Source organism: Ostrinia nubilalis, chromosome 24, assembly GCF_963855985.1.
Source record: "Ostrinia nubilalis chromosome 24, ilOstNubi1.1, whole genome shotgun sequence".
NCBI lineage: Eukaryota > Metazoa > Arthropoda > Insecta > Lepidoptera > Crambidae > Ostrinia > Ostrinia nubilalis.
This window is the reverse complement of record NC_087111.1, coordinates 7,378,772-7,450,860: the sequence shown is the minus strand read 5'-3', so window position 1 is coordinate 7,450,860 and position 72,089 is coordinate 7,378,772. Positions and strand designations below refer to the sequence as shown.

The window sequence follows — 72,089 nt, the reverse complement described above, 5'->3', positions numbered from 1 at the left end:
CTCCTTAAAGCTAAGTTTATAAAAGACAAACTCAATAACAAACGAAAGTGCTGAAAAAACTGCCACCGTTTAGAAAGACAAGCGTCAAAAACATACAATATTTACGACGAACACCAACCTCACGAACCGTCAAGTAATATTGTAGGCGCGAGCTCCCATCCTACACTCTATTATAGTAACCGGCTACACGCTAGAAAAAGACAGTGATATAACACGCCGAAACACATTCCCCGCAATAAATGTGCGGGAAAGAAAGAGACGTAGTAATAGCCGGAAATTAGCACTCGTCTATCTTTCATTTTACACCCCAAATTTTCTTATTCCAATTTCCTCTTGCTACGAGCGCTTCCATTCCACAGACCGTAACTGTCGCGAGTGTTCGCGCGCGAATTTGAGCTTAGTTCTCAAACGTGTAAGGGGGAAGTTTGAATATTTGAATGTGGAATGTTTGCGTCGTTCTATATTCGAAAGCGTTTTAGAACACTCTGTCATTTGAAATGAGTCATTTTCTGATAAGAATGCCCTATTGGTTGAGACGTGTGCGCTACGGGCCGCACGGCCGATAATAACATTTCCGAACGTAGATAGCGTATAAGTTCGTCGGTTTTTGCAGTGGGTTTTAATAAAAGAGGGGGAGAGGCCGAGATATGGAAACGAGTATGTGGAGAGAGGAAATTTGAATTTATACACCAGCTAGTTTTATTCATGAGGGTGCGTCGGAGATTATAGACGTGATTTTGGGGTGGCTCGTAATGCAATTTATTTTTGAGCGAAAGCTCTCTCTTTGTGGTGGCGTTTCATTTGAAATATGTTATGCGGGATTCTAATTACGCATCTCATTCAATTAACTTTGATTAATTATGAACTTTTTTTATGTAAGTACAAACGTACTTTCCGACCTGTGAAGATGACTTTGAACTCACAGTCATAATGTGAATGGTGATACTTATAAAGATTGTATGTCAAAAATTAAAAATACCAATTTTTATCCACATTATTGATGCTCAAGTCCAATGAAAGCTCACTTGGACATTTTGATGATGTTTTTTACAAATCCGAAAACTCGAGACTTACAAATCGCTCGACATTTCAGTCGAATAGGATTAATAGCCCGTGAATTCGGCCTCTTTGGTCAATAATGTAGAGTGGCAAACTTTTTTTGCGCGTGAGAATATGTGGATGATGTGATTCTTAAAAAAAGTGTGAATTTTGAGCGTATCTTTTTCGCGCCATTAGAGTCAAGTGTAGGTGTGCAGTTGGGATAATTTTTGTGGTCACTTGATTTGTTACGCACTTTTGGGTGAATCTAATTGTAGTTTTCGCATAAGTGGTTAAGGTGGGAACGTAACGTGGCTTTTACATTTATTTATACAGGTGGTAAAAAATCTCACATTGGTAGGTGGGTAATGTTTCGGTGCTTTTATCTTATTTAGATATAGTAAATGTATGCTATAGCTAGAACTCTGAGGATGCAGATTGCCGAATGCCGATTCAATAAAATATTTGCAGTGACTAATAAAAACTTTGTTGTTAACGTTTTAATTTCTTTTGTATAAATAAAAAAAATATTAAGATTTTTATTATTATCGTTTATTTAAAAAACACGTTTATCGGGTAACTGCGAACTTGGAATGTTTGGAATGCATATCAAATAAAAAACGTCAACAAAAATAGACATCTTAATCATTAAACTCCATTCACAAAGACACCAATATTTTAATCCATTCATAAAATTTTTCATATCTAATAGCCATAGCATTCATCCCTTTTTTTCCCCGAACTCGAAGGTTTTAATAAAAAAACACTGGCCATAAATAATGAACACGCGTAACAATACAAATTTTTATAGCTTGTCTGTGGCACAGGTGGAGTTCCAAACTCAAAAATAGTTCATTCACGAGGACAGTTCATTCATTGATCTGTGAATGCAAAAAATGCCACCGGCCATTGATTCGTTGTATGGAGTTAATCTATTACGTCTTCATTTTAGTTATCCCGTGGGACTCAGAATGCCACGATGAATATCAATTTATTATTTACATGACACAGCGAAACCTTTATATTGCTTTTTGAGTGCGTTTTTGCTATGAGGTTTGGTAGTTGAAAAAAGTTTAACTTCCAAAGGTTCATAATAAAGATTATTTCATAATCCTTTGCAACGTAAAACTTTGTAGCTACCTATGTTTTTTTTTATTAAATAAGTAATATTGCATACTAATGCATAAGTAATTATTATAAGTTAATAATAATCCCTTTAATACATCGTGATAAGCTTTAATATTTATTTCTGCCAGAAAAGAGGTGAAACATTAATTTTTTTTTAATGAGTAGGTAACTACAATTATTGTTTCCCTATTTTCTCTTCCCGCATATTTTTGCTTTGAAAAACTCAGTTTTTAGTCAACCGAATTCTCTTAAGCTTTAAAGCTTTTAATTCTCACCAATAAAACATATCAAATTCAAAACAAGAAAATCCGGCTCCATACACTAGTTTTATTTACTATGTTGCTCTTCTCGCCTCGTTAGCAAAATATTCATTAATCGTTCTATCAAGCAAGATGTCAACAGATAATCGGCGATTAGCGCAAAATGGCCGGCAATTAGACATAATTCCTTACAGATATTCCGGACTGCCTTTGTCAGTATTGATTATGCGGTAATTATAAATAATAAAACGGTACAGCTGTAAATAGCTGCTTAATTATGACATATCATTGTTGTTAAATGATTGCCGTTAAGTTGGTTAAGGCAACTAAGGCTGGGTCGCTTAAGTAAGTAACTTACCAATGTCGTTTACTGAGAAAGTGTGTGTGTTAGGGTAAAAATAAAATGGGTCTTCTTACATAGTTCTTGCAATTCACGAAGGCGAGTGAGCTTTACTTGTGTGTGTACGTGTACATGCACATATCGATAGTGTAATGTCTATCAAAACTTGAAAAACGAACAGTAGCGAGCCACCACACATGTAAAGCTCACTCGCTTTCGTGAGTTGTATCAACATTCTTTAACCGCAACTGTAACGATGATTTTTTGTATGGAATTTTACAGATTTTTTACTTTTGTCAAAGTCAAAGTAGGATGATGCAAGCCAGCCAAATGGATAAAACAAATACCTACCTTTTACAAGTGCACCTACGATTCAAACTTTGGAGTATTTACGTAGTTTACATTCAAACTCTTTCCAAACTAGGTAATAAAGCTAAAAATACCTTCTACAAACAAAAAAGTTATTAAGAATAGAAGAAAGCGAACTCGGATGTCTCTCAATGGGAGAAATAACGCGTCATTAAAGCCATATTTGTATAGAAAATCGCTAAATTAACCGTTTCACTGCCATTCCCAGAAAAGCGATTAAACCGTAATTATCACTTAAAAGACAAAGATACACGATAAAGTGGAAATTAACAGCAATAATTATGTACACAATAACTTATAATCTGCAAGAAATTAATTGCCATACGCCACAGTATAACTAGGGAAAGTAGAGTCACAACTCTAATACGATTATCACACTGCACCGCGCTCCGCCGCAGAAAGTTTAAAAGTATTTTTTAATTTTTGTTCAGACAAGAAGAGGAATCATGACATCTAGAATTACATAGCAGTGAATGCTTCTTACAGGCACATCTTTTAGTAGAACACTGTATATTCGATTTTTACAGGTCACCAAAACACGTAAATTTTTGGCATATTTGTCTCAGTGACAAGTTTTCATTTGGTATAGGCGCCGCACACTCCGAAAGCTATTTCACTAAACTTAATCTAGAGTAATATAACTATATCACTATACTTGGGCCGTTTTATAACTATATTCCTAGTGAGATAGTAATGAATCGCTTTCGTATAACTATGTTACGGTATATAATTATATCCCTAGGGATATAACTATATTACGGCTTTATCTATCTTACTGCGACAGCGACATAATAACGAATCCCGTGCGCAAACGCGTTGTCAGTGTGTTGTGCCGCGCATGTTTTCTATACAAACTGAGGTACCTACTTGCATATAATGATTAAATCTGTCGTCTCGCGTACCGCGGCGGAGCGCGGTGCAGTGTGATAATCGCCTAATACTAAACTAATAATCACGTCTTACACACAGGATGTTAAAGATGAACTATCATGATGAAGATCTTGCTTAAACAAGTGTTAGTAATGGTAAAAGAGAACGGTGAGTGAGAATTACTCCCACATTTCGTTTGTTTTTTAAAGTTGGTAGAAGTTCCTGCTTTCCTGACCCCGACGTGTACCTACTCAAGATAAAGGTTTACCATTCATTATTTCACTGTGACAACAAAGTAATTTGAAATCGCAGTATCAATGAACGATACGAAGCGTAGTGGATGATAAATAGTTTCCCACGTGGTTATAAGTATTTCATAATTAGATTGAGATCATAGTTTAGTCAGGTGAATGAAACTGCACTCGTCTTACGATGAGAAATTAAATTGTGTGGAATTTGTATGGAGATTATAAATAATGGCGAAGGAATTACGAATAGGTACTTTTTTACAGTTAACGGAAAAAAGTTAGGTAATTTTCGTATAGGTACATTTAAATCATTATTTTAATGGCTTTTTTGCGGCGTTAGTAGTATGTAACTTATACAAAATAAGATTTTTTTATCAGGGGGCGTAGTGTGAGCTTACGTCAAACGCATTCGATGTCGACTGCGTAAAAAAGTGACATTAAATGTATGACGGATTGTACAGCGCCCCTAGCGGAAACTTTCAAGAACTAAAATCTTCATATATTTTTTAACTAGCTCGATAGTGACGACGTTTGATGTAAACTCACACTAAGCCCTCAGATTAGATTTCATAGTTTCCTCGGTAATAAGTAGGTACAGTTTCATTGGTAGAGCTTAAAGCTTTTGCGAAGGAGATGCTTTATAATAACTTAAATCTGAATACAAGTTTTAAAGCTGTGACAAAAAACATTTAATACAGAATTAATTGCACCATTAGCCAGTAGAATTGATTTGAATGACATTCACAAGGAGTGTTGTTGTATACGCGTTAGAGGGAATAGCAATCAAACGACCGTTTAGCGAGTTAGCTCGTTTATTACTGGCGATCGCCGCCGCACGTCGGAGTGAGTGAGTGAACGAACGATAACAATACAGCTCAATCCCTTCTTCTCTATTTTGAAACTCTGTTAACAATAAACAACTTATATTAAAATAATTTCTTATAGTCTATTTTCTTCGTCCTAGGCCTTAATACAGGGCCTGTTGATCGCCCTACTGTTCCATCTCCATCTCCCTTGCCATCCTCTAAGTCTTGGCTCTCGACAGGAGGATCAGTAGGTCGATCAATCGCATCCTCCCCTCGATTAACAATTTCTAAAAGACCATCATTAGCTTCTGCCCAAATGTCATCGCCATCGCCCGGCTCACTCGTGACTTCTACGTCATTAATTTCGCGTAGTGATTTGTCAATTGAACTTTCAATGTCTGTTAACAATGGTGGTAGCGGTCGCTCCTGCTGCGGCAATGGTGATGACAACCCTGCAGTCGCTATTTCTGTATTACATTCACTATTATTTTGTACATTGTTGGAATTACCTTTGTTTACTTTAATAATTTGATCTAAATGTCTTTTACATGTAGTATTGTAATTTTTAAAATATACTTCAAACAATCTTTGTCCAATAATTTTTTTTATAATAGCCGGTGACCATACTGATTTTCGGGCAACAAACCATTTAGCCATAACAGTCTCATTTAATTCAAAACATCTGCTTTTATTTAATTGTTCATCAGCAGTGCATGTACTGATCATATCATGAATTTCTTTGTTAGGTAGTATTAAGTCTAGGCGACCGCGCAGATCACGGCCCATCATCAACTTGGCCGGTGTAGCCCCCGTGGAGCAGTGAATAGTGTTTCGATAGTCAAACAGAAAACCCGCCAATTTTTCTTGAACTTTAGATATTGGTAAATTGTTTTCAGACAAAATGCATTTTATCATTTTTTTACAAGTCTTGACCGAGTTTTCTGCTTGGCCGTTACTAGCAGGATGGTACACCGGGGAAGTTAAATATTTAATACCGTTACTTTTGCAAAACATTTCAAATTCTAAGGAACAAATTTTTATATCATTATCTGACACAATGACTTTAGGTATACCGAATCTTGAAAAAATATATTTTAGCTTAGAAATAAGCATACCAGTCGAGGTACCGCAATTCATTTGAATGCATTCTAACCATTTGCTAAAAGAATCTATGATTATTAAGTAAACGCATTGTTTTATACTCATGTAATCAATATGAATGCGGTGCCAAGGCCCGGGCGCGCGCGGCCAGGGCGCGGGCGGCGCGCGCGGCGGCGCGGCGCGCAGTCCCGCGCACACGCCGCACGCCCCCACCCACGACTCGATATCGCCGTCGATTCCCGGCCACCACATTCTGCTTCGCGCATTACTTTTACTTTTAACTATGCCAAAATGTGACGAGTGTAACTCTTCTAGCATCCGACTGCGAAACTTACTCGGTATTACGATCCTATGACCTCTAAATAAACATCCATCATTTAATTCTAGATCAGCTTTGCAATTAAAATATGGTGATACGTCATTGCATTTAATTCGTCTCGGCCAGCCACTATTCATATACTTAACGACGGTTTGTAAGGTGCTATCGCTCGCGGTGGCCCGCTGTATCTCGTCAAATGAAACCGGTTTTGCGCCCGCGACTACGTCTAGAAAGAGAAAACATTGGGCGTCCTCTTCCTTGTTTACGTTGTTATCAATAGATAACGGCAGCGGGGCTCGTGAAAAGAAATCTGCAACTAAATTATTTTTACTGCTCACGTATTGTACATTATAGTTGTATGCGGATAGTATAATGGCATAACGTTGTAAACGGGAGGCAGCCGTAACTGAAATACCATTTTTCTTACCGAATATAGAAAGGAGGGGGCGGTGATCCGTTTTCAATATAAACGGTTCTCTGCGGCCATATAAATATTGGTGGAAATGCTTAACTCCAAATATAATAGCCGTCGCCTCCTTCTGTATTTGGCTATAATTTCTTTCGCTGGCCAACAAGGATCGCGAGCCGAACGCGATCGGGCGCTCGCGGCCCCCGGCGTCGACGTGCGCCAGCACCGCGCCGAGCCCGGCCGGGCCCGCGTCCACGCTCAGCACGAGCGGCGCGGCCGGGTCGAAGCCCGCCAGCACCCGCTCCGACGCCAGCTCGCGCTTCACCGCGTCCAGCGCGGCCTGCTCGGCCTCTGTCCAGCGCCACGGCGCGCCCTCCCGTAGTAACTTATGTAACGGGTGCATTAATGCCGATGCATTCGGAATAAAGTTACGGTAATAATTAACTACGCCTAGAAAACGTTTAACTTCAGTCACGTTGGTGGGGATGGGTGCGTCTAATATCGCTGCAACTTTATTCGGGCATGTTTTTAAACCGTTTTTGTCGATAACATACCCTAGGTACGTAACACTCGGTTGGAAAAAAGAACATTTATCCCTCTGTAACTTAAGCCCGGCGTCCTGCAATCTTCTCAGTACTTCCGTTAGCCTGGCCAAGTGAATTTCAGGAGTAGGACCCGTACAACATATGTCATCAAGCCAACAACTTACGCCTTCTATTCCTGACAGCAATGTCTCCATCGTTCGCTGAAAAATTGCCGGAGCATTTGCGAGTCCGTACACTAGGCGCGTATATTTGAATAGGCCCTTGGGCGTATTAATTGTAGTTAAGTGTTGTGATGACTCTTTTATCCTAAATTGATTGTACGCGTTACTTAAATCTAACTTAGAGTAAAATTCACCGCCACTAATTTTTGCAAAAACCTCTTCGATGCGGGGTAAGGGGTATTTATCTATTTTTAAAACCTTATTTAGTGTGCAAGAAAAATCTCCGGCAATTTTTATTTTACCATTTTCTTTAAGCACAGGCACTATAGGTGTAGCGTATTCAGAAAAAGTTACAGGCACTAATATTCCCAATTTTACTAATCTATCCAACTCTGTATAAACTTTTTCCTTAAGGGCGAATGGAATTGAGCGTGGCTTAAAAAACTTCGGCTGTGCATCATCCTTTAAATGTAATTCAATTTCAAATTTATTAAAGCAACCTAACTCATCCTTCCAAACGTCAGGAAATGCATTCAGTAATTGCTGTACCTCACGTTGTTGTTGACAAATAATACTATTGTTATAAGTTGTAAAACAAATATTAAATTTAGACATAAAGTCACGACCCAATAGTCCAGGGCCCCCGTTTTTAATAACATAAAACTTAATATGATTACATTGATTTAAATATGAGACTTTGCCAATAAAATAGCCTAATGGTGTGATTTTATGTCCATTGTAAAAACACATTTTTAAATCTGATGGTTTTAAATTAAATCTTGTAAACATTTTTAAATATAAGTCTTCTGATACAACACTAGAACCTGAACCTGAGTCCAATTCCATAGTGAGATTGATGTTTTCAACTAATATGTCTAGTTTGATAGGATCATAGGCTACGTACCTCGCATTAAACAATTTACATTCTTTACAATTATGTTCATCCGCATCCGGTTCAACGCTCATGTTGTTTAACCGATTCACTCCATCCCGCTGCACTTTACACACTTTCTTTAAATGCCCTTTTTCACCACACACTTGACACCTGTAGTTTTTATAACGACACTTTGACGCATCGTGGTTCTTCAGCCCACACACCGTGCACCTCGTATCGCTGTCGCTCGCAGCCGCTCCACGTCGTCCTTGGCAGCCCCGACGCTCGCTCACGCGGTACACAGGCTCCTCCTTGATGCTCGGCTCCACTCCGACGCTGCTGCGCGCGCGCCTCGCACACTCGGCTTGCTGGGCTATCTCCAGCGCCCTGGCTAGCGTTAGCGAAGCTGAGTCTTGCTCGAACAGGCGATCTCGAACCATACCCGCACCCAGGCCCAATACGAAGCGATCCCGCAATAAGGTATCCAGCGCCGATCCAAACTCGCAGTATACGGCTAGCCCTCTGAGACGTGCCGCCCAGTCCTCGATACTCTCATTTTCGAATCTCGATGCTTCGTAAAAATTTGCCCTATCGGCAAAAGTTGACCTCTTTGGTGTGAAATGATCTTCCAACGCTTTCGTTAGATCTTGATAAGATAATTTTTCAAGCTCTTTCGGATGTACTAGATCCCGCGCTAAACGGTATGACTCGTCAGAAAGATGTGTCAGCAATACCGCACTCTTATTGTCCTCCACTATTTTATTTAGCTTGATAAACTGAGACAGCCGACTATAAAATATTGACCACTCGTGAATTTTGTGGTCAAAAACGCTAATATTTCCAATTAAGCTCGACATGTTCACTTTATTTTGCACTTGAGGGTACCCGTCGCCAGATGTTGTATACGCGTTAGAGGGAATAGCAATCAAACGACCGTTTAGCGAGTTAGCTCGTTTATTACTGGCGATCGCCGCCGCACGTCGGAGTGAGTGAGTGAACGAACGATAACAATACAGCTCAAGTGTCCTAAATCATCTAAATCATTTCAAATCACATGCCATAGACTACGATGACGTACCAATACCTCTACGTGAAGGCGTGAATACAATATTCACAGTATTTTAGAGTATTGTATTTTTTTCTACTGAAGCTTTAAAAGTAGTGATTCATCGTAAAATTATTGCAGTCAATAAGTCAAAACCGTGTGTAATAAATCGTAGCGTATGAATGAAAATAGTGAAGTGCAACCAACACTTGCGAATATCATTGAGTCCATCGAAATATCGATTTAATAAATAGACTCGCAATTGTATCGATTAGGATCCGTTATAATAGCTCCGTGGGCAGTCCTCGGTCACAACATCGGTTAATAGAGAGCTCTACCTTTACTGTTGGTTCCGAAAAGGCACTAGCTTTCGATTCGCAATAGTTCGCGAATAAATTATACGGCGATTTTTGGATTTGATACTTTGGACATTTGAATTTAATTTAACTGTATGTCGAAACGCCAATTGGTCGACAGAAACTATCAATTTTGAGTTTTAAATTCAAATCTAAAGTTTTATGGACTTGCAAAGGTGTATTTTCCTTTGTCCTAATCACTTTTTGCATTATAAAATGTACCTACCTACCAGGTTTTAACGTGAGACCATGTTCTTTATTAGTAGGTTGCGTTAACTATATTGATCTTCACAATATTTGCTAGAAATAGTCTCTATATATTTCATAACATAGCTATGTAGGTAATTACTTTTTACACTACTAAAATAGCAACTCAAGTAAAGTTTGTAATAAACATGGTTGGTCAAGATTTGTTATTCCACCTACAATGTGTTGGTGAATGACTTTCATCATGAGAATATGAATGGTGAACCAAGAAGAATAAAGCAGAGGGGTGCACCATTAATATTAAAGAGTGATAAAAAAAGTTATGTTGAGCAAAAATTAGGCCAACAAATATTACCAGTAACGTGCTTTTTGATGAAGAGCAGTATGACTACAATAGTAAATAGTAGGGCATAGGAGGTAGGTGCATGATCCCTTCTTGTAGAGAAAGTAAGTATTATTCGACATCGCTTCGCTATGTCTCCAAGTGTCGAACGAAACAATCGATGGAAAATTTACGCTCTTTTGTAGCATAATACAACGAAACGCACGTAAAGCTAAATAAATACTGTGGGGTGATGGGATCTCATGTAGTTGTAATAAGCGCGAATTTGCAACAGTCTGATTATGCTTTTGTCTTTACAATGTTTACACGAATGTTACATTGTAATAAACACGATTAAACTAAGCTTATTGAGCGACCACACGATGCGTGGCACAGCTAGTCATGTTTCGGGAATAAATCCCAAACGAGAAGAAGGGATACGGTAATCATTCCAGGAATTTTCCATTTTGTCAAATATTCTTATATTATACTTAGGTATTGTTATAAACTTCCCTAAATAATAACTATTTACTATACTTTACACTAGCGGCCGCCCGCGACTTCGTACGCGTGGACCCCGTTTTACCCTTAGGGGTGAAGTTTCGAGTTTTTTAGGGTTTACCCGGAAATTATTCAAACTTTTCTCGCTGTAAAAACCATCCTTGGACTTCAACAAACATTTAAAAAAAAGAATTGGTAAAATTGGTCCAGGCGTTGTTGAGTTATGCGCTTACCAACACATTTTGCGATTCATTTTTATATTATAGATTAGTCTACTACACACCAGAGCGAAGTAATTACGAATGGTTATTTGAAGCTCCTTGAAGCGATCATGAAAAATCCGTCACTAATGTAACTGTCACATTAATTTATTGGAAAAGTCATAGAAATATAATGAAGAGGGGATAACACTTTTCCATCTTCACCACACGAGCCCACCTGCGTTAACCAGCTAATAAATCTGCCCACTTATTGACAGCCAGACAAACTCAACGAATTCCTAACTCGAGGTATTCCTAGCTAAATCATTAAACTTAATGACCGTAATTACATTTATGCACAATAATTATTGGATTATGCGGCTGGTGCAAAAAGAGTACAATTATCTACTTGAAGAATGAGCTGATTTTTTGCCTCGTTGCGCATTATGAAAATTTTACATATTTCTTTGTAAAGTCCTGATATAAGCAGCAAAATTAAGCAGTAATGGCCGACGTGGTTCACTAGACATGAAAGCATGAAATCGTCTGTCCCGAGGGGACACCCTACCTTTTAATTTTATTTTAAACTAGCTTTCCACCCCGTGAAAAGGGGCTGTTTTTAGGGTTTTCCCAAAAACTATGACAATTATTCTGGCCGTAAATTCATCCTTGGACTTCAACGAACATTAAAAAAAAAGAATTGGTAAAATTGGTTCAGACGTTGTTGAGTTATACGTTTACCAACATATTTTGCGATTCATTTTCATTTTTTATATTATAGAGATCACATCTCATTGTTTTACCTACGACTGTATCTTTTTTAGTCAAGTACGTGGAATATCTGGTTTATCAAATAACTATTTGCTGAAGTAAGCAACATAACCACCCAAAGAGGTTCGCATTGTAATCGCCTCCTTTTTGGAGCGCGCTAAAAAGGCGCCAAATGGAACTGGCCACGCGGTCTCCAATCGCAAAGCGACGATTAAAAAAGAACGCATGATTCGGCATTCGAATATCTTGACATTTCTTCTCATTGTCCCGCAGCCAGTGACACGGCATCTCATCGATTTTATTGGGTACAAAATTGACGGGCCTTTGTGTGCAAATGCACTGTATATCAACAGCTCAGACAATTATCTGTAAATAAATAAAGGTTTTAGCCACTTTCGTAAATATGTATCATTATATTTTTTATTATTATGTCTAGAGCAAATGTTCCCATGGCCATTTAATGATGTTTTCATTTGAGACTGTTCTGAATCTCGTTCGGCGTTTTTTCTCCGAGCGTGTATGCAAAGATCCGCATTTGCATCCCTCGAAACCACAATCGTCCTAATTTGGATGCACCCGCTATCTCGGCCCGAATCGTTAAAATGCACGCACGGTAGCGAGAACGGTACAAAACACAAAACAATAAATAAATAACGAGAACAATAAATATAATTAAAAACGACAAAAAGCGTCCGTCCGCATGACGCGGGTACAAACGGTTGCGCGCTCGGGACGACTCTATATTAACGATACAGATTTAACCAAATTCTCCAAATCGAATCATACTTTATTGCATTGTATCAAGATTCATTATAAACTTTCCGACGAATTTATCCGTTCAACATTTTGTCACAAGCACGTCACGTTTTCGAACGTTCCTCATTAGAGAGATTTTATTTTTCAATACTCGCCATAAGGTCGAGTGTCCCATGCTGCCAGTGTGTCATTTTCAAAAATCGAAAATGGAATTTAAACGAGATGACATTTCTTTGCCGCGTTCGTCGCTTGTCGGAGCGATTTTGACCGCGTTAGTTCATTAATTGGTGTCGATAAAGATGAGAGTTGTTTGTTGCCGGGAATTTTGACAGATGCCCGTCGTTTCGTGACCGGCCTATGACGGAGATCGGGATATCGGCCCTAATAGGGTTCGGGCAAGTAATGGGTATTCATAGTTGTCGCGTTGTCTCAAATTTATTGCACCAATTAGTAGCGTCCACGTGAAGGGGTTTATCTTGGATTTCGATCGCGCTCTATTTGGGAGGTAATGGTCGAATTTCGTGGAACGCCTTGGATAAGGTTTTTTTTCACAACTACCGTAGATTTTTTCGGAAGCGAGAATGTAACAAGTTAATTGGACGAAAATATTTCGATGCCGACACATAGCGGCCCTTACAAAGATCATTACGAGCCCAGATTAATTAGAAGCGGTAGGTCTGTAGATTTTATAACTGGATTATTAGATAAGATTATTGTAATTATAATTAATTTATCGCCAACGAGGAAACGGATTTGAAATTAGTTTCATAATTTATTTTGTTGTCAGATTGTCGCTACCGTTTGGCGTTTGGTGTAATGTGTTTGAAGTAGGTACGTAATTATACAGCCACATTAAGTTGAACTTGTTTGTGATTATCATTTTACCAGTTCAGTTTCCGTGGTATAACAGAATAATGGTTTGTTCCCATTATTACCTACGGTCCAGCATTGTTCCTGTAACAAATATAAGATCCTTTTAGCAGAAAAACAAACTCGACAACTCGACTACAATCTGCTCGTCTTGCTCGCTCAAAATCGACTATGAGTTTGTGATAGCAATCACTCCTCAGTGAGTCACTTCTACTTAGGCTAAGTTGCACCTTTACTTGAAACTTTGATAAACGTCAAAAACCTGTCAAACTCCAAAACTGACAAAAAACACCGGTTATCGTTAAAGTTAAGGTCAAAGTTAGGTGGTGCAACTCAGCCTAACGCCCATATTCGCAAACATTACTATGAGTTGTCACAGTGGGCGTGGATGCACAGGATGACACAGGAACCAATCACAGAGCTCTATTCAACGCTGTGCGTTCGATTTTTATTTCCCTTAATAAGCAAGAAGTTGTGAATACGGTCTTTGTAAAAAGTGTGTCAGTCAATTGACTGTGTCTTCAGCAAACGTGTATTTGAAGCATTTTTCAACCTTTTACAGCCGATTTAAGTTGGAAAACCGTCCGAAAGTTGTACAAGCAACAAAACGACTGAACAGCTGCACTGCAGCCATCGGATTTCCGAAAACCAACCGCGAGAAACAAAACACTGGCGAGATGCGAGATTAGCTGAAATGGGACCGCAGGGTGTGGCGCGAGTGATGGCGATTTGTGAAAATATACAACCCGATCGAACTAACTGCGCACTTCGCTGGAAAACGACTCCCTCGCACTCACCCGCAGAGCTACCCGCATTCGCCCTATCCGTACGAGAGCGTAGCCAATACGGCTAGCACGAAAAACTTTCGAGTTCGAAGCGTTTGCGTATTCGAATCGCCATCAAAATATTTAGTACGAAAACTACAACAGTGCCCTTGTGAACGTGTCGTAAAGTGAACTAGAGATATGGTTGCACGAAACTTATTTTGACAATCAAAATTGTCACGTTATCGTTTAATTTGAAAGTTGAGTATCGAATTTTGTCGAATACACAAACGATTCGAAGACGAAAGTTGTTCATGTTAGAGGTAGGAGAGCGTTGACGTGACGTCACAGCTGCCGGTGCGCAGTTAATTCGACCGGATTGTACTTACTTACTACCACTACACGTCCGTTCAGCCAAATGCGAAGACATTTCCTCAGAATTGTGTGTTAAAAAATAACTATTTAGAATAAATACCCTAATATAGAGGCGGCTATCCTATAGACTTCGTTGTAGATCCACAGGAAAAGCTTCGTTCGTTTCAGCCATATGACGTCCACTGCTGGACAAAGGCCTCCCTCAAGGATTTTCACAACAACCGGTCCTGCGCTGCTCGCATCAGAATGCTTCCCGCGAGATTGATTAGATGGCGGAAGATGTGTAGTGATGCAAGCCTTTTACTAAGTGAACCGACGGCTTCCGCCAGTAGATATCTACCTATCTACCAACCCTATGTATATTGTTTGAGATCTCTATGTCTATGTAATAAATAAAGTTATATCATAATTTGTGTTGTTCAGGTTACCCCAGTATGGCTTTTACTACCAACAACAGCTTACTGTAAATCGCTTTCAGTGAGACTCTACCAAAAAGTGAAAGAAAAACATGCAGATATTTTGACTAGACTATTTGGAAAAAGAATGAATCCGTTTAATGATCGCTGCCTTCTCTTTCTACCAACGTCAGTCGTTTTCGAGTTTGACAAAAAGTATTCCACAATTAGCAACAACATAACTTTTTTATTAATTTTGATAATTTTTTTAATTGTTTTTTCCTGTAAGTAAATCTCAATGACAATTTGTAAGAAACATTACACGAGTCTACTTGGAACCCCAAATATAGAGGGCCTCGAATTTCCCTAAAAGCCTTAAATAAACATGCCAAATCAGGCAGTAATGCTTAAAATATATAATCGGTCGAGCGAGTCTTTAATTGACTCCAATTCTTAGAAAGTAATTTCACAAATTACTTTTGGCTACCGGAGTTAAAATCGGGCAGTGATCAGTAGATGCAACCTTGTCATATTAAAATGCTTACATTTACTTAGTTTCTTTGTGCAAGGTGTGGCTTTCGAGTGAGTGTGACAAGGTTGCTCGGAGACCGGTTGCGATGAAACGCTATAGTGTTGGTCCGATGTAGTGGGCGGATGGGATTTCGAGTATTTTAAATAGTTTACAACAATATTTTTGATAATGGTATTTAAATGTAATGGATATAAGGTGCAATTTAATAATGACATAGATATTTGAATTAGAGAGACGTTTTACGTATCATAATCAAACACTATAATCTGATGATTATTCATTTTAATGATTTCTTGAATACAATAATGTATCTTTAGAAAGTGCGATCTAGAAAAAACAATAATAATATTAATATGCAGGATAGGACCAAACAGAAAAACGAAACAATAGTAGATAATTGTAGAAAAATCGAGGAATGGTCGCAGAAAGCACTTCACGGGAGACATCGGGCTGACCTCTGCCACGCTTATGTCGACAAGGATGCGTCGAACGAGTGGCTGAAACGAGGTGAGCTTTTCCCCGAAACGGAGGCTTTCATGCTGGCCATCCAAGATCAGGTAATAGCCACAAGAAACTACAGGAAACACATCACTAAAGAACTACAAACAGACCTTTGCCGACACTGCAATAGCGCGCCAGAGACAATACAGCATATCACAGGAGCCTGCAAAGCATTAGTACAGTCCGACTACAAACACCGGCATGATCAGGTAGCCTCCATAATACACCAGTACCTCGCATATAAACTTAAATTCATTACTGAAAAAGTACCATATTATAAATACTCACCCACAAACGTATTTGAAAACAGAAAATTTAAGCTGTATTGGGACAGGACACTATTTACTGATAAAACGATACATTTCAATAGACCAGATATTACATTCCACGACAAAACGAATAGCACAGTTTACTTAATAGACATAGCAATCCCCAACTCGCATAATATCCAAGCAACCATTTCCGGAAAAATTACTAAATTTCACGATCTAGCAATACAATTAAAAACCCAATGGCGCGCACAAACCATCCACGTAATTCCCATAGTTTTATCGTCTACAGGAATAATACCAAAATTACTAAAACAAAGCTTTGAAATGTTAGATATCCCGAGCAATCTGATCTACAGGCTTCAAAAAGCCTCAATACTGAACACCTGCCGCATTACGCGTAAATTTTTATCCACAGGTTCCACAGCTCTTCACCCTATGACGCTTGGCTGAGGCCCGCGCCATAGGTCAAAATACCCGTCTTTAAGATGGAGAAAGATAGAATCTTTGAAACAAAATAATAATAATAATTTATTTATTTCTCTCACAACATAAATTATGAAAAACATTTCTTATAATAAAATATATCTGTTAAACTATAGATTGCATTGTGAGAGCTGGTGCCTATTGTAGATTTTAAGAAAATCTGTATTACAGGTCACCAGGCCCACTCTGCGGAATCTATTTTATTAAATAGTTATACATTTAAATAATTAGAAGATTCCTAGAGGTACAGAGTGTTGAGTTCTAATTAAATAGACAGGCTAAACAAAAAATAAAATAAAAAATACCATAAAAATACAATGATATGAGAGTGTGAGTGTGTGTGTGTGTGAGCGTGTGTGTGGGTGTGTGTGTGAGCGTGTGTGTGGGTGTGTATGTAGATGAGTAATTGGTGTAAGGGCGTACTATTCCACGATATTGTCATAAAAAACACAAGAATGGGGCTTTTCAGATAATAGGCAAGATGGGTCTATTTCGGGGAGCTTAGTAATCTCTCAGTATCTTCATAGTTGAGTGTGTTGAGATACTTAAGTAAGGCTTTTTTAGCACTGGATTTGTGAAGTGGGTACAAATCAAGTTTACTGTTTAATTTGTTGTACAAGTAGTTCCCTAGGAAGCAGTAATGCTTGAGGGGCTGACTCGTTCGGAAGCATTTAGATTTACAGACGGAACCCTTCCGTCGTTTATCTTTCATTAAATCAGGGGTGTATTCTAATTGCTGGTGCTTTTTGAGGACAGTGTTCAGCACAAATAACTGCCTGACAGTAGGTAATTCCCACTTCCTGTACAGATCAGTGGTAGGAAATCTAAAAGGGAGACCAGACGCAACCTTAAGTATCGCACGTTGCGCTCTTTCCGCCTCAATTAAGTGCGTCTTGGCCACGCCCCCCCAAGATGTAATGCAGTATTCGATTAGAGACTGGCATAATGCGTAGTACACCATTTTAATTGTCCGACGATCGGCGACATGTTTTAGCGTCTTGAAGACATATATAAGTTTTCTTAGTCTTGATACTAGCGTATCGATGTGTGGTTTGAAGGTTAAACATTGGTCCATGGTTAGACCCAGGTACTTGATATTGTCAGTTCTTTGGAGATATGGGCATGAGCATGCGAGATCACTATTAGTACAACCGTGCGCCGTTATGTTCAGTGACACAGGAGGCAGTAAATTAGTCTTACTTGCGAAGGTCATGTATTTCGTTTTAGAGACATTGAGTGTTAATAAGTTTTTCTGCAACCAAGCACCAACACCACAGAAGCCTTTCTGCGCCGCACTAAAAACCTCACTCCAATCTCCACCGTCAAAGAATAGGGCAGTATCGTCCGCAAAGGTATAGATTTTACCATTGTCCAAACACAGCTGACAAAGGTCATTGATGTAGACCAAGAACAGGGTTGGTCCGAGTATGCTACCCTGCGGCACACCAAACATCACGGGAAGCTCTTCGCTAATGTGACTACCAATTTTAACACGCTGTCTTCTATTTGTTAGATATTCTTCGAACAGCCTGAGTGGAAGGCCTCTAACTCCAATTCTCTCCAGCTTTACAAGTAGGTTGGGGATAGAGACCGTGTCAAACGCCTTCGCTAAGTCTAGAAAGATCGTTAGGCATTTCCTTTTACCATCCAGAGCCCCAACAATCGAATCGACCAATTCATGAACCGCATCATTGGTGGACTTACCCTGTCGGAACCCAAATTGGGAAGGGGAAAGCAGGTTGTTGGATTCGAGGTACTTTATGAGTTGATTGTTCATAAGCCGTTCAAGGACTTTGGACAGCGTGGAAAGCAGGGAAATAGGTCTATAGTTATTGACACAGTCTCTATCCCCTGCCTTGTGTATGGGTTTAATTAGTGCCGTTTTAAAAGCTGATGGAAATTCACCTTTTGAGATAGCAAGATTGCAAATGTGTGTAATAATTGGTGTAAAAAGATCCGCATATCTTTTTAAAATTCCACTCGAGATCTGATCAAAACCCACCGCACATTTGTCCTTTAGCCCTAGTATCAATCGGTAGATATCCCATTCATCCGCGGGAAGCATAACAAAAGAGTTAATTGGAGAAGAAGGATAGGTATTATTACTAGGGTTTGGAGTTTGATGGACTGGACCTGGGGTGATCTTCTCCGCGAGTTTCCTTCCAACGTTAGCAAAAAAGGTATTAACTTCATTTAGGCTTGAATCAGGGTTATTGTTCTTGATTAGTTGCTCGGAGTGGTCTGCCCTCATAGAAGGACAACTTATTTGTTTTATGACATCCCATAGTTTCTTTTTGTTGTTTTTTGCGTGTTCAATTTCTTGTTTTTCATGGTTCTTTTTTGCTTTCTTAAGAAGCGAGCAGCAGAAATTTCTGTAGCGCTTATAGGTGGTTCTGATAGTGTCATCGTTAGGATTCATTTTCAGTTTTTTATAGAGATTGTCTCTGTTCCGCATGCAACGTAAGAGCCCTTTTGTGATCCAGGGTTTGTCAGCTCGCTTCCTACAGGACGTTTTAATTGGTTTGGTATTATCATTTATGGCCTTCGTTATGCAGTTCACAAACATGTCCGTTGCATTGTTGGTATCTTTACAGTCTAGGATTGGTTGAAAGTTAGTCTTATTGAGGGCTTTATCCAGGCTCGCGTAGTCGATGCGGTGAAGGATTTTGTTACAATGTGGAATTTGTATGTTGTTGGGAAAGCTAATTGCCACGCACTCATGATCTGTGATTGATGTCTCAAAAACTAAACACGCGGGACGCAATCTAGTTCTGAGCATCATATGGTCCAAGCATGTTTTGCCATGGGTTGGAAATGAATGGGCAGGCAGGATGCCGTGGCTAGCGAGAACGTTTAAATACTCACATGAGCGTTTGTCAGGGCTATTTTCAGTTATGTCCAAGTTTATATCACCGCATATAATTATGTTTTTGAAGCAGGATAGATTAGTCAAAAGTGCATCCAATGAGTTAACAAAGTTAGATGAGTTATGATAGCTAGGAGGTCTGTATATGCCAATAATGCAGGTATTTGAATTCAGTTTAAGTAAGAGACAATTTGCATCATCTATCGGCGGTTCTTCGATCGAAACAATTAGGTCACTTTTGTTATAGAAGACGACACCATCGTTTTGGGTTTTATTCCGTGTAGTAGTAAAGTTATTGTAATTATTAAGAGTAGGTATGTACCCAGTTGATGGTAGCCAGCATTCAGAAAGAACAATCACATCCCAAGCAATGTTAGATCTCTGTAGCAGTGTTAGGAAATTAGGCATATTGCATGAGATGCTTCGAATATTTTGAGAGACAATATTTAGAGAACATTCATTTGTTTTTATGATATTAGATGCGTCGTCAATGTCACAGTGGAGAGCTTGAGCTACTGATAAAGAGTCCAGATCTAAATGTATAGATTCTAAGTTAGGGATCATAATAAACTAGGGATAAATTGTGAAAACAGGTCGCGACTCACGCAAGACCTGGGGTGGTGGATAGTTAATTTAAGTTTCTTTAGATCTGACTCGTTGGTAGGCAAGGCTCTATAGCGAAAAAGAAATATGATGGTAAGATTGATTTGAAATGTGACTTTGACTAGTTGAAGGTTAATAAAGATTGGGGTAATTAACGGAATTCTTGTGGATAGTACGCGTAAGTATTTTTTGTGGGGTGTGTGTTCATGAGGATTTGTCTGTTTTTTGTGAAGTATATGTTTAGAGAGGTGTGTGTGTTTTGAGTGTAGTGAGTATAACGTAGTAAAACAATTAGTTCCATTAATAATAGTGAGTAATAGAATCGGAAAGAACGAGTTGAACATAGAATAATTAATAAACAACATTAAATCCAGTAACTGCGGCAACATGAAACGGCATAACAAATAAAGAGTTAAAGGTTGCAGTAATTGGATCTCTTTGCTAGGTTTATCTATGTTTGTATGATGAAGGTCTGATTTCCTGTTAGGGCACGCCGATTCGCGAACCTGTTGTTTCGCACATTGTACATATATGACTTCGTTTTTTGTAGTTGTTGAGCTTCCGATTGAGTCGTTACTTGTAATAATTTTTGGATCAGCGGTTGGTGTCTGAGGTAGTTGTGTGGCAAAAAATATCGTAGGTTTTGTTAATTTTCTTAGGTGCTGCCGTCCCAGTCTTATTTCCCTTTGGTCCACTTGTAGGGGGAGATTTTGTAGGGGATCTCTTTCTCTTGTTTTCGACGTAGGCTTTTTCTCGTTCAAGAGGTTTTGCTTTTCCACTGAATGTAACTTCGTTTTGTTTACGATTTTCTAAGACTACGAGTTTGTCATAGCGAATGAGGGCTAGGTTCCCCTTCTTCATCTCTTCCTGCTGTTTTATCTTGAGTTCTTTTCTGATATTTAATATTTCTTTAGGAAGATCTTCAGTAGCATACATGTTTTTAGGGAATTTTTTGTTGTTTTTTAAGATTACAGTTCTTCTCCAGGCCAATGTCAGTTTTAGCAGGATAGGTCGTCTTTTATCGTTTTCCTTTTTTCCCAGCCTCCGCACTTCACTGATTTCCCATTTATCAAATCCTTCAGCTTCCACATCCTTTACAACTTCGTTGAGGATGTCTAGAACCACTATAAGGAGTTCAGTATTGTTTTTCTCTGTTTCTTCTACACCGTGTATTATAACATTATTCTTCCTCACTTCCCTTTCCAGATGGTGAACTTGTTTCTGCAGTGATTCCACTTCATTTTTCAGTTTGTTGTTTTCCCCTATCAAAGGATTCAGCTTTTCATCTATGCTTGATAACAAGTTTGTGGTCAGATTGTTTGTTTGTGTTGCAAATTCTTCCTTTATTTCGTTAATTTTCATGTTAAGGTTTTCATTTATTTGTTTAAGTAAAAGTTCCAATTGGGTATCCATTTTCTACCAATCAGTTAAAATTTCAGAAGCTGGTCACACTTAATGTCCAAGGCCGTGAACTTTTTGTCGTTGTCTATGGTATTTGGTCTGTCACTGGCTGTCACTGTCAGCTGACGGAAGTTGTTTGGTGGTTAGGTTATGTTTATAGCTATGGAGATGTTTAACGTTACTTTCATTTTTCACACTTTTTCACGTTTTATCCTGAATATTTTCGTAAAATTCACGTCACCTCAGATCGTCCAAGTGTTTAACTATGAAGTTCACTGATATTAGGGATGAATCGAAAAGTTTTGGTGTCGATTTACTTTAAAACTTTGGGACGCAGGTTATAACGCACTTCACTTGTCAAACGCCGTAACCGGAAGTCTAATAACAATGTGTGACGAAGATGAAGATGTCAGAAGTAATTTTGAAAATATTATTATCTATCAATCCAGAATAAAATAAATATTGTAGAGTACAGACACGCAGCCGTGTTCAAATAGAAATCCCAGTTTTATAGAATAGGCTCGTCTAGTGTGAATAAATCTAATGTCTCCACCTTAAATTGTCATTCAATAATAATAATGCTTCAACAAAAAGACGCAAAAAGTATCAAATAAAGTAAAAAAAAAACATAAATAAGATCGCTGGAAAAACTGCAGGCAACAATGTTTCATTTCATGAAAATCATTGGTCATTTCCAGCAATGTCCTAGCCGACAGTTTAGCTGCCACAGTGAGATGCTCTCGCGTATCGCTAAAAAGTATCACTTAAAATTGTGAGGCAAATTAAAATTCGTGAATTCTGTCCCGCTTCAAGTCGGAATTTGAGACAAATAAATTTCTCTTTAATTAAGCATAATTTGTATTAACGATCTGCGAGTCAGCGGCGGAAATGTGGTCACTTCAACTTTGTAGGTTTTGACCTGATCTTTACTTTGGTTGGGCTTTATGAAATAAATGATTACATTGTACACAAGGTTTTTACTAGCGGTCGCCTGCGACTACGTAGGCGTGGATTCTGTTTTACCTTTTACCTACTTGAGGGGTTGGGGTTGAATTTAGCAAAATCCCGTCTTATTGAGCACCTACGTTGCAAAATTTGATACTCCTAGCACTTGTAGTTTCTGAGATTTCGTGATGAGTGAGATTTTATTGTAGGTACTAATAACAATGCAATGCGGTAATTAACCACCATGTACCCACCTTGAACCCTTGTAAACCCATTTGTAGTGGGTAGAGAGCCTATTTCTAGAAATTTTCGCTGTTTTTTTTTGTTTTTAAAGTCTTAGGCTGAGTAGCACCACCCAACTTTGACCTTAACTATAACGATAACCGGTGTTTTTGTATGAAGTTTGACAGATTTTTGACGTTTATCAACGTTATAATAGGTACCTAAGATGGTGCAACCCAGCCTTAGTACCTGGTATCACTGCGATCGGTAGCGATCTATTGTGATCGCCACTGTTTTCCTTACACTAAATAAGTAGGTATTATTTTATTAACTGCAATTACACTTGTCTACTATACGACTTTATGACCATGAAAATAATCATGTAATCCAACCTTATGTTCCCTTGCGAGAGCCACAACTATTTTTATTTTTCCCTCTATAATCGAGAGGAAACTACGCGTTCTGTAAAAGGCGTAGAAACCTCGTACGTCTGCGAGCTCCATATAAATGGCATTCGTAATTGCAAAGAGAACACTTTAATTGCCCGATAAGTATCTTTATTGGCTAAAAATTATATTGAGTAAAAAGCGGCGCGCCCGTACCGGGAATCGAACCGACCAATTAGCGAATGAGCGCACAGTTAGTTCACAACATTTGTAAATGGGTAGCGTCGGCAGAAGCTGGTGAATTCACAGAGTATCATTAATATTTATCTTATTAAACATCTTATTAATTTATTAGCTGTGTTAATCAGTATGTTCTATTAAAAAATATTTGTATTTTTTGACCGACATAGCTCGCAGAATTGCTAAAATCAAGTGGCAGTGGGCGGGTCACACATACATAGAGACGTTGGCCGTTGGGGCAGAAAAGTTCTCGAGTGGCGACCACGGGCTGGAAGACACAGCATGGGCAGGCCTCCTATTAGGTGAACCGACGATTTGGTAAAGGTCGCGGGAAGGACCAAACCGAAGCGCTGGACTGTACATTGTGGAAAACCTTGGGGGACGCCTTTGTCCAGCAGTGGACGTCATTTGGCTGAAACGAACGATTTTTTGAACGCCAGAATCCTCTCGAAGCGAACTTTCCATGTACTCGTATATTTTTGTCGTGATTCCGCAGGTAGGTATGTCAAGAGGTAAGACGACGACGCGTCATGTTAAATACTTAGGCTAAGTTACACCACCTAACTTTGACCGTAACTTTAACGATAACCGGTGTTAAAGTAAGATGGTGCATCCCAGCCCAGCCTTACTGTGGGATATTGAGTAGTTGTATGCAACTTTTACTGATATGCTATGTACATAACAGACAGTAGGTACATGGAATTTTGTTGCGGCTAGTCCATTCAAACAAAAGACGTCTGCTAAAAAAGGTCTCCCTTATGGATTTCTTAAACTGTGGTGCCCGCATCCAGTCGCTCGGTCAACCGACTGGGAGGTCTTACAGACTTAATACATTAAAAAAAATATTACGTTGTTTTGCTGACCATACTTTGGGTTATGGCGCGACACATTCGCGCGTCGAGGAAAGCTGCGCTTGTCCACGCTACATTGAAAGTCCGCAACAATATCATACGTGGTTTTTGTCGCGTTGACGCCATTTTGAGGTCAGCTTTTCATTCTATCGCAAGTTGAAATTATTCTTTTTAAACCGAAGGGAGAAAGACGACTTGCATCTCACCTGATAAAGGTGATGATCGTGCGAGCTTCATCCGGAATCCTCAATGACAGAGGAATTGAATAGACTACCATCATTGGGCGCGTTTGGCGGAAAAAGTGCTTGGTGGCGCTTATAAGCTAAATGGCGATCGCCCAGGGCATTCGATCCGTGGGTGATCACTAAATTGTCGCTGGAAGTCCACTTTGATCACCTGGGTGATTAAAGCCAGGTGATCAAACTGGAATAGACCTAAGCGGTAAGCGTTGTCACTGCTAATTTTAAGCGCTTTTTCCGGCAACCGCCCTCATGGTTTTGCGACAGACGTCTCTCTCTACGGCTGATGGTGGTAGTCAGCAGCTGATTTTAATCGTATAAATAGCTGACCCAGCTAACGTAGTTTTGTCCACAGGTGGGTATAGGCCTCATACAATAAACGTCATTTTTTGAAGAATCTGCCCCCCTAGACAAAACGCACTTTTTGATCGAATCGAAAATCGAATCCGTCAAAACTCCATACAAAAAAGGGGCTTTTCGACCACTTTGCGACTGGTTTGCGATTATAATTTGCACTTTGTCTAGACCCACTGTAATGATATAGAGACGCTTTAAACGACTGTCAATAATGCCGTCAAGGTAATAAATTGTAATTAGAACCTGTCAGTATGTTTGCAACATTGTCGCTGTGCTATGCCACAGGTAGAGCGTAGGATTGGACAGTTGGATAAATACCTGAACGGATAGAGTCATCTTGGTAGTACATGATATCAAGGACGTTAAAGGTGTTATGTAATTTGGCTCTTCCCTTATTCTCAGAGATTATTATTACACTTCATGTCTCCTATTAGGTACATGCATGTGTCTACCTATATCAATTGAGCTTTCGTTTGATTTGGTATTAATTAAGCTTAGGAATCATCATTGTCAAATTTATCTATAGGTATATTTAAAACTTTATTGCACATAGCATAGAAATAAGAGGCACAAAAGGCGAGCTTAATGATATGCCTTGAGGCATTCTCTCCCAGCTGACCTTGGGCAAAACAATTGGGAAAATAAAATAAATCGGGAAAAAAAAGTTTTTAATAGGAGACATTTATGAAAATGTGTTATTATTAATTCTAGCTGCAACATTTTGTTTCAAACTCAAGTAGTTGCGGTATGGCCAGCTGTCAAGTGGCAAAAACTGCTGATCAGACGACGTTTGTTTTTAATTTGATTGAAACCAACCATTGCATTGCAAAGAAAATACTTCTTCTCAGTTTACTATCTTATATGAGGCGTTGCGTACACAGGTGAAATTTTGTCACCGTGACAGTATATCTTTCTCTGTTGCACTTTTATAAATAGAAAAAGAGAGACAACGTAGTACTTGTTCTTATCTATGGAGAGACATATTGTCACGATGACAAAAGTCACTCGTGCGCGCACGCCTTAATATTATGTCAAACAAAATTCGCTGATCTGTGGGTCTAGTCAAAATGCCATCCCAAACCAATAGGAAGTTTTCACTAATGTCAGTCGCCGCGTCACCAGTAATTCGATTCGATCGGAAAATGGCAGCCAAAATGCACATTGAACTACCAACGACGCGGCGATATAAAAGTTCATTCAAAATCGAATAAAAGTTAAAAAATGTCTATGACTTTGCGATTGTTTTTACTTTTTTTAGCTTTTTTTATTTTAATTTGTTTCTTCCTTCTTTCTGCTCTCTGTTTACGTCTATGCTTTGCCGTCAAACTAACTGTCAAAACGACATCGCGATACGGATTTGTCAAAACAGATTTAGGGTGGGTTGCACCATCTTAGTTTAACTTTGTCAAACGTCTAAAATCTGTCAAACTCCATACAAAAAACACCGGTTAACGTCATAGTTACGGTCAAAGTTAGGTGGTGCAACTCACCCTATTGGTTTTCAGTCGAATCGAAGCTTATCACCGGGGTTTTAGTAATCGCAATGAAAATGGCGGGTGTTGCGATTCGATTCGATTTTGATTGAGTCTTAAATGCATGTTGGCTAAGCCTTTGTATGGGAAATTTCAAACCAGTCTTTCGATTATCGATAGGTAGGGCTTTGCGATTCGATTTTTTGCCGTTTGACTAAGCCTTTTTTGTTATCTAGACCCGCTGTGGGTCTAGTCAAAACGCACTTTAAAATCGCTAACCCATCGCAAACCAGTCGCAAACAAACAAACAAATCGCAAAAGAGGTCGATAACAAAAAAGGCTTAGTCAAACGGCAAAAAATCAAATCGTAAAGCCCTACCTATCGATAATCGAAAGACTGGATTGAAATTTCCCATACAATGGCTTAGCCAACATGCATTTAAGACTCAATCAAAATCGAATCGAATCGCAACACCCGCCATTTTCATTGCGATTACTTAAACCCCGGTGATAAGCTTCGATTATATCGAAAACCAATAGGGTGAGTTGCACCACCTAACTTTGACCGTAACTATGACGTTAACCGGTGTTTTTTGTATGGAGTTTGACAGATTTTAGACGTTTGTCAAAGTTAAACTAAGATGGTGCAACCCACCCTAAGGCTGTTTTGACAAATCCGTATCGCGATGTCGTTTTGACAGCTAATTTGACAGCGAAGCATAGACGTAAACAGAGAGCAGAAAGAAGGAAGAAAATAATTAAAAAAAAAAAAGCTAAAAAAAGTAAAAACAATCGCAAAGTCATAGACATTTTTTAACTTTTATTCGATTTTGAATGAACTTTTATGTCGCCGCGTCGTTGGTGGTTCAATGTGCATTTTGGCTGCCATTTTCCGATCGAATCGAATTACTGGTGACGCGGCGACTGACATTAGTGAAAACTTCCTATTGGTTTGCGGTGGCATTTTGACTAGACCCACTGCTTATAGTCTTTTTCACCTAAGATGATCCGTATGACACTTCAAGGTTATCCATATTACGCATACTACATATGCAGATATTTATGAAAAAATATTTGTATTTTATTAGCAATATAATAAAAAAATAATTAACTACTTGTCTTGAAATATAATATAGTAAAATCTGAGTCTATTGATTATATTTTAATTAAATACGATGTAAAAATATTTTTTATTTAATGTACGCAATGTGTGAAACGGGATAGATTTAGTGCTGGGGTATTTGTTGTATAACAAAATCGATTATTTCCGCGGTTCATTAGTCGATTGCAGTGAATACTTAGTTATTAAAAACATCACATAAATAAACTATATTATTCGATTGTTGACTTCAATAAACGCATTGAAAATAAATTAATAAATTTTAATTTAAAGAAATAGAACCAGTACTTTTTAGGAATCGTTTTTCTGAACACGAAGTCCGTGGAATTTGAATATAATCAATAAAAAATTGTTACAATAATATTTGTAATAAAAAAACCATGTTTTTTGTTAAATAATACCTATACAAAATATTTCTCTTTAAGTAGGTTTTACTAACTCATAAAAAAATCGATAGATAAATCGCTATGGTTTAGTTATGTGACATCTCTATAACTTTCAAACTCGAAACGTCATACGAATCATCTTAGCTGAAAAAGACTATAGTTGAGTGATACTTCAGATAGGTTCCTAATATAATATTTCTATCATTTTGGCTTTGCAAAACCAATCAAATTACCAGTCCAGCCCAGGAACATCTTCATACAGCCAAAAACCGATTATCGAACACCAAAAACAAATAAGCATAACTCATGGACCGCGATGGTATCAAATATTAAGAGTGGAATCGATTAATCGGAAATAATAAGCGAACGCTCGTATAATTGCTTCGCGTAAAGCATCGGTGTTGATAACTCACTCGGCTTTCGATTATCGGTTGGAATCGATTGGGAAGATTTCACTTGGTGTGGTGTTATTCGTTCAGGTACAGTTGTATGCGAAAACTGAATAAAATATTCTGTGTAGAATGCCTTAAACAATCAATGTTAGATGTTACTAGTTTTTGGAATGAATACGTCATCGTGCAAAGTATTGTATACCCAAATGAAAATAATAATGCACTTTAATGTTGTATCATGTACAGTTGTACCACAGAATACATAATAGTAGCAACAGAAATTGCACTCCTTTGTGTAGGATCAAATGCCGACATTTTAACGGTAATAATAATAATGCAAAATATCCAACGCACATGGTGCATTCGAAATCGCACCTTACTACTACGCTCACAAGAGCGCAAATTTTTTGTGTTCAGAATTGATCTACCTCGCAGCTCAAGCGTCAGGGTTTTATAAGCAAAGTAAAATAAATAATAACTAAATTTTAAGAAGCATTTATTGTATTTACGATTGGTAATCTTTAATCTAGTGGTGTTTGTATAATCGTACCATCTCTAAAGTACCTATTAATAAACTTCAGTGTTGCAATAATTCGAAATTGGACAAATAGTTTCAAAAGGTGTAGTGTCGGAAAATAGACACGGTGAAGTAAGTTAATGTTTATATTAGCTAAAATAATTTTTTTGCTACACTTTTTTGTCATAAGTATTTCAAAATTATTTAAAAAGTGTAGTTTTTTTTAATTATTTAAATTAGTACAGTTAATTATTATTCCTAAATACTACGATTTTACATTAAAGAAGGATAAAAGTGCTGTTGGAACAATAAACCTTGATTGTGACGATGATCGACCGAGCGTGTATAGAAATACGCGTGTGCTCACAGGCGCGTGGCGGTCCTGACTGATTTGCAACTTGAAGTTGTCGCGCGCTTAGGGTTTCTGCTCGAGCTTTCTCGAACTCGAGAAAACTCGAGAAATTTGGGTTCATTCGAGACGAGAAAAAAATTACAGGAGCTCGAGAATTCTCGAGTTTCGATTTTGAAGCTTTAATATTCTTGAAAGCCTATTTTCTTAGACAAAAGTAAGTTTTTAATTATTTAATAGGTCAACGTTGCTTTAAGACTGGCCTAGATTTTCCTTTTTTAACTGATTTGATTTGCACGTAATGAAACTAAGTAATAATAATGTTCACCAACGAGTATGATATTATATTTATTATGTATGTTTAACTCAGACTGATTTAAAGACTGACAAACTTGTTAACTAGACAGCTACCTTACCTAACAGACGTTAGGTTAGGTACTCGTGCCTCCTCGTAAAGTTTATTCACGTCGTTATCTGTAAGAAATTGAAAAAAATATAAAAAACATTTTTTTTTGTTCTTAAAAAAAAAACTATTTATCGTAATTTTGCTATTTGGACTTGTGTTCTTTAGAAAACAAGTGATTCAATTGTAGCTCCAGATTTTTATTGTTATTTATCCTTAAAGTACACGAGACTTAATGACTTGTGATGATTATTAGTAAATATTAATTTTGATAGAAGATTTTATTTTTTGTTTCTTTCCTTACCAAAATAAGTGGTACTTTTCTTATATTGATTGTTGTGCATAAAAGTAGGTAATGTGCATAATATTAGATTAAAAAAACCTGTGTTTTTATCAAATTTCAACCGATTTCAACAGTTTTCATTAAAAGACTCGAGACCCGAGAAAACTCGAGACTTTGGCCTCGAGAATTCTCGAAACTCGAGAAAAAAAATAAGTCGAGAAATCAGAAACCCTACCGCGCTGTAGGTAATTATCTCGGCCGGCATAGGCGAGTGACGGAAGCCTGGTTGTACACTTTAACGGGACTATTCCCACCTCTCGTTCCCACCGCTGCAACTCCTGTGTAGCCAGGATCAACAAGCCCTCCAATAAAAACGCAACCAGTGAAGGTCAAGTTGGTCGCGAGGGAAAGTTAAACTGTCATTGGACCCGCAACGAAATTAATCAGAAGAACATAGGAGGAGTAAGCTAAGGTTCGACTTCCCTGCAGTGCAAAGCGAATGACAAGTGACAAAACAAAGGTAAGTAGGTAAACATTAATTAAGGGGACCTATCATGTTACGTAATTTTGCGTAAGTCCATAAAAACTATTTCATTAGTATTTATTGTTATTTATTTGTAATCGACTCGTGGAGATAATAATTACGAATTTTTAGAATGAAAACATGTGAAGCGAGTTCTTTTGTAATTAAATTTTTCATTCATAAAATTTCAAAAAAGGAACGATCGCGAAAAAGAAGAAATGAAGCAAAAAGATCGAATGTTCTCTGGTCAGCCAGTTAACCCATCGACAGCCGAGACAAAATATGTAAGACGATCTGTCCGCGCTACATGCGCTGCTGATGCTTTAATTAGCCCACAGGCTACGGCACTTAGTCTGGAGCCTCCTCTCTTAGGGCTGGCAAAGGGTTAAGATTAAAATTAGGATCTTCTTCAAAGATATTTCGTGACGTAACATCAGTTAGACTGCTTTCTATCTTTCTTTTTCTTGTTGACTGTTCATTTAAAAACAACAAAAAAATCATGAAATATCATAGAATGCAGTGCATACTGCATATGGCACTTCATTATCATAGTCAAACTCACTTTTATTCTGCAAAAATTAAAAAAAAAATGTATGAAACTAATGTCTCTACTCACAAGAGTAGAGAAGTTTCTGTAGTGTATGTAGGTAGTTTAAGATAACTAGTTGTCAGTTAAAAAGTGTAAGACCCGAAATGTAACGCCAGTCTAAAATAAACCGTGCACACAATAGACGTGTTTCCTTTCTCTCGTATACTTCAGTGGCGAACGAGGATTTTAAATATTAACAATTATTATCGGTGTCGGTGCAAGATTTTGTTCTGTCGGAATGGCGTCAATCGGCAAAATCGGCGAATTTAAAGTCGACGGTGGTAATTGGACTTTGTACGTGGAGCGGTTAGAGATGTATTTAGAGGTCAACAAGGTCGACAAAACCATGTGGCGGCCAACGTTAATTGCGGTCATGGGGGACGAAACCTATGAGCTCCTGAGTAATCTAACCAGCCCAGAAAAACCGGCTCAGAAAACATACGAAGAAATAGTGAAATTATTGCGTGAACATTTACAACCGAAACCATCTGTCATGGCGGAAAGATATCGCTTTAGACAAAGGAGGCAAAAAGATGAAGAATCAGTTGCGCAGTACGTATCAGAACTGAAGAAGTTATCAAGATTTTGCGATTTTTCGGCCAGCCTAGAGGACAATTTACGAGATCAGTTCGTATGTGGATTACGCAGTGACATTATTCGACAACGCCTGTTCGCGGAGGACGATTTAAAATACCAAGGAGCGGTAAAATTGGCATCGGCATTAGAAGCGGCGGAGAGAGACGCAGCCGTGGTGGAATTTGGGAATAAGGCGGCAGGGATGTCAACGGCGGCCGAGGTGCACGCGATGAGGTCATTCTCGCGTGGGCGCGGCGGGAAAGCGGGGTGGCGCGCACCGCCACCGGCAGCGCCGGCGCACGGGGGCCCGTCGGACACGTGGCGCGGAGCGGGGTGGCGCGCGCAACCACCGGGGCCGGCGGCACGCGGAGGCCCGTCGGATGCGGCGTGCGGCGCATGTGGCGGACAAGACCATCGCCACGAAAATTGCCGTTACAAGGAATTCATCTGCAGTAGATGTCGGCGTCGCGGGCATTTGCGGCGGGTGTGCCCGGAGCGGGGTAGCCAGGGCGATTTCAAGCGAGGGATGCATCACGTAACGGAATTCACCGAGGACTCTGCCGGTGAGGACGCCGCGGATGAGCGGCTGACGCAAGCAGAAGAGGAATTATTCCAGCTGAACTTGAACGGATATAAACCGGTGAGCCTGTCTTTACTTATTGATGGACACAATATAGTGATGGAAGTCGATACGGGATCAGCCATATCGTGTATAAGTGAAATTACATACCATAAATATTTCAAGATTAATCCTATAGAACCATGTAAAACCATACTCAAGTTCTACGATGGCAGTAAGATTAAACCGTTAGGTACTATCAAACCGCAAGTTAAATATAATAATGTTTGTAAAAGATTAGAATTATTTGTAATAAAAGGAGGGACGACGTCCCTATTAGGGCGATATTGGCTTAGCGAATTAAATATCTCCATTCCACCGTTTCATAAATATCAGGTTTCGAATAACAATTGTATTAAAGACAGTAATAATAATAGTTTGTCATCGTTACTCGATAGGTATAAGGAGTTATTCTCGGAGGGACTGGGTCGGTTCACCGGGTGCAAGGCGACGCTGCGCGTGCGCTCGGGCGCGGCGCCGGTGTTCTGCCGGCCGCGCGCGCTGCCCTACGCGCTGCGGGCGCGCGTGGACGCCGAGCTGGACCAGATGCTGGCGGCGGGCGTCATCGAGCCCGTGGACCACTCGGACTGGGCCACGCCTTTAGTACCGGTGAGGAAGGCGGATGGTGGACTCCGAATTTGTGCTGATTACAAAATAACATTAAATCCAGTTTTGTTGGTTGATAGGTTCCCCTTACCGCGTATCGAGGACCTCCTGGTTGGTCTCAAAGGGGCGAAAATGTTTTCCAAAATTGACCTCTCCCAAGCCTACAATCAGGTTGAGTTAGATAGCTCGAATGAACTCACTGTAATCAACACACACAGGGGGCTATTCAAATACAATAGGCTAGTTTATGGCTTATCTTCAAGCCCGGGAATTTTTCAGCGCATTATGTATAACCTTCTAGGAGATATTCCGAACGTAGAAATATTTTTAGATGACGTAATAATTGCGACAGGGGGAGGGGACAGGGAACATTTGGCTACTCTGAGTAAAGTACTTCAAAGGTTACATAGTCATGGAATGAGGTTAAAAAGAAGTAAATGCTCATTCATGGTAGATGAGGTTAAATACTTGGGATACTTAATTTCAAAAGAGGGAATAAAAGTAGATCCTGAAAAAGTAGAAGCTATTAAAAAAATCCCTCGTCCCCGAGATGTTTCAGAATTACGATCCTTTTTAGGTTTAGTTAATTTTTATGCGAAGTTCGTTAAAAATCTTAGCTTTATTCTAGCACCTCTGTACACACTACTAAAAAAAAATGTGCCATGGAGATGGAACAAAGAACAAGAAATATCATTTTTACATATTAAGTCAATTTTAAGCAGTGCTGAAGTTTTAACTCATTATGACCCGGAACAGCCTTTATATTTAACATGCGATGCAAGCGCCCGCGGCATAGGCGGCGTGCTGACGCAGCGGTCTGCGAGCACAGCTGATGGCGGGGCGGGGGGCGCGGGCGCGGGGCGGGAGCGGCCCGTTATCTATGTGTCCCGCGCGCTCACGGACGCAGAGAAAAATTATTCGCAAATAGATCGCGAGGCGCTTGCGATTGTGTTTTGTTTAGGAAAGTTGCATCAGTATTTATACGGTAGACGATTTGTTTTACGAACCGATCACAAACCCTTGGTCAGTATATTCGGCCCTAAAAATGGCATACCGCAAATGGCGGCAAGCCGGTTACAGCGTTGGGCGATTAAATTAGCGGCTTATACATACGACATAGAATTTGTTAGCTCTAAAGACAATGGAGCAGATGGCCTGTCTCGGCTCCCCGTTTCATTAAAATTACCCAATTCGAGCGATTGCTTGGAATTACCTGAACAAACTTATTTACATTTTGCGCAAAATGAGATGTTACTAGATTATAATGAGTTGAAAAAACAAACGCAGCGCGATGCTATGTTAGGTCGGGTACTCAGTTACATAAGAGACGGCTGGCCTAGTAATTCCGAGATTAAAAACTTACAACCATATTTTAATCGCAGAAATGAGATTTATGAGGAATTAGGTTGTATAATGTGGGGTCACAGGGTAGTCATACCTGAAAATTGTAGGAGTAAAGTATTATTACAATTACACGAATCCCACATGGGAATAGTAAAAACAAAAGCGACAGCTCGAAGTTACGTCTGGTGGCCGGGGATCGACGAGGCGGTGGAGGCGCTGTGCCGCGCGTGCCCGGCGTGCGCGGCGGAGGCGGACGCGCCGCCGCGCCACGCGCCCAGCCCCTGGCCCTGGCCCGCCGCTCCGTGGTCGCGGTTGCACGTAGACTTTTTGGGACCTATTTTTAATAAAACCTACCTAGTAATTATAGATGCTAAAACCAAATGGCTAGAAGTGTTCCAGGTACCGAGCACTGCGGCTACGAGTACTATTCATAAACTTTCGGAGTTATTCGCGCGATGGGGACTTCCCAAGCAGTTAGTTTCGGACAATGGGCCCCCTTTTACAAGCAAAGAATTTTCAGAATTTTTGCGAGGTTGTGGTATCGCTCATTTTTTTACTGCCCCCTATCACCCGGCTTCGAACGGTGCGGCCGAGAATGCGGTTCGCACGATTAAAAAAGTTATTAAGAAGGCGATAAGACTAAATCTCGACGTTCACTTATTTTTGAATACTTTCTTATTACACTACCGTAACACGGAACACTGCACCACAGGAGAAAGTCCTGCGGCGCTCATGTTAGGTAGACGACTCCGGACCAAATTAGATATCCTAAGACCTAACGTCGAGAACAGAGTCAGTATAGTGCAGGCGCGTCAGGCAGAGAGTAGGGGACAGCCAGGAGATAATCGAGAATTGCACGCGGGGGAGGAAGTATGGTATAGGAACTATCAAGGTACGACGCGATGGTTACCAGGGGAGGTATCGCAGAAAATAGGAGGTACCGACTATAAGGTACTAGATGGGTTAGGGAGAGAGAACCATAGACATATTGATCAGCTCAAACGTAGGTCAAGGAGTTCACTCATTTGTCCTAACTCACCCCTGTCAGATAAACAGGATGAGAACAGGCTATCTATCCCCAGTACCACTATGAATGAAGCCGGTCCAGAGGAGACGCGCCCGCCAAGCCAAGAACCAGCGGGAACCACCAGCACCACCCAACCGCCCAGCAACGAGCGCGAGCCGAGCGCCGGCGGCGCCGCGTCCGCGCCCAGCCCGCCTGCGCCCGAGCCGCCCCAGTCCCGACCGATACGACAGTGTAGGCTCAACCCTCCAAAATATAAATTGTAGTTTTTATTGTTTGTATACTTATCATTATTATTAAGGTAACTTATGCGTACGTACGTACATAGAAATGTAGTTATTTTAGTTCGTAAAAAAATGTTAATTAACGATAAATAAGGGTGAAGGATTGTAGTGTATGTAGGTAGTTTAAGATAACTAGTTGTCAGTTAAAAAGTGTAAGACCCGAAATGTAACGCCAGTCTAAAATAAACCGTGCACACAATAGACGTGTTTCCTTTCTCTCGTATACTTCAGTTTCAACTTACATTTTTATATGAAATCGTTTTACAGTGTAAACTATGGTACTACTACTAAAATAGTGACTGAGTTTCTTGCGCTGTTTCTTCTCAGCACTGGCCCAGAGTTCTGCCCAAAGTTCTTTTTAAAAGCCTACTCGCATAAATAAATGACTTTTATGAGTATTTTTATAAGCAGTCTGACATTATGTAAAGAAACTGCTGTTATGTTTCAGTACTACATTACATTAGGTACTCGTATCTACGTCCTAAGCCTTTTCACTTATCCGCCATATCTTACAATTTCCTTATTTTCGTCTAATTTTCGTTCTATTGACCATAACGGCCATGGCCATGGCCATAACGTAGCCAGCCCTATGGTGCAAGCTTGGTTAGTTACTGTTAAGGGGCCATGAAAATTGTTTTACGCCTTTCCAGTGTCGGCGGACCTCTTCATTAGCCCCGCTAAATTGAAACCTAACCGCGTCTGCAAACAGACAGTCATTTATAACTTAACTTATCGTTACACAGGGCATCGTTTTTGAACGGGTTCAATCACTTTTAGTCCGATCAATGACAGGTTGGAGTTTTTTTTGGCGGGAAAGTGAAACGTCATATTATTGTTTAGGTGTGTGTGCATTGTGACTATAAACTTACGTAGTGTGTTTTATATTTTCAAAGTGTTTAGCCTATTATAAACTTAAAATACTTAATGGTAGATTAGTAACCATCCAAGTAGGTATTCATGAACGTGCATGACGATAGGCAAAAGAACTCCACATGAGGTTTCACTAAAATGCTAAAATATCTTTAAGAAACTCAAGGGAAACCTTGTTCAAAGATGGGTATAATAATTATTGTGTGCTTTTTTAGTGAATTGTGCACTCTCAAATACAGCCTACTTATTACGTCAGGTCTCTAAAAAAAGACTAGTTAAAAGGAGACCACAAAAAGTCGGAACTACATAAGCCTGAAACAACATTCAACTATGAATCTATACTCATTCTTGAAATAAATGTTCAAATTCTAGTAATCACAGAGTTAAATCATCACTTTGAATCAAGCAGTTATAAGATTAAAATGTTACAACAAAAATTTAACTTTCCCACGCAACTCAAGTTTATTTCTTGCATCGAAGGTTGCTGTAGGAATTTATTGAATATCGCGAAAGCTAATAAACTTTCGCGTTCACTAATACTTGACATATTGTGACTCTGACTATTAAATAGCGAAGAAAACAGCTAGATGTTTCTAATAAATAAATAAATAAATATCCTTGGACATTCACACTGCGCTTCTAGTCCCAAACTAAGCAAAGCTTGTACTATGGGTACTAGATAACGGATTTAAATATACTTAAATACTTTTTTTTTGTAAATATATACTTATTATACATAGAAAACACCCAGTCCAATACAAACAAATATGTTCATGCACACAAATGTTTGTACAGTGCGGGAATCGAACCCGCTACCTCCGGGTAATAGTAGTCCGTTTCGAACCACTACACCAAACGGCCGACAATATAGGCCGATAATAGAGATCTAGGTTTATTTAAAGGTACTGACATGATTTTCATAAAGGTACAGACCTGAAAGTACCTTCATAATACAAGCTTGCAGCTTAAATAACGCACGGTATCAAGATGGTAGGATAGAAGAAGTTACAAAGGTGGTCTCCAGTTGCTTTTGGTCTAGTCTACATCTATAATAACTAAACTGATTCTTGTCATAGTAAGACCGCAAAATAGGCTCCGTAACTACTGAGCCAATTAGAAAAATTCTTTCATTATTAGAATCCTACACTATTTCTATTGATTAAAATAATCCTTAATTATTTTTTGCCACACACCCCGTATGCTGATCCCCCTGTATAACGCGCGGTACAACGCGCGCGGATTAGTTATAGGTGGCACTCGGCCATTACGCCGCCGCGCCCACTCACAACTGAATTTAAATTGACTGCTGATCGCCCTTACTATGGACTCTCGATTGGACCGAGTAGAGTTGTTGGACTCGAATCGAAGTGGTCACTAATGACAAGCACGGGCAGTATGTACGTACAGCTAAATTATGATTCGGTCTAATCAACTTGATTGTACTTTAGGTAATATTAATGTTTTCATTAGGAAATCGGGAAATCAAAAGCTCTTTCCATTTTAGACCAAGGTCGGGGGCATATCGTTTTAAGGCTTATAAAGCTTTAGACACTTCAGACCTGGACGTTTCCAACACACGATTGGTGGAAAACTTCTTCAAAGAATATTGGTACGATGAAAGGGAAGAGCACCAGAGGTTCGAAGAAGAGTCAAAGTGCATCATGAGAGCCGGCCACAGTCTCTACATAAAAAAACAATAGAAGCATCTCCAGATGTGACTTACGAGTCCGTAGACTCCGTAGAGACTTCTATATTACAACTGATTCTAGTCTAGACTCTAGACTCTTCACTTCACTCACTCCTTGTGACTTACATAAACCTCTTTTACTCTCTTATCGACTGTTTCCTTAGTAGGGGCAAATCGTACAAGTTTCATTGGGTATTAATCGACTAAGTCGCCGGATGATTTAGGATTTAATTTCGCGTCTGCGATCCCCGATGTTATTGCCTCAATCTTAATCTGTTTGTTTTCGACGCTGCTTAATCAAGATGCTAATTCAAATGTTGTAAGCCTTGCTCATGTTTTATTGGATTTGCTTCTCTCGTATGAGAACTCACCTTTGGACAAACCAAATTATTTTCTCTTGTACAGTGCGTTGAATTTGAAACTAAAAGTTAGGGAGTTAAATCAATTTCCATGTTCTGTAAAATTACCCTTTTCTACTACATAATATGGCCAACCTGTTGTATAGCTATCGATGTAATCTTTAGCCATGTTAACGATGTAAGCCATGATAACGCTTCTTTGACCATGTTGTTCAAAAGTTGAGATCCCTCAATCCGAAGGTCCTGGATTTAATGCTAAGTAAGACTTTGAAGAATCACAAAATATCCAGTTTCCATTTTGGTCAATATTTGGCTTTAATGAACCTCATTATCCCAAAAGAAATATGAAATTGGTAGGCTGGTAGACCTAGGTATACGATAATAACGATATGATACGATAAGAACATAGGAATAAGAATCGATCAATCGATTGCTATCGAATCGTACTACTTGATAATAATTTTCCCCACCAACATAATTATGAGGCTATCCTTAATCAAACCAAACCCATTAAAATGTATTAATAACAAGATGGAGCGCGGCCCCAAATTAAATTCATACTCATTAATCAAATTCTAACTTGGAACTTGTAGAACAATGATACGTTAACCCTTACCTAGATTACAATCGCGACTCAGGTGGCCCCAAGGGCCAGGAATGCCAAAAATGTAAATTAAAGGGTTAACCATATCTGTTATCGAGCTATGTAGACAGCACATCAGTCTATAAATTTTTGTTCCAAAATAGCCTTTATTTTAATGAAATAAGACTCCACCCATGTTTATCTTGACGTGCTCTCGTCTGTACAACTCATATTTGTAATTAACTTAGTTCTAATGAGTTCGGCCAAAAAACCGCCGTTAATTATGACAAATTGTTATTAGAACTTTTTTTTAGGAATTTAGGCGGGTTATTTTGTAAGTAATTATTATTTGGGCGAAGAGCGTGACTCAGAAAGTGTATTGCAGCTCGATGGATAGACCTCCTCAAGAAATAAGCTGGGAGTGCACGAATGAAAAAGTGGGAGAAAAGTACGTCCAGCGGTGGACTGGTTGAAATGATTCTGGCGCAAAGAGGTCAATGAAAGATGTGATAGAGCAGAAATAGTGGCTTTTAACAAGAATTTGGCTCTAGATTATACAAATAGTCACCTTTATTGCGAAAAGTAAAATAATTCGTTGCCTACTGTGTTGAACACTAATGAGAAAACACACGATCACATTTCGCCAACAGCACAAGAATAAACTGAACAACAATAAACTTTTATTACAATATAAATACCGAGTTTTACATAACATTCACATAAAACCGCGCGCCTTATTACGAAACTTTTATTGTTTTAACTCACAAAGTAACATGTAAAGTCGTTTACGGAAAAAAGAAACCCACTTGGTCCATAAACAGATCACGGCTCGGACGGCTGCCAATTCGCCATGCAGCACGACAAATTAAAGGAGACCCTAGAAATACTAGGGTTGACTCGTGAAAAAGGCGTCCCATCATAAAAAAGGGTAGTGGCAAGTCTCTGCTTACGCTGGTCACGTAAGTTATTCAGCCAGCCGTCATTACGAATAAACTGACCAATTACAATAAATTACTGGCCACGTATAGAAAATAAAACTGCCATTTTGGTAAGTAAATAAATAAATGAGTAATTAATGTAGGGACGTGCGCGCGCTGGCCGTCTGCCGGAATACGAATCTGAGCATTAAAAAGTATTAACATCGGTTAAGGAGCGAGTCGGTGGCCGGTTTTTATTTGTCGACGGTACCAATTAGTGCGCGTATGGCAGGAAGTGCTGCCGCCTGGCCTGCTGACGGTACGCGTCGAACTTGATGGACTACGGTTGCCACCCGTTCGGTTTTCAAAAAGGAATGTCCTCTTTTTCACCGATTCGAATTTCGAACGGTCGATTTGGGTTGTCACCGTTTTATCGGTTGGGATCTTTGATTTCTGGGTTGAGCCGTTCTCATGGTGCATCTGAATAAAAAGAAATGTGTTTTATGTTTAATTTAAGAAGGGTTAAAAAGCGTCTACATTATGTAAAAGTAAGGATTTAAGAAATTGCTGAAGCTGGTTACTAAAATTTTCATTTCTAAACTCTCCCTGTTCTGGGTTCTGTAGCAGGCTTTTAGAAAACATTTGGGATGTCTTCTCTCTGAAACACCGTCTCAATTCTGTCAAATTCTTCTTTTTGAAGTTGGTTATGAAGACATATTTCTCGTTTACTTGCTTCTAGGCACATTCTAGGATTTGTCTCTATTTTAGTTTAAAAGCTGGTGGACCTATTGCCAGCCTGAAGACTTATGGTCGTTTTTTCAGCTTAACTAGTTGAAGCTGTTATCAGATGGACGGACGATTGATAGAGATATTGTCTGCAAATTGCGCGTGTCACTGTTAATTGGATGATTCATATTTTTATTGCCATTTGTTTCTTTGGTGATGGTTATGCTTCAAGTGTTAGTAATTAGGTTTGTCTAGTATGTAAAGTTGCGGCATGTAAAATTGATACATATGTTAGCCTGTTTAAAACACCTTTATTCCTAAACGAGTCTTCTTTAAAAGACCAATTTAATCTTTCCAGATTATCAAGGTCAATCAAATCGTGATAGTAGAAAACAATGTTACCGCGCCTCATGCGACCACTTAGGCTGGGTTGCACCATCTTACTTTGGCTTTAACAAACGTCAAAAATCTGTCAAACTCCATACAAAAGCACCGGTTATTGTTATAGTTACCGTTAAAGTAAGATGGTGCAACCCAACCTTAGGATTCCACGTGTTAAGGAAAAGTACGTACTAGGTACTCCATACCCCAATGTAGAGCGTATTTTTTCGTAAAGTGAAATTTATCCAGTATTATTATTTATTTATTTCTTCTTATAATCAGCTCTTTATTTATCTTTATACAATAAAATTATTAACTCTTTACTGTATTTACACATTTAAATAAATAGTTTAGTAAAGGAGCTTATTTCATAAGTGAGTTAAACTAAAAATACAATTTGTATTTATTACTGAATCGAGTTATTTTTAGAGCGTTTCTCGATATGCATCATAAATAGCTGTTAAGTTATTTATTAAAATTGTTTTCTACAACTATAACCAGTTTGAAAATATTGCGGTTTTATACTATGCAGACACCTAGGGGAATGTCGTATAGCATATTGTAAAATATGCAATGTTTATTGCCAATTACTGGTGACAATATTGCTTCCAGATGTTATATTTATGACTATTAAAACTGTTCAACACATAGTTTCAATATTCTTCTGTGTTACGTAGGTACAAAGAAAAAAGACGAGCCTAAAAAGAAAGGATTCCTTCAGAAGGCTTAAAGCGTTTTACCCCCTTCATCTATCTTACGCGGTTTAGATTTTTTCATACAAATGTTTTTTCCCGCTAACTCCCCGTAGGAATTTCGCAATATCCTGTTGTAACTAAGCTTTAAGTTTACTAAGGGACCTGCATGCCAAATTTCAAGCGTCTAACTTAAGCGGTTTAGATTTTTCATAAAAAAGGATTTTCCCGGTAATTCCCGTTCCCGTAGGAATTTAGGGAATTCCTTTCTTAGTGCACCTCTATGGTACCTAAGCTACGTCCCTTCCAAATTTCAAGTGCCTACGTTTAGCCGTTTAGGCTGTGCGTTGATATGTCAGTGAGTCAGTCATACAAAAGGATTTTCCCGCTAATTCCAGTTCCCGTGGGAATTTTGCAATATCCTGTTGTAACTAAGCTTTAAGTTTACTAAGGTACCTGCATGCCAAATTTCAAGCGTCTAACTTACGCGGTTTAGATTTTTTCATACAAATGTTTTTTCCCGCTAACTCCCGTTCCCGTCGGAATTTCGCAATATCCTGTTGTAACTAAGCTTTAAGTTTACTAAGGTGTCTACATGCCAAATTTCAAGCGTCTAACTTAAGCGGTTTAGATTTTTCATACAAAAGGATTTTCCCGCTAATTCCCATTCCCGTGGGAATTCCTAAGTATCCTATAACCTGCCCAGGAGTATGAAGAATAATTGTACCAAGTTTCGTTAAAATCCATCAAGCAGTTTTTGTTTCTATAAGGAACATACAGACAGACAGACAGACAGACAGACAGACAGACAGACAGACAGACAAAAATTTTACTGATTGCATTTTTGGCATCAGTATCGATCACTAATCACCCCCTGATAGTTATTTTGAAAATATATTTAATGTACAGAATTGACCTCTCTACAGATTTATTATAAGTATAGATGAATGTATTGACACCACCAATCAATTGACGTACTTTTTAAAACTGTCAAAACGAGACTCCCATAGATTTTGTATGGCAATAGTGACGTCACTATTTTGTCAAGTCAATTAAACTACTTTTTTCAATTACAATGCAAACAAAATTTTTAATTTACAGGTAAGTAATTTAAAATTAATTAACTTTATAAGACTGGAATGAAAACGTGTCTTTTAAAAAAAGTTGTGATATCGAATTATTGGGGAATGGTGTCAAGTAATCTATTATTTTGCAAATTATGAAAAAAAAAATGGGTTTAAAAAATTAAAACCACAAATTGTACTAATAAAGAATTTATAATTTAATCAATAATTTACAAATGCTTCTTCAAGTTGCCCTTAGAATTAACTATGTATTTAATATTCGTTCCTACGCGTACAAAATATTCCGAACGTTGTTGTTTACTTTGACAAAATCGAGCTTTTGATGACGTCACAAAATATACAGAGACAGGGGGGAAAGTATGGAAATTAACTTACCTCAATTTAAGTACCTACCTAATTTTATACAATAGCATTTTGCATTTAAAAAATCTAGTAGTACATAAAAGATCGTTCATACTTTTATCTAACATACGTACATAATAATTTATTAAAGTAATTATTTACAAGTTGATTTTATACATCAAGAATAAAGATGATGTCGAAGTTATTGCCAATCAATACAAGTTTCTTATAGGCTAACTTTTCTGCATACACTGACTGTAGCCTATTATTATCTGCAATTATCGTGAAAAGTTTAAATAAAAATGTTTATGTACTTAAGTAGGTGAAACTGTTTGTACTTTAAAGACTTTTCTCAAAAAAAATCCTAAGAGGGCCAACAGAGCTGGCATTCACTTGAATTGATTAAAAAAAAATAATTCATAAGTTTTTGGAGGGAACACTGACAGTGACACTTGCCTGCCAGTGACAAGGCAAAGAAATAAAAAAGAACCAACGTAAAATGAAATTCTGAACCCACCTCTTTTAATGAACAGTTACCAATTAATTTATTCATCGCAAACAAGAACATTGTTGCCAGAGGCCATTTCCAAGAAGTTTACATTCGAAGGGCCGTTGAAAAGCACAAATAGATAAAAAACTGCCTGTTTAAAGCCCATTTAAGGCAGCTACTAGCAAATAGGTTGATATTATTGGATACTTTACATTAAGAAACTGACTTCGAAAATGAATTAAAACTCGTAAAACTAAATGGAAGTAGCAATTACAAGTCATTGAATTGAAACTGACTAATTAAATGGTAAATGAACGGTTTGTTGTAGCTCTAATGTGGTGGTAAAAAGTTACAAGGGTTTAGACTTGCCAATTGAATTAAGTTGAGTGCTGACTTTGATCCAAGGTTCGGAACCGGTTTGAAAAATACCGTTATTATATGTTCTATAACGTTATTTACATACATTTCGTTCTGAGCGAAAACTAAATTCATTTGATCTTTGTATTTAAAGGCGCTTATAATTCTATTTTAGTTATTACAGTTGAGTCACCTCTCCTAATTTCTGACAAAGACATAATAGTTATTAGAGAAAAACTAAAAACAGAACAGAGGAATTAATCCTTTTAGGTTTGACAACCCTTTTCAAATCGGTTGCAGTAGATTTTTAGTAAACTAATATTAGATAATTTTCTTATTTCTTCATTATTATGTAGAAAATAAATAACAGATTTTTTGATGAGATGACTTCATAGGCTTTGAAGGGTACGTTAAGCCTTTTGACAAAGTTAACGGCTCATGGGTTTTATAACCCATAAATAAATAGAATAGAAAAGAAACTGGCTGTAAAAAAGCTAAGTATGACAGATCACATAACAAGCAAGTATTTTTTTGAGATCTGAACTCAAGTCTTGAAAAATAGGAACAAAAACACGTAGCATAGGAATAACTTAAACAATTGTAGCTTGGATAAAAAAATAGTAATTTAAATAAATAAATCTATAGGATGATTCTATACCAACTTATACGCAACAACATTATTTTACTTAAAATCTAGTTAAGTAGCAGTTAAGTTGAAAATTGCACTTATTGTTTAATATAATTTTGTAAAATACATGACTACATAACTGAAGTATACGGAGCTTATCATGATACTTTTATACACTGTCCTTAATTTTTTAAACATCCTTAAAAAGAACGAACACTTTATTTTTAATGTCTTCACTATCACATGTTCAACCAGTTTTGACAGTTCGAAATTCGAAATTTCAAAATTTCTCCCGCACTAAGATGGCTGGTCGTCGTTTTCGCGCGTTCCCGCGTTTTCTAGTCGTCAATGTGGTTGGAGGGAGTTTAGTATGTTCATGTTTATGGCGTGCTGGTGGGTCGGGGGGCCTCCTAGGAAGCTGAGCTGGGGCCTGGTGGCCGCGGCCATGGCTGCGAAGAGGGGAGGCGCCCCTCCCCCGCCGAAGAGCGCAAAGGACGGAGGGAGAAGGGGTCGGGCTGACAGCCGAAGTTTCTCGATTTCAGCCTCTTGTAACCGTTTCGCTTTCGCTCGTCGGTTCTGGAACCAGATTTTGACCTGGAATAGAGAAATTTAAAGTTAACAAAGTAGAAAAAGATATTACGACCAATTTTGTGTGGACCTCCTACAATGTCTGTATTAGGATTTTATTGGGGGAATATCTCCACAGGAAATCCTTACTACATTGGAGTTATACATGTTGTTTGATGCATCATAATAATCAAATTTCTCACAGCACCAGATATGCCCCGAAGCGGTGCTACTATATTTTTACCTCAAAATAAAGCAAGGTTTAGATTAGCAATTTGCAGAACTAAGTTGACTTCTGCAAGCTGTTTACCACTTATAGCTGTGGCAAGCTAACTTCTGCAAGATTTACACAGCGGTGGCAGCTTGCGGAAGTCAACTTAGTTCTGCAAATTGCTAATCTAAACCTTGCTTTATTTTGAGGTAAAAATATAGTACCACCACTTCGGGCCATATCTGGTGATGTGAGACATTTGATTATGATGCATCAACCAACACGTATAACTCCGTTGTTTTTTCCATTGTATCATGTACGAGTACCTTTGCTTTTGCTATACCAAATAAATTATGTATTGTAATATCATTATTATAACTTGTGCAAGTTTTATTAAGTAAATGTTCCCACCTGCGTCTCAGTGAGCCTAAGCGACGAGGAGAACTCGGCTCTCTCAGCGATGCTCAGGTATTGCTTATCCCTGAACTTCTTCTCCAAAGCCAGGAGCTGCTGCGTGGTGAACGGCGTGCGGGGCTTCCTGTTGGGCTTGTGCTTGCGGAGCTGGCACCGGACCACGGGGGGGCCGCTGGGAGGGCCCGCTGGGGGGGAAATTGGGGTTAGAAATGTTGAAAAGAGGTATTATCTTACTAATATTATAAATGCGAAAGTTTGGATGTCTGGATGTTTGTTACTCTTTCACGCAAAAACTACTGAACGGATTTTGATGAAACTTTACAGTATTATTGTTTATAACCCAGATTAACATATAGGCTATACTTTATGACGATCTGTGACAAACTAAATTTCACGCGGGTGAAGCCGCGGGCAAAAGCTAGTTACACATAAATTAACAATTTAACACAGGTCATTTCTCTAAAAAAAGAACGTAAGTATTTTTTTCTGAAACAACAACAGAAGTACGAGTAGATATTAAGGCTGAGTTGTGCCATTATTATTCTGTTGAATGGATTCAACGGACCATTGAACCCATTCATTTGAAGCACACTAGTTTTGCCAATGTCGAGTGTTTAAAGAGACCGTCTTTTTTTATCCACAACGAGGAAGCTCTTTGCCTGTCTTACTTTAATTTTAACAAATGTCAAAATCTGTCAATCTATAGAGTTTGACAGATTAATTATAACATTAACCGGTGTTTTTTGTCTATACAGTAAAATTAAATTGGTGAAACTCATCCTAAAGTGTTTTAAATGTAAAAGTTTTCTACTCATATTGTGATCTCTAACTGAAATATTGTAGTCATCATGACTATGACAATTTGTTACATGGTCATCCTACTTTCTCTCTGATATCGAGATTCACAAAAATAAAAGATTTAAGTCATTTCAAACGTTACAAAACTGGACAGTTTTGAATTTTATTTTACTACAGTACACTCGTAACACCTGATTCGCGCCACAAGACCGCTCGGAACCGTTTCTCGGAAGAGACGTGTCCGCCATTTTCCACTCGGTTGCGGAAATTGGCGCGAAAATTGACGTTGGGCGGCCAGTATTAATTTGCGTACTGTCAGTTAGGGTGACGTATAGTTGGCAAGTTAAAATATGTTTTTGTTTGTGGCCAGTGTTTTATATTAATGAGAATCGTGAATTAAAAATGATTCTGTTTTTACTTTTTCTGATTTTAAGCGTTGCTTAAAATCATGAGTTTGGAGATAGTAGAAGCAATATTTGTTGATAGTGATTACTTCGTAAATCAAAATTTTAGCTGTCCCAGTAACAAAAAACACAACAATTTTTTTCTTTTAAATTCGCGCATCATGACCCCCTCTGAAATCCATTTTTTTAAACTTGATTTTTTTATAACTCTAGTTTAATGCAAACACAAGTAAAGGGATTACTTTAGAGTTCAGTATCTCCCTTTGCTACGGTTCCGTAGTTGGTAATTGCGTTTCTATTCCCGTTGCGTGAAATCCGTAGTAAAACGAGATGAAATGGGTCGTTCCCTTAAGATATTTTAAGCTAGTTACAACTATGTAACGCTTCATTATTTTAACTTAGTTGAAGTTAATTAGTTTTACTTTTAATAGTTCTATTTATGACTCAGCCCTGGTCAAATGTGTCACGTCAAATATCTAGCTCTAAAATAAGGAAACTTGATAATACAGACATGTCTACTAAGAGTTGATTCGACCAAACAAGAATATTAAACTCAGAATAAATCGCCAGTTTTGGTATATTTCCCATACTGAAACTGTCAATGTGCCAGTTATACCAGGAGTTATTCTCGGATAAAAGTTTGGTCGAATCGGGCCTTAAATACTTTAATTCGAAATCCACTTCTAACAACTAGACCCCAGACATTTTTATTAAACAGACTCAAATAAATTAAATAACAATAGTCTTCATTTGTTTTTCAGTCATCATTCATTTCTTTGTTTTTCAGTCATGATCATTTCAGCCACAGGACGTCCACTACTGAACATAGCCCTAATGATTTCCATATTGACCGGTTGGTAGCGGTCTGTTTTTAAGTCAATTGACATCAACTTATATCAACCTATACATATTTGATATCTGAACTAATAGACCTTTTTAATAAGTTTATTAGTTCATTATGAACCACCGCGCCGGCCATTATAGGCTATTTAGCGGGCGGAAGTGGCACAATGGCGCCCCCTGTCGATCGCGGCGTCATTATACAGCCGATCGCGTACCATTCAAACGGTAGGTAAATTGATTCAGCATACAACAAGGAACAGTAGGGCTTGAAGGATTTGCCTGGATGCGTTCTACGGTCACCGGCACCGGTTAGATCAACGTGAACGCAGTATTTTTTTAATGCATAACAAGGCAGGTATTTGATTTGACCGCAATCGCACCTGGTGTTAAGTTCATCATCTATGAACAACATTGTCAGTCAGGGAAATGGTCAGCGATCTCCGAAAGTCATTTTGTCAGCGGTCTTCGCTCGTGCCCGCACGGTTCAGATGGGAGTGAGTTTACACCAAACGCCATCACTAGCGATTTTAGTTTTTGAAAGTTTCCGCTGGGGGCGCTGTACAATCCGTCATACATTTAATTTCACTTTTTTACGCAGTCGACTTCGAATGCGTTTGACGTAAACTCACACTACGCCCCTAGATCGCATCAGAGGGCCTCAGCCCACAGTACAAAATATGTGAGACCGAAATTGTTCATTACATGATGCGGGCTGCGTTCACTTTGAACGGTGACCGCAGAACGAATCCAGTGTGGCGAATCCTTACATCATCGTGTCAAACCAAAGTTTTTGAAAGCGTTTGATGAAAAAAAGCGCTTAATAAGCAAAATAGCGATCGTTACGACAGTTTTCGGCGAAGACACGTTTGCTGACATTTATTTGTTATCTTCAATTATGACGTGTTTCATTATTTTTTAGTAGTGACAGCGCTTACCGCTTAGCGATCGCCATTTTGCTTATAAGCGCTTCCAAACACTTTTTCCGCCAAACATCTCCATTGCCATCAAAAAAGGAACCTACTACGTATATTTTCCTTGCTCTGATATTAAACGGCTAACGACCGATCGAATTAATATTAATCGAGACATAAAGTTGCACATAATTGTGGCCATTGAAACTGCTGATTTGTTTGCATATTCCGTTTAATTTAACTGTTCAATGACAATGGATAATCAAATGATTGCTTGACCGCAGAGTCAATAGGAAGTAATGTATTATGAAGATTGTTAAAGCTGTTATTATTATCCGTCAAAATTACCTATGTTTTTTTAAATAATTACAGTAAGAAGCGATGTGACGTCACTCTTTTGATATCTATTGGTGGTTTCGAAGAAGGTATTCAATGAAAAAATATGAAGATCAAAATTTGAATGATCAAAATCGATGAATGTTGAATGGGCTTGGGGCCAGATGACAAAGTAGAATAAAAAACAAAAATCGGAGAAGAAAAATAGTAAATAGGTAAAACCTACTTAGGTTTAGGAACGGTGAAGAAGATGTCAGACTGGCCGACTCGTGATCCGAGGTTCGATTGTGGTGAACCCATTCGTAACGCAAGCATAATGTTTTTATTTAGCTTACCCGGGCTTATTTTATTATTAACGGGCTTATTAGACTTGTTAATATTCTTTTTAAAATGAAAAAAAGGTCTTGTACCTCTCGAACAATAAATCCGTATTTATTACATAGGCATAATATTAAATAATATGGTCCCCTGATTCCAAACGGGTCATATAAACATCGAGCGCAGTTCTAGAGCTGATTTGCTTAGTATCCATTGTTCCAGGCAATAAAAGCAATCGGCATACTAATATTTCAATTTCCTGTCGACATGAATATTGTATAGTTACTTGATAAAGACTGACCCCCATTAACATACAAAAAGTTAGAATGTGCAGGATGTTGACGCGCATTTCCCTAATTATTTGACCCTTTCCAATCAGGACAATACTATTAAGTGAATTGAAGCTGAATTAATGAATGAAATGTCGATACTTAAAATAAATAAGAAAAAGCTATTCAGTATTGATAGCAGAGAAAGCATTCTAGTTAACTTAAGCCTGCTCACTGTTTTAGGGCTCTTTCCCAAGGAGACATCTCGTTTTTTGCAGAAACTGTTTTTTGCAGGATTCCGTTTAATCGTAGTAGTAAGTAAGTATGTATGTATGTATAGTATCTACGTTATTTTAATATTAATATGCATACAAATATCCCGTTTGCAGTGTTCCGCAAAAGCCTACACTGTCCTGCAAAAACCGATACATTTGAATTTGGAATTCGAATTTCCATTAACACATTACTGTGCTTATGTGGTCACACGACGACAGCCCAGTAATGCAGGACCCCACAAAACTGGATGCCATGGAAAAGGGCCCAAATGATTATCCTATTTCCCACACATCAGAGAACAGCGAAAAAGGCGTGTATGTAATTATCCCCCAGCAGATATCCGTTGTCACTATCACCCAGCCTTATCAGCGTCGCTATTTGCATTACAAATTGCATTAACATAAACGTTAAATTCAATTAATTCGTTAGCAGCAAGATCTGCGCATTCCTTATCCGATCCATAGACAATCAAAAAAGGAAAACCGCGCCACACCAATGTCTGCCTTTAAGCGCTTCAGTGATAAAATACAACAATTTCAATGGCCACCTGCCGACGTATCAATGCGCTCCCGAACGCTAATGAAGATATAATATCCATCTCGTATTTATTTTCCCGCGCGGCGGCCATTTTGTGATGACAGACCATAGAGCATTTTGCGTAATGGCGCCCAATTAAGCGCGGCAGGATTACTTAATAGGATTTAGTTGTCAATGTCAGGTTAATTGGGACGTTGTAATCTGTGTTATTGATGTAAATTACGGATGTTTCGGCTTGTTCTTCGTAGTTGCGGTATGTATGCGGTTAGTGGCGCTGCATTGGCTTTAAGACATGCTTGTCACTACAATAGGAACATTTGCTTAGCGTTTAGAAGGGATTATTAAGTTACCTACCTAGAATTCACGTTTACATGGTAGTGTTTGGTGGTGTCTAGTTTTTGACAACTTGGTAGGTATTAGATTAGGAAAAGATTTGAAGTGTCCTGAAAATATATTTTTTTTCATTCAAGATAAGTTAGAAAAACAGCTGCTCAGAAAAAGTTTTAGGATTTCCTCCCGGAAAGTTAACGACTTTCTTGAATTTTATTAGCAATTTTCAGTTACTTATGCCTGTTTTCACCATCAATCCCTAATTTTTAAGTGACCCCTTTGGATACAAAATTCCTGTTATGTGTTACCGTAGGGTTCACTTAAACTAACCTAACTAAAACTAACTTAACCTAACCTAACCTAAGATTCATTAGATAACTAGTGTTTGTGTTCACTTAGGGTCAGATAATTAATTGAAACCTAGTCAGACCCAGGACATTATATGCAGTCTTTATCCAGCATTCGGTTGTATCATTTCTCTTCTCACCTTCACTCCCATCCTTACATAATAAAAGTACGTAGAACAAACCAATTTAGGTGGACTATCGCAATAGATCTCTGTTTGCAAGTCTTCGGTCATTAATATCCAATTACTGTCCATAATTCTCAAACATTCGTGTCACCGACCAATTACGAGTGTGCTCGGATTACCGAGTGAGCGATTATCGAGAAAATGCGATCTCCAGCCATTTTCCGGCACATCACTATCCGTATGCTGTACACAATGTAGGAGGTTTCAGTAACGCCTCCGCGGTATTGTAGAGTTAGTTGAAGCACAAAATAGGAGTTGAAGTCTGTGTTCGATTCCCAGGTTGACAACCGAATATTTTCATAGTTTTCAGTGGTAGTGTCAAATGTGTGTGTGTCCAATCCACCACGTTTAGTGCCTTTTGATGAACATTTTGAAAAAAATGTGCACCGTCCTACGTTCGTTCGTTCAGCCAAATGAAACACTGTTGGACAAAGGCCTCCCCAAGGATTTCCATAACGACCGGTCCTGCGCTGTCCGCATCCAGTACCGTCTTTATACCTCTTACATACAAGCTAGTAAAGCTTCGTTCTCTCTACCTTTTAAAATAGTGCATTTGTTCCTAGTATGGCTGTTGACATTGCAAATATCGTGCTTCACAGCTTGCAGGTTAAGCCGTGTCAGTTGAAGTGAGCCACGCTTAGACGACATTATTTTGATATTAGGGTTGTGACATCAGTTGTTACAATTCACACGATAGACGAAGAAGGATTTGAAAACCAATTCTTCGGTCCACACTCTATGGTGCATTACATTACCAATCTCACTGTATTCACTTCCACAGTGACCCAGACGCTCGACTGCTCCTCAGTTTTTATATCGATTCTTAGAAAATCGATTAGCTAGCGACGAGCGAAATAAATTTCATCTTAAGACTTGCGCAGAATGTTAATTGCCATGGAAGTGGTGGATGGTTGCAGTGAAATATGCGATAACAGCCTATTAATTATGTAAAAGAAAAGTCTACTTTCTGTTTTGTTTGAGTTCTAAAATTGAAGACGATTCTTTACTTAGGTTTAGCGCGTTTAGCACTTCAAGCTTTACATCGTGACGTCTTATTTACTTGTAATAGGAGCCAGTTTACAACAAAAATGTAATCTGCTTGATGTGCTATCGTCTGTACTAAAAAAAGTTTGAAAGAAGAAAAAAATATTCGCAAAGTGCGAGTTTCTCAGTCTCTCATTAAGTAATTAGTACTTAGTTTAAAGTTGGCATTTTTTAATTCGAAACCTCTTGATTTTTTACATAAAAATAAACTGTTCTTTTTGTGCTCTTGCCCTTCAATTCCCTTGAAATTGACTGTAACTGGATGTCACCCCTATGAATTATGAATAGTAAACTGCAAAACCGGATTATACAAGAAAAAGCTTGAAATAATAAGCGTTAAAGTGCGGCCATTTTGTTTTTATTTCAATATGGCACCAATTACGGGGCGTTTTAATTAAATATTGATGTTATTTTTCTTAATCAGCATTAAATAACTACATTCTGATGACAAGGGAACAATGAATGATCAACGAACGTTTAATTGTTAATTGAATGTTAAGGAATTTAGTGCTGTGTCGAGTCGATGTAATTGGTATCGAGGCAGATCCAGTACGGTTAATAAATGTGAAGTATTTTTATCAATAAATAATTCATATTGTAATATCACTGTGTCATGTGTGCTGCCTATATTTGGTGCTGCGCCCGTGACTTCTTTGCTGATCTTATTTAATCACTTATTTATACAGTTATGTAAAATCTTATTATTTATATCATCGTTTGTCATTAGTTATGTTCTATTAACATTTTTGTTTTATTTTTTAAACAAATTTAAAAAAACTATTTAAGTGCGCTAACAACAATATTGATATCAACCGTGTAACGTCCTACATTAGCCGTTTAACGTCTTGCGATCTAGGTACTTACCTTGATTCTTAGGCAAAACTTTATATATGGCCCATCTAAAAATCCAATCAAAAGCAAGAGAAAATCCGTCTCTAACCTAACCTAAATAAATACTTTTATTGCACACATAATATTTTGGTCTTCAAAAATTTTAATTTTATCAATCAATCGCTCGATGTATGCACATCACTAAATTAGACAAACGAAGCGTCCATCGCTAATTACCGAGGAATATAACCATAAAATACACAACCGTAAAAGCCTACCAAATGAAATTGTTCATTCGGAAAATATTAATTGTAATTTATTGCAGTGTTATTGTTTCATAATCACTGGTTGCGGTCGCCATTTTACGAGTGTTCTGAGATAATGAAGACGTAAAAAGTGTTCTCCGAAACGTCTGAGATGGGATGGGTGACCGCGGATTGAGGATTTTATTGCACTATTAGAAAGCGTGTTCAATTTTAATCCTTTGTTAGTATTGTAAACAGTTCTTGACTGTATTTTTTTTATTTAAATTTTTATTTCAGGGGAGCAAGACGTAGAGATAAAATTACACTATGAATGTATGTTTGTTTAAAGTTGATAATGTAAAAGTTATACAATGAGTCCTACACCACTCTATCCAATTGGCGGTTTTAGGGTGAAATCATCAATGTGTACTTATAAGTTACGCGTGTTGGGGTTCAGAAGTCAGATTCACTTACTTAACTCATCTAGGATCGAAGTACCTACCTACCTAAATGAAGAAAGTGAATTCCAATACGATTCAAACTAAAGCTCACCCCATTCAGCCCTGACTTTTGGCTGAACTTTCACATCCTTCATTGTTGATTCATGCGCAAATAACGTTGGACATGAATGGTGGTGTCGCCCTATTTACCTACGAAAAAATTTTACGCGGGTCAATTATCAAAATGGCGTCGCGCAACCCTACAAATTGCACGCGAACCGACCGACCTATGCCGCGTAAGACGGTCGCCCTCAGGTCAGCGTCCAAAGGCCTACAATTTCACAATTTGTCCGCGCGCGCTTTTTGCAAGCCCCAGTAATTGGCGCGCTCACCTGCACTCACAGTCGCCAACATGCCGGCCCAAATATGGCCGCTGTCCGTCGACCATTCCGCTTTTTAGGACTATCTGACAAATCGCCCATTTGCGACGACACTGTGACATCTCGACATATACGATTTTTTGTTTTACCGAAATTCTGAACCGCGATCTTGCGTTCTTTTATCTCCAAAAACAGGGTATTTGTTACTCCAAAAACAACAATACTATGAGAGAAAGAGACAAAATATTACGTTATAGCGCTGGCTCGTTCGGCGATCTAGTTGGCTTCGACACTGTGACAGTTCAGTTGCCACCTGCGCTTTGAGATGTGAGGTGTTCTTCGTTTTTAAGAAAAACGTGACATATCGAGGATACCGCGGTATTGATGACAAAGGTAAGTTTTTAAAATATTTTTATTTTATTCGACAATGTGGCACGTCATACTTATCACAGTGTTCTTCTAAAACAAAAAGCAAAGTAAAAGATAAATTATTTATATGTCACGTTATTCTTGTAAGAAAGTCGAAGTATCATCGGGACATCTTAACTAGTAACGTTGTAGATGATGAAAATTTTTCCTATATTGGAAATATGTTGTAGGTCATTTGTTGATGTTCTGTTATTGCAGAATACATGTTATTGAAATTGAATGGTATATCTACTTGTCACGTTGTACACGCTAAACAGTAATACTAAACTCCAGATATCATTACAGATGGGGACTAGCAATGCAAAAAAGCAAAGGTTAACATTTGTGGCGATGCACTGCCTGAAGGAATTCCACAACCTAATCCGACAACATGACTAACAGCGCTATGCGAGCGCTGTGAAAGGGTCTCTTTGAGCTACAATAACGTCGGAACTAATATGAGTAGATATAGACTGATAAACATACATTCGTTTTGAAGAATAGTTCAAATACTAGAAATACAGTGCAAATAAAACATACTTATACGACTGTCTGTTTTTACAGACACAACAAGCAAAATATTTTATATTATCATACAATAGCCTTAGATTAGCTTAATCTAAGACGATAGCTAACAAAATTATCTATTAGTAGAAGTATGCTAAAATAGCAATGCGTTGGATGACCCCAGATATTTATTTATTTTCGTTCGTTTTCAGCCAAATGACGTCCACTGCTGGACAAAGGCCTCCCCCAAGGTTTTCCACAATGAACGGTCCTGCGCTGCCCGCATCCAGGCTCTTCCCGCGACCTTCACCAGATCGTCGGTCCACCTAGTAGGAGGCCTCCCCACGCTACGTCTTTTTTTAATTTTAATTTATTTATTTATTATTATGTAATTATTCAATGTTACTTAGCTGTATTGGCTATGTTTTGCTTTCTGCAAAAAAAGGTATTTTAATGTTTTAATATAATTACAGATCATCAGCAATTGATGGAATTTTATCGCATCTTGCCCAAATTTACTTTGGCGGGCGCAACATTGTTTTGTATAATAATATTGCAATAGGTATAACTATTGCAGAAAAACTACGCCAATAAAATGGCTACATTATTTATAAAATAATAGTGGTTGTTATTTTTCACTATTAATACATTATTTAAATATCTTTTATAAATTTAATTTTAAATAAGTATAAAAAATTAAAAGACCCTAAAAGGTACCAAAATGTCGCTTTTTTGCCATTTTATGCGCCGGAGACGGCGATTTTTGCGTTGATAGTTTTAGGATTAAATTGTCATAACTAGTCTGTTAAAAAACATCTATTTACTAACCTAGTATGTACCTACAATTTTTTTTCTGCATACATACACACTTAGTACAGTTTCTCTTACTGTGTTTTTTTGTAGTAGTTTACGAGGTTTTACTTTTGAGAGTTTTACGTTTATTTTGTTATGTATTAGTTTTTAGAATAAGAAAACTTAATGTGAACTTAAATATTGTATGTATACAACTGTCTGTCTACTTAGAAATATTTTTATAAGTGAAATTTAACATGGCAAAGCGAAATATTCGCCTGTTCCAATAATTACCTCATTTTTACTGATTGTAATGTTAGTAAAATAAAAAAAATTTTTTCAAGATCAACGTTTTATCTAAATAATGACTTATATAAATATATTTTTTTATATCATCTACAACGTGACAACTGAACTTACCATCTTCAAAATATTATTTTTTACTAGAACAACGTGATAAGTTGTCTCTTTTTTTTTCAATCGCTATAATTTCATAAATTTAGACGCAAAGTTATGTCTTACTATGAATATTTAAATTCATTAATAGTTAATCTTTAAACGTTTCATACACAATTAGGTAATCCTAACCTTATTTTAAGAGTTATGGTCATTCAAAAGTTAAAAAGTCGATTTCTGTAAAACCACTGTTTTTGATATATCACAGTGTCGTCGCAAATGGACGAAATGTGTAATTATTTATTTAATACCGGCCGCGAGACGACCGATTTGGGCACAATTCGCATACCGTTTTTAATGTTTTTCGGTTGGCAGCGCCGACGGTGGCGCAAAGGTGGTATAATAAATACTTTAATAAGATAATAACAACGTTTTCGGACAAAGGTGCGGTGTATACGAGGTTATTAAGATTCATAGTTATTTTATTCGTTTCTAAATTAAAATTGACAGCTCACCTCCTTACAGTTCCGAAAAGGGAGATAACGAACTAAGTTTTTACAAGACGAAGAATATTTCTTGCAAAGAACTTCGACACCATTCGTTGGCCAAATATTGGGTATTCAAGTCCTGTAAAGTTTCCACTTACGTGAACACGACTCTACCATATCGGTATAAAATGAGGGTGCAAGTTTTTCACCTTATCACCCAACAATAATGAATTTATTCAGGAAAATATGTATAATTGAAATCCAAAGTTTGTAACAACATTCATTCATACTGATGAAGAACGTCTCGTTTTTTTTTAATCTTTAAAAAAGAAACAATTTTTCTTTCAAAAGACCGAACCAATTTCAAAAAACCGAATTCGAGCCTCTTTATTTTTCTTGTTGGTATTATGTATTCGGAATTCCGTAAGAAACCGGGGCTTTGTCTAGGAAAGACTGATTCGCAAAATGGCTACATTTGGTTTGTAGTGGAATCATAAATACTTAGGTACTTAGATGCATGGATAATGAATTTGTACGTTCCTAAAAAGGATCTATCTTATTTTCAGACTTATCCAACACTGGCACAACTTTGCATAATTTGAATAAACAAAACAAAACAAAAATGTATAATTCCGCTGAATTGCATAGCTTGATTTCGTGCGGAAAATGGCCAGTCATTTTCCCATGCAAGCCAGGCCAGTTCACACGGATTGCTTGCATATTTAACTGAATACTTAGACTAATAACCGTTGATCTAGATTCCGTAGTTCTGGATCGGTTACCGAGGTATCCGTAATTGACATGGATACTCAATATTTTTTATAAAATGTCGAGGAAAAAATGTAGAGCGAAAAGTTGAAATGGCGAAACGAAGCCTAATCAAGTTAGTTAAAGGGTTAGATAGATCATAATCTGACGGCTGTAGTTACATAAAACTCCTTTTTTGGTTGGTTTAAGTTTCTCAGGTTCGATCTCTGATGGGGCACAGGAATGAAAAATCAATTTTCCCCATTGCTTAGGCTGAGTTGCATCTTTCATCACCTTAACTTTAACCGTAACTATAACTTATACCGGTGTTTTTGTATAGAGATTGAGAGACGTTTGTTATAGTTAAAGTTAAATGGTCCAATCCAGAGTTAAACTTGTTAGAAAATACATACGGTAAGACGAATTTTTTCCAATTAAAATTTTCATTATCTATTACACAATAGGAAATAAAACTAACCTTTATTGAATTTAAATAGCACAGTTCTTTAAACTACTAATTAGTTATTAAATATTCAAGTGATTTGCTTTACAAATAGCCTTTTGAGTGGCAACAAATTTTGTCGAATAGACTCAATAAAAATATATCGTTTACAGTTCAACATTGAAGTTAAGTATAAGATAAATTGGTGCAGTAGTGTCGCAACATGTAAAAGCACCCTTTAGTTAGAAGCCCAATTGGAACGTATTTGGCACAAGAGAGTCCACTAGTCACTAGTGCAGTTTAGATAGAGAATTATCTTCTTTATTGCACAGAGAATGTATTGTATACCAGTAGACGCGGGGGCACCTAGTAAGTTATGTGGTGCTCTCTTTGACAGAAGCCTAGAAATCTGACGGTGCCTTCGGTGAGCCATAATAGTTCAGGAACGTAAATAATATAAATGGCCAAGTCATATTGAGTGGCTTGAGTGATTTAGGATGTAGGCTTTTTAAAGAACTTAAGACTAAGATTCAGAACTATGCTATGATGAGAGAGTGAGTGAGAGACCTTTGTTTTTAGTTTGCAAGAGATACGTAGTACTCGTCGTGACTTAACTTTAACGGTAAGTATCGACTAAAACCTTTTAGTGGGATTATTTTTAGGTTAAAAACGCCTTGTGACAAGAAAAATTCTGCCTACCGGACTCTCTGACCATTTCTACATTATACCAAGTGAACGGATCCAACACTTTACTCGGATAATGTACGACTTATCGAGCGCATTATTAAGTCGTTTGATTGCGAATATGCCAGTGATTTGCGAACGATTTAGAACAACTATTCGAGTGATAAATCTTATGGGATATCTGTTTAATTACCCACTTTGATGCTGGGTAAATTGGAAGCCCTATTAGTGGCAAAAGTTGCTTTTAAGGGTGACTATTAGTTGCAAAAGTTGCTTTTAGGTTAATAGAACTGATTGTGCTAATCAGTGCCAAGATAAGATTTAATAAAGTTATTGATAAAAAATGTGTGTGGAAAAAGCATGAGAAAGTTTAAATAATCGTTTCCTAAATTGACTCGCCCTAGAATTGGGACCTAAGGTATGGATGCTTAATCATGGAATTTATTTTGACCATCTTTTGTTAGCTCCAGCTTTTGAATGAATGAATTAAAATAAACTTAAAACCTTTCTGTAACAAATAAAAGGCCAATAGGTCTCCTGAAAGTGTATTTTATTCAGCTACAATCCAGCTAATATCTTAACAATAGTTTGGGGCTTTGGATCATTATATTTGTGTCATAATTGGACCACTTAAAAATATTATAATTATCTACAGCTTTAAAATAAGTGGCATTACACCTTTACGGTACATAACTTGTCACATTAATAATTAATTCAAGTGATTCCCAGTTCTTCATTATCATTTTCCCTTCATTTGTAGCTTCCAGTAGCTTTATGAATCACAAATATGTAGTTTTTTCACAAAAAGTGTCATCATGAATGGACCAACGACAATAGAGGCGTCTCGACGGCGGGAAACTTTTTTCAAGATGGCGACGGTGTCAAGGCATTGCTGAGGGCTGGTTTTATGTAGCGCAGGAGTTGATATGAGTGTGTTAAGGGTGAGTTTGATAGATCATGGGTATTTTAAAAGTAAGTGCTTACTTTCAGAAAAATCTCGTCATAGGTAATGAGTAAAATACTTATTAGTTTTTTATGAAAGAGCTCTTCTTCAGAAACTTTCACGTGTGATGGCTAGGTATCATTTTAAAAAGTAGTGTATTCAAAGGTTTATGCTTTTTCGTGTGTAGAAAACGTTTGTAATCATGAATTACTCTTACTACTTAGGAAATTACGGGTGAACAATCGAAAAGTTAGCAACTGTTTCTCAAAAGAGTTAACTGTAAAACAACATAGGATTAACTGTCAGTTGCGTTAACTGAATGAAATATGAAGCCAACTCCAAGAAAATACCCCTTAAGGCCGCTAGCTAAGCAATACCAGCTTACTAATTTAATTTTCTCTACATTTTTTCCGCGATACCCTATAAAATGGCCAATCAGGACGCTTGTAACTCGTTAAAGCGACATTCGCAATGATTTACTGACGGACGCCGCGCTGACAGATGGCCGGACGATCGGCGCCACAGTATAGGGAGAACAGCTATCTCATTACTAATAGCATGAAAAACTTCAAGCTAAGAAAGGAAAAAATGCATAGAACATTGATAATGTCAGGCCAGGAAAGTTTATAAGTTTTGGTTCTTGATGAATAATGATACAAAATCAAATATTTTTATTAATACGCTCTGTGACAATGCCCCAGAGAAAATAAATTGAATTACATCAAACATGACTAAGTACCTACCCATACTAAGTTTCCCGGAATGGACGACGAATGAATCAATTGATTAAATGGCTCTCAGAGATAAATGGGAGAATACAAATGTAACCTAGGTAGATACAAGCTAGTATTAACATCTGTGTAACACTCTTTAGTTTTGCAACTTTGGAGTAAAAAAAAACTAATAATTGCTGAATTTAAATCAAACCACATATTGAAAAGAAAGTTTTTCGACTCTTAAGATATTTGGAGATCTATTTCCTATGGCTCAAGTTTGTCTCTATAAACTTAGCGTTACCAGTCAAATGAGCTGGTGGTTCTCATTGCCCTAGTAGAGTTCCGTAACAACTTTGTTTCCGAGAAAACCCATTGTCCTCGCCCAGTGATCCGTTATTCTTTAGTTAATTGATAAGTAATCTAACGAGAAATAACCTCTTTTAAAAAGTCGCCGCTAAGTCGTTTATATCAATAACTGTCTTGCTTTTTAGTACACATAATACCAGATCAGGCTTACCATGTTGACCTAATGATGAACTTTACTGACTGCGAAATAAGAGCTACTTTTGAAGGGCAAATGGGAAACTTGACGTGCGTGACTACCAATTATAGAATTCAAGTAACCTATCTAAGTATGAAAGTAATATCGTAGTTAAAATATTCTTGAAGAATGAAAATGACTAGTTAAGAATTTGTGGAGTTTGAATGTTATTGCCATAATGTCAATAAGTTTTTGCTTTGACATCTGCGGAAATACTATGTAAGAAAGATAGAAATATAAAAACTAGGTATTTTTAACCTTTTTTACTAGGCAAGGTATTCTATTCTATACATTACAATACAGGCTGATAAAATAATAATAATGATAAATTTTTAGGGATAACTACTGCTTTTCAACTATGAAACATATGAATTTGAGTTGGTTGAACAAACAAAAGGAAAAACATCACAGACAGAAGCTCTTGGTTAGCTTTCGACTAAGTTCGATTGAATTTTTTTTTTAATTTTAGATGTTGGTCCGATACAAATCGTTGCAGTTGGGCACCAGAATCATAACCTATTCTGATTTATTTATCATTATTTATACTTTCTAATTTATTTAGTGTATAGATAAACTATATCAATCTACTAGTTATACCATAATGATCCCGTTGCCATAAAACGTGCAGCTGTGATGAATTGGTTAATTAAATTTAAGCATTCATTAATTAAGTGCAAAATGGATTACGCTTAAAAATAAAATTATTTTAATATCAAATAGGTATTGCGCACTTATCGCTGGTAAATACGTACAGTCATCCCACCAAACTATTACTTTGTTGTTACAAAATGAACCTTATTAGAAATACATAAGAGTGCAGGGTTTAGATTTATGTGGGTATGTGTACTTTCGCGATAATAATGACGTTGACGTGGGCTGATTAAAACATTATGTGTGACATGACGCGGGCGAAATATTAAATTAGTGTTGCCAATAAAATAAATTAAAGGGTCGACACATGGCCAGTTTAATTAAAATAAAAGATTGAGTAGATTTTCACACATTATTTGCGCGGTTCTTGCAACTCACGAAGACGAGTGAGCTTTACTTGTGTGTGTACGTGTACATGCACATAACGATAGTGTAATGTCTGTCAAAACTTTTGAAAAACGAACAGTAGCGAGCCACCACACATTATGTAAAGCTCACTCGCCTTCGTGAATTGCAACCTATACCTATTTGATCTGTCATAGAAAATTTTTGCTTTGATTCTGTCGAACTAACTATGGCAGTTTAACTTCCCCGGGACAATCTTGGCCTTCACTGGTTGGGTTTTTATTGGCGGTCAAGCTGTTGATCCTGGCTATACAGGAGTTGCAGCGGTGGAACCGAGAGGTGGGACTATTCCCACCTTTTACCCCGTCCCGTTTTCCGCTGGATAGAGAGGAAATCAGTGGTTTAATTTGCTTGCATGCACAAAAGAGGATTGTCAATTATTATATCTGTCTACAGCATCATCGCTTCGAGAGCACAAATTTTGATCTACATATTATTTTGATTACACTACACACTACACTTATAATACAAAGTCTTCCAGCCACCACGTATGTCTGTCTTTCTCAACTCAAAAACGGATTTTCATGCAGTTTTCTCCAATAGTTTTCCTCCCTCCCTCAACTTCCAATAGATTCATGAGGAAGGTTTCGAATTTAGATTATGTTAATTTGTCAAGGAGAAAATCCTAGTATGGTTAGCGACGAAGCACAGATTATTAATAAGTTTCATAATCATCATCATCATCATTTCAGGACGTCCACTGCTGAACATAGGCCTCCCCCAATGACTTCCACATCGCACGGTTGGTAGCGGCCTGCATCCAGCGCATTCCTGCTACCTATATCAGGTCGTCGGTCCACTTTGTGGGTGGACGGGTTAATAAGTTTACTTAGTCTTATTATGTCAGATTTTCACTCGGGCGAAGCCGCGGGCACAAGCTAGTAGGACTTACGTATTAATGCAAATTCAATATCAAATTAATAAAGAAAGTACAAACAATGATGAAACAAACGGTAATCATGTACAGACTAGAATACATCAATCTCTTTTGTAGCATCTTAATCTAGTTGTAATAGGAGTGATTTTTCAACAACAATTATTGTATTGACTCTACAGAAGCCATCTTAATAGTAGTGCCAATAAAATCGATGGCCGACCGAATCGATTGAGCGTGCCGTTCGTACAGTCAACACCACATAAAACTAAACACTAAGGTCTTTAACATAGTGAAAATAGGTCCTATATTCCAACAAACATGTACAGTCTTTTGTGTAGTTGACTGTACATTTGTGCCAATTATTTGATTGAAGGCAACCAATGAAACAGTGGAGTGCTATCGGATCGGATCCGTCACGGATACGTCACGGAACAATATCGTTTGTGCTGTGGATTTGTATTTTTATTATAGTTAGTAATAGTTTATTCATAGAAGTCTTATGCTTAGCCTCTTGAGTAAGAGGCCCAAAGTTTGATTCCTAGATGGTACAAAAAAAATTGGGAAATCAGAAATCCTGTAGCGGCCCAGTGTAAAAATGTCCAAGGATATTAAAAAAAAAGGTAAGGTCATTGTAATGTAATTGATTGCATTGGAATGATTTTTTAAAATGGAATAGGGATGCAAGTAAAATCATTATTGAGTATATCATTGGGCAAAATTGTTTAAGTTGATTACTTAGTTTATCACTATACATACATATTTTGTTTTGATAATAAATAACTTAGCAAACTGTAACAACATTTGTACAGTTGCCATTAACTACAAGAAGATCAAACGAAGTGGGTTTTAAACTGTACATCCAAAAAGGTACAAAATCAATCGAACAAAATAAACATATTGCAGTAGTTGATTATGTCGCCGACTGTACTATTAAATGTACCATCACGTAGCCAATCGATCCGCTATATATTTCGTTTACTACGCGAACAACAAATACAACAATGCCAAGATTTATTGAAAATTTAATCTAAATTGAAAACAATCTTTTCCTGTACATAAAACATGATTTTATGTGACATCAAATAATCAAATTATACACAGACCGACTACAAATTGCAATATTTTATCGAAAATCCATCGTCGACTCTAACTAACCATATTTTATTTTCATTTTGAAATAACTTACAATATTACTTTTAATATTAAAATGTTATTAGATGTTATTGTTTTGCATGTTACGTGATAACGTTGGAAGTAATATGTATAAGTAAGTAAGTACTACGAAGTGAAGCTAAATGGAAAATTTAGATAGAAAATTCTAAGGAAAATTGTGTTTCTAGTCGATGTTTAAACTTTGTTTAAGTGTTTGTTATTGGGGTTTATATTTGACATCGTAATGACAATACTTTATCATCCTTATCTACATCAGCCTACTTAAAACAGTCCACTGCCGGATCACATAGGTCTCCCCCAATACGGCAACTTTTCTTTCAATTTTTCAAACGTCAAAAATCTGTCAAACTCCATACAAAAAGCAGCGGTTATCGTTACAGGTACCGTTAAAGTTAGGTGGTGTAACTCAGCCTAATACGCTAACGTCCAGTGCCTACCTAAACTGTCATTATTATGCTGAAATGATGATGAATAAATTTGGCATTTGTGGTAAGTTACCATACCATTGACTGTAACATTAGGTAGTTTACTGTGAGGAAGGAAAGATTTGTAAAAAATTAATGGAATTTAAATTCATGAATGAATCACGATATCCTTGATCAACATTGACGTTATATGGGATCGTTGGGAAGCGATTAGGAGTTCAAATCGATATCGTATGTTGTGTAAGATATCGATTTTTGATATTATTGCAGTAATCGAGTTTTTTTTATCCACAACGAGGAAGCTCTTGGCCTGTATCTCACCTGACAGGATGGTAAGTGACGATCAGGCCGAAGGTGAAAGCGAGCTTCACCCGGAATCCTCAACCACGGAGGAACTGGCTATCTTAACTCTGACTGCCGGAACACAATACTGCTGTTAACATTGTTGTTATGGCGACAGACATAGGTAAGATGGTGGTAGCTAGCCAGGCGGACTTAGAACAAGCCCTACCACCAACCAAACCGAACAGAAAAATCTGCCCCCACTGGGAATCGAACCCGGGATCTAACAGAGGCGGTTAAGTTAGTTAGGTTAGTTTATTTTCAATAGTGACTCAACTTTGAAGAGGATACATTTTTTTACACGACAAATACTTACCTATTTGTTTAATGGAGTTAAAACAGTTTAGCATTGAATTTGGCTAAATGAACTCAGTTTTAATATAAGTCATCAAATTTTTTCTACAAAAAATAGATATTTTTTTAAATCCCCTTAAAATAGTCTAATAATGTGATAAATTAGGTAATGCATGAAGGAGTTTGAGTGATTACTTAAATAATTTTCCTCTCCACACCTCTTGCGAGTGTTAGAAAAAAAGATGGCTGCCTAACAAGACATTTTCAACAGAGCATAACTGAGACAAATATATCAACATGTGTTCAAACCAAAGATCATTAGGTATAATCGATATATTATGAGCATCATCGATCAGTTAGGTGACGACACATCGTTCATCAAAATATTAATTAACAGTTCTTAGTAAAGTCTAAAAAAATAGACGTTTCAGCAAAAACAGCGTTAACTAAGGTTAATTAATGCGCTAATTGGGTTAATGGTTAAGTTAACCACTGACCATACAGCTGTAAATTCGCTAAACAGGCAAAAACATGTCGATAATTTAATAAGATAGAAAGCTCAAGCTTTTATAGATGCTTTTTGCGATCGTTAGCAAAAATGAGTGTAATAAAGGAACCGAAAATCTTTTTCTATTGGAAAATTGTACAAATAATTTTATCGGCAAATTAAAAAATAATTAATTAGATCTGAGTCGGTGGTGTGCATCGATATGACGGATGCAAGGCAAGGAAGAAGTCATCATCATCATCATCATCATCATCATTTCAGCCATAGGACGTCCACTGCTGAACATAGGCCTCCCCCAAAACTTTCCATGTTGATCGATTGGTAGCGGCCTGCGTCCAGCGCCTCCCTGCTACCTTTACGATGTCGTCGGTCCACCTTGTAGGTGGACGTCCCACGCTGCGTTTTCCGGTACGCGGCCTCCATTCCAGAACCTTTCTGCCCCATCGGCCGTCAGTTCTGCGTACTATGTGCCCTGCTCATTGCCACTTCAGCTTGCTAATCCGTCGGGCTATGTCAGCGACTTTGGTTCGTTTACGGATCTCCTCATTTCAAGGAAGAAGTAGTATTAGGTAATTCAGTGAATGTCTTGTGTCAACTCGGGAACTATTACCACAGATTACCTACTAATAATCTATCACGGCTCTATGTTCGTTAAGAACTGTCAACAGCAAAATAAAAAAAAAGTCTACGAGTAGTTCTGAGGGCTTAGTGTAGTTTACATCAAACAAACGTCACTATAGTGAGTGCGTTAAAAAAATATAAAATATGAAAATTTTAGTTCTTGAAAGTTTCCGCTAGGGGCGCTGTACAAACCGTCATACATTTAATTTAAACTCACACTATGCCCCCGAGTAATGTGAATTAAACAATGAGGAGCATTAGGAAATGTGATTTGGTCTAGAATTTTCCATGTTGTTTTTTTTTACATTAAGACGTTTTGTTGTATCGCTAATTTAAAAAAAATATATGTCCTTATGTGAAATAAATGACAAATAAATAAATTAATTAACGAGATTAATTAAAAGTGGTCTAAGAATTTGGTTTTTCAGTACTATACAAAGGGTAAAAATCGGTTAAAAATAACTCACATGACTTTACACTTATTTCAATGTAATCAAGTATCCATTAGATCTTTAACCTTATTAAAATCAAGGTATTTCCTACAAATAGACTGTTATCAAGAATTTGTTCACGAAAAAAACTATTTTACATACAAAGACCGCATTAACCTATGACAGGTTAAAATGTAGCATAGACAATTAGGTGTTTTTTTATTGTCGTGACTCGGTACAAATGAGTATAGTAATTAGTTTGCATTGGTTTGGGATCGTCACAGAGATGCAGACTACAGAAAGGAAAATAATATTGTTGAAAAAAAAATGTAGAGAAAAATTACGACTTTTGAATCTAAAATTCTCATTGCCGTACAATGGGAGCCCCATTTTTTTTAGTTTTCTGGAGAGATTTACCGCATTTTTTCCCAAATCCTCGACTTTAGGGTCTATTCCACTTTGATCACCTGGCTATGATCACCCAGGTGATCAAAGTGGACTTACAGTGACAATTTAGTGTCCTTTGATCACCCACGGATACGATGCCCTGGGTGATCAAAGTGGACTCCAGTTAAATTATTATTTCAGTGTCTTTTGATCACCTATAAATGTAAATAAATCATACCTCTGAATAGTCACATACATGTCCAATTTGTTTGTTGCGGTTTTTAGAAAATATCAATTGTTACAAAACAAAATAGTAAGTAAGTACAATATTTTTTATGAGAGTTGAAAACTTTTCAGTTACAGAAAGTTTATTATAAGTATTCGCCACAGAGATGCGACTTTACAATGTTACTACTTTTTTAAAACTTCTATTTTAATTGTTTTGAATAGGTACTTATCATTCTGTTTGTTTCATATTAATTATTTATGAGTGAATCATTAAGGTAATTGAACACTCCAAATAATAAGGGGAAAATGCGAATAATAATTATTAATTAATATTATTAATTTGTGGAATGTGTAATCAAAATCACCGGCTAACCAATGGTAATTAATACATGTAGTTATATTAAGAAAACATTAAAGTAAAACAATTAATTGAATCAGAGTTGAGAGTCATGTTTACATTATTTTATTGTTAAACGATTATGATGATTTTTAAAGAAATTGTAGATATAGTTCTTGCAACTCACGAAGTCCAGTGAGCTTTACTTGTGTGTGTACGTGTACATGCACATAACGATAGTGTAATGTCTATCAATACTTGAAAAACGAACAGTTGCGAGCCACCACACATGTAAAGCTCACTCGCCTACGTGAACTGCAACAACTATAATATAGGAAATTACTTTTATGTCTTAATTATGTATAGTGAAATGTTTAAAGGAAATAGTGACTCTCGTGTCAGTGACAAAAAGATAGATTTTCTATTTTGTGCCTCAGTGGATTAGTGTGGGATATTGGTCCAAATATCTGGGGTTTGATTCCCATATGGGTGGTCATTTTAGAGTCATTTTCATTCCGATTTCGTTAAAATAACATTTATCTAAACTAAATTAATTTTACGTGCCATTTAAATACTATTTTCTCGCTATAAAAGCTTTCTGAAGGCAGACATTGTTAAAGCACGTTAACCCTCGATTAGTCACGAGTCATGGCAGATACCTACATTATTATTACGCCATTGATGGTCAGTTTTGCGCATTGCTCTGCTCATCCATGACGTGGAAAAATACTGACGTCATCGTATCAATTAATGTAACATACCGCTCTACATAACACTTACTAGGTAATATTATAGAGCTGAAGAGTTTGTTGTTTGCTTTGTAAGTACTGGTCTGATTTGAAAAAATATTTTTGTGTTGGATAGCCCAGAGCAGTAAAGAAAAATGTTGTAAAAACGGGAAATATTATTCAAACTATTTTCACGCGTACGAATTCGCGGACACAGCTAGTTTTCTTGATAAAACACAACTTTTTTTCTTTAAGGTTAGTTAAAAATGAAAAAAAAAAATGTATGTCTATTACAGATTATCTAATAAGTTTGTGCTTTCATTGTTTCATCCATCCATGACGTGGAAAAATACCGACGTCATCGTATCAATTGAGCGAGCATACACCTCTACATTTTCCTGATAAAACAACCTGGCTTCCTTGCAGGTAAAGATAATTTAAAAAAAGCCTAAGTAGGTAATACAGATTTATCCAGCTGAGAGTAGTGCTTCTGATTCCAAGGTCAAAACCCAGATACTGATCAGTAAGTAAATTACAGCTCTTAATTGATCTTTTAAAGAATTCAATTTTTGCAAGAATGTTATTTGCGGAAAATTACGCTGCTATCTTTTAAATCTCCTGTATTTGACGCCTTTGCTCTATTTTTTTTATCAATAGCCTCATCTTCTGTTTTTGAACACGAAACTTACGTACTTAGATCTTTAACGGATTTTATTTTAAGAAAAATAATCTCTTTGCTTTAAAAAAAAGTCTTTGAATAAGGGCTCATAGAAACTTACTTTGCTGTTGTCATAAAAAGATTAAATCGAATCTCTTTGCCCATGAAAAAAGCTACTCGATCACAGCACTGACCCAGTTATTGTCCCGAGCAGTGGTAGGGTTAATACTAGGACGTGTAAAAGTGTTTTTTAAAATCTTACTTGCAAAAATAAAATTAGTTTTTTTAAAACCCTTTGAAGAAGGGCTCCTAGAAATCAAAACTTACTGTTCGGAGATCCACCCCTGAACATAGGGTTCGGCGCCATCCAGGGAAACGCGCCGAAGGGCCACGCGGGTGGCGGCGCGTGCCCTTGATACAACCTCGGCAGCAATGGCTGGGGCACCACCACTCCGCTCCTACCCTCGGCTTCCTCCGGCTCTCTCTCATCCCTCTCATCAACGTTGGACTCCACATCCTCAATGTCAACGTCACTGTCATCCGAATCCGGCGCCGCGTCCGTACTTTCTGCGTCGTTACTCGCAACATCAGCTGTATCTCTAACTGGGGTATCAGTCTTGGACCCCAATAGCGAGTCCACGCTGAAAGATATCCGGCCCTTCCCGCCGCCCTCGGCGGTCTCGGCCCGCTCGCATTCGAGCGACGTCTTCATTTCATCTGCTCTGCATTTCAAATTTTCAAATCCGCGTTCTATTTCACCAGTCCCTGTTCTATTCGAACGTCATTTGTTTTTTTATTGTTTTTTTTTGGTTGTAGATTACGTTTTCTTTTTAATTTCCACAGTTTTCCTTCACATGGCCATTTTTGAAGTTTTTAAAATTATAATCAGCCAGTGTTCGGTTCCGGTTCAAAAATTACACATGCAAACTTTTTAATGTCCGAATCGCACTGCTGTTTATTTTTCGCTAACAGATTTCGAAACTATAAAGTTGTCGACGCACCCATTAGCGTTATTTGTGTTAATTTGCGCGCTACTAATCAAATTACACTCGCGGTGTGTTCCAAGTCAATACACTACAGTCACAGATTAGCACAATTTGTACGGTTCCAAATTCAAAATGGGTTCGCGAGTCGCGATTGCGTTCGGAAACGTTGTCCCGCGTGAGTTTCGCGTGAAAATCGCGTTCGCATTGGGGCGACGGAGGCTCGTCCCGCCTCTCCTCTCCGACAGAGACGCAGCTACCGACCGAGGAATTTTAATAAGCGGCGCGGAGAGAGCGGGACGGCGATACAATCCGACATGTGTGTAAACGCGATATTGAGTAGGCGGGGTCCGTCGCGCTCAAATTAATAGTCTCTATGGAATACGCCTTATAGAGTCCTCTACGCGAAAGGGAATTTTATTCTTATGCTAGTAAGGATAAGGTTGAAATTTGTTGAGTTAGGAGAGAGAAAAAATGACGTATCGTAGCTAAGATAGTCAGATTGCAGTGGCTATTGTGTTGAATGAAAAAGGAGTAAATAGACGGGTGCTGTAGGCGGGCGTAGAAGGGACTTTACGATTTAATTATTCGCGAATGCGAAGGCATTTTGTAGCGAGCTAATGTCTCATTGTCTCATTAATATATCTCGGGCGTGCCGGCCATGTTTGATTTGTTGACGCGTAGGTGAGAACGGTTGAACTTGTGTTTTGACAGTTCGGAGTGGTATGCGTTCGGCGGTTGCGCTCGAATGAATTGATTTTGAATTTGGAATTCGTGATGGCTGATAGAATTCTGCGGGTAGGGAATGGGTTATTGATTGGTTGACTACCTTCGATTTAGGTTTACTTTGGGAATAGGGTATTTTTCGTAGTATTTATTTCAGTGTATATGAATTTACAAAGCTCAACATCATGAATGAAGGAAAATGATTGATTTTGAAAGCTATAAATTTTTGAAATAATAATATTTTTAGCTGGTACCTACCTTAAATGTAATTTGTAATCATTTATAATAGAAAGAGAAACTTGCTAAGAATAAGAAGTTATAATGGTAGTAGTAAATGTAGAGCCGTCGTATATTTCAATACATGACAATTTATTAAGGTATCAATGGTCTGGATATTTTTATCTACAATCATTGAGTGTGACAGACGGTAAGAATAACAATTGGATTGTTTATACAGTTTATAGGTACTCTCCGTTCAATTTATAACATTTATTTTACTTACAGCTATGCCATTGTAGATAATGTCCACGCATTATTTTTAAAATAATGTAGGTAGATAGATACAAATCTTCACAAATAGAACTTTAAACTTGACGTTATCTCCTATCAGGCCATCTTCATCCAAAGTGTCTTTAAACATCAAAGCATTATCAAAACTCGTAAAAAATAGATCTGCTTGTTAGAGCTGACGTAAAGTCAACGGGATCAAATCGAATCATTAGCGTCATGTCACTTAGCGCGAGTTAATCGCATTAACTTCGTATCTGACATCTCTTTGTGCATCGGTACTTCCCTATCATCCCCATCTCACACTCCAAAACCAACTTTAATTGTATCAGAATACGGTACAGAATGACTTGTAAAAGGCGCCGCACCGCCAAAATTGATGTCAATTCGCAAATATTAACAAAGGACGATCCTTACCCCAAATTTCGTGCGAGCAATTCCAACTCTTATCTCGATGTGATAAGGTGGATGTATTTTAGGGGGTGTATGCACGTCCCCCAGCCAATTAATGTAATTTAATCGCACAGTGGGATTACGGCGGCTTAATTGAAAGAGTGTAATGACGATGTTGTGTGCCGGGGCTTATAGAGCTGAGATTCGGCAAACACTGGGCTGGTGGGAAAGTGGGAAACGCCGGATTTGAGCGGGGTTTATGGGTTTTTGGACAGTTATAGTTGCGATAGCGATGTTTATAATGGCAGAAGTTTCTGGCACTGTTGAGAGAATGCATCTTAGTTATCCCAATGTTACCTTTACCTACTATTTGAATTCATATTAACTAGGTGTTTAGATTATTAAATTTATGTAGGACTAAACAACAGTAAGAACTGAATAAAACAACGTAATAAATTACCAAATATTATCATATTTATCTTTTACTTCCTTAATTACCTTTTTATTATATTTTGAAATTAATGTAGAGTGTC

At 37.7% G+C, this 72,089-nt stretch overlaps 3 protein-coding genes across 3 annotated transcripts; 2 read left to right on the top strand and 1 right to left on the bottom strand.

Annotated features, from left to right (window-relative positions):
• Positions 1 to 31,007: 31,007 nt before the first annotated feature.
• On the top strand, positions 31,008 to 35,464 carry LOC135083767 (uncharacterized). The gene is made up of 2 exons (XM_063978508.1): positions 31,008 to 32,178; positions 32,556 to 35,464. Exons 1-2 carry the CDS (start codon positions 31,201 to 31,203, stop codon positions 32,559 to 32,561), a joined length of 984 nt encoding a protein of 327 aa, XP_063834578.1. The 5' UTR covers positions 31,008 to 31,200; the 3' UTR covers positions 32,562 to 35,464.
• Positions 32,704 to 35,397, top strand: LOC135083651 (uncharacterized protein K02A2.6-like). The gene is made up of 3 exons (XM_063978357.1): positions 32,704 to 32,874; positions 33,520 to 33,737; positions 34,146 to 35,397. Exons 1-3 carry the CDS (start codon positions 32,704 to 32,706, stop codon positions 35,395 to 35,397), a joined length of 1,641 nt encoding a protein of 546 aa, XP_063834427.1.
• Positions 35,465 to 42,888: 7,424 nt separating the features above from the next.
• On the bottom strand, positions 42,889 to 70,166 carry LOC135083915 (homeobox protein MSX-3-like). Its single transcript, XM_063978669.1, has 3 exons — positions 69,275 to 70,166; positions 45,722 to 45,909; positions 42,889 to 45,126 (listed from the first exon to the last, which is right to left on the bottom strand). Exons 1-3 carry the CDS (start codon positions 69,657 to 69,659, stop codon positions 44,878 to 44,880), a joined length of 822 nt encoding a protein of 273 aa, XP_063834739.1. The 5' UTR covers positions 69,660 to 70,166; the 3' UTR covers positions 42,889 to 44,877.
• Positions 70,167 to 72,089: the final 1,923 nt, after the last annotated feature.

Coding starts and splice junctions, on each gene's coding strand:
- LOC135083767 (XM_063978508.1), top strand. CDS start 31,201: ATGGCGTCAATCGGCAAAATCGGCGAATTTAAAGTCGACGGTGGTAAT.
- LOC135083651 (XM_063978357.1), top strand. CDS start 32,704: ATGCTGGCGGCGGGCGTCATCGAGCCCGTGGACCACTCGGACTGGGCC. Junction 32,875..33,519: donor CGCGTATCGAGGACCTCCTG/GTTGGTCTCAAA, acceptor GACCCGGAACAG/CCTTTATATTTAACATGCGA. Junction 33,738..34,145: donor TGTTTAGGAAAGTTGCATCA/GTATTTATACGG, acceptor TTTTAATCGCAG/AAATGAGATTTATGAGGAAT.
- LOC135083915 (XM_063978669.1), bottom strand. CDS start 69,659: ATGAAGACGTCGCTCGAATGCGAGCGGGCCGAGACCGCCGAGGGCGGC. Junction 45,910..69,274: donor CAGGGGTGGATCTCCGAACA/GTAAGTTTTGAT, acceptor TTTCCCCCCCAG/CGGGCCCTCCCAGCGGCCCC. Junction 45,127..45,721: donor TTAGGCTCACTGAGACGCAG/GTGGGAACATTT, acceptor TCTCTATTCCAG/GTCAAAATCTGGTTCCAGAA.